Here is a 72,089-nt window from a genome sequence, read left to right as displayed (position 1 = left end):
TCTATGTTGGGGAACTTTTCAGTAGATACTAATAGAAGTCTGTTTTTGAGATATGTTACAGAAAATCTCCCAGCCAAGGTCTTGGCTCTGGCCAAGCCATGGCCCTTGTTGGCAGGGAAGTATGCATCAAACTCAGGTGTTTCTGTCCTAAAAACGAAATCAAGTTACTTTGAATTGTAAATGTGGTCTTATAAAAGCTGGACCTCCTTTTTTGAGGTAAACTTGGAGGCCTTTCATGCTAAAGGCTTTCCAAGTCCTTGCTAGGAAAAGGGGCTCCCCAGCTCTGGCAGACCCTGGGGCATGGTAAGCATCTAGGCAGTTGTAAGTATTTTTGTTCAGTGGTGCTTATTGGTTTGTTGGATATGTTGCTTTACTGTCTTAATGGGTTAAGCGAGTGTTATGCTGAACACCCTTCTGAATGTAATGGATTAAATTTTGTTGATGTTATAGTTATTAAGGCTGAGAACAGAAGTGGGTACTGATAACCTGAACACACCTAAATGGTACTATACTGTGAAATGACAAATATGCATTATGATTGACTAGTGCTCACCAGGTCAAGGCCTGCATAAGCATTGAAACCTTTTACATGACTCAGTTTAAAAAAAACCTATTGTACTCCAGCCTGACAACCAGCATTCATCCTGAGTGTAAGTTTAAGGCTTCTTAAAGGATTGTCCAAAGATACCATAAAGCATTTAATTTTTATCAGTGAAGCTAACTAACAGAATTTTACCCAGACGTCACATGTATTAATCTCAGCAACCCAAACTATTTATGAAGATTGTAAGCTGCTATCACCAACTCACCTGGGCCAGACTATGCAGCTGAACATGTATGAAACAGCTACCCTGACACTTACCTTTGAGGAGAAATGTCTCCTTACCTGTGACCTTCATTTGGCCTTGAGAGACATATTTTAGAAACAAGACTGATGTGAAAGATGTGTGTCTCTTCATTGTCAAGACAGCAAGAGCTACCTCTTACAGTTTTGAATGTTGCCTTTGATAGTTTTTTGAGTTAACTTGTTTGTAACTTCCCTGAGTTTAAGCAATTCAGATATAGATCTAAATAGCCTGCAGCATGCCACCCTGCAAAACTGTGCTCATTTTGATAGCTCCTGGACATGCTTGTAAAATCTCTTGAAGATATGTGGCATAGAGCAACAGCTGGTAAGGGTAGGCTTGTCAAGTTAGGTGAAGAGCTTCCTCTGACCTAGGCTTATTATTTGTGTCATCACAATCATTCCATACATTGTGCCAGGTTCATTACCCTGTCTGCGAAGCGCTCTGCAGAAGATGACAAACACTTTGGCTTTGTATTTAGAAAAGGGGGATATGTGGTGGCTAACACATAGCTGGGCTCAGTCATAAATAACATAAATAATCCTAATTATCAATCCTAACTTGACCAGTCTAGGCTGTTAGGGAACCAGTCTAGGCCATTAGGGATCCAGTTTAGGCTGTTGGGGACACAGACAACTATTGGTCAGTAAGCCAGGGGCAACCAAATTCAGCCAATCAGGACCAACCACACAGGCTTTCAAAAACTATATAAAGGGAACCACATTCAATAAAAATTTGCTGTTGTCGCATCAACCTCGAGTGTTGTATGGTGTTGTGTGTCTATCTCGAGTGTGACAATCACAGAAATCTCCTTTCTTAACAATGCTTCAGAGATGCAATTCATTAGGAAAAAATGGATGGCAATTAATATGTTAAATGGTTGGATTCTCTCTTGACTCAAGAATTATTGTACTGATTATATTGCTGCAGTTAAAGAAAAATTATCTTTTTTTTCCCCCTTTTTTTCATAGGATCAGGTATGGAAATTCTTTTAGATTGCAGAGGAACAGGAGAAAGATATCTTCTCAGAAAGAATATTTTCTCAAAAGGCATGTGGAATGGTAGGAGATGCATGGAGAAATGCACAGTTCATTTAAGATATTTTAAACAATCTGCATTCAATCTAATTGTTGATTACAAAGTTACAGGATGAACCATTTGATATTTATTTGACATGCTTTCTACAACACTTAAACACATGCAAGATGTCACACAAAAACACCAGCTATTGTTGGCAGCTTTCCCAAGTGCATATGACATGTTCACTTACAGTACTTAATAGACAAATCTGGCAACTTCATATTTTATTAACAATTCCGTTGCTCAATAAGAAAGAGTCAATCTGTATTAGATTCATTATTCATTCCTTAATCTCTCTACAAATAAATAAATGCTTGGCACTAAACGCAAGGTTTTAGAAATGTATTTTGTATTTTTCCTTCTTCATTTTGCCTTCTTTCCCTTCCAGTAGCAATGCAGTGGCAAGGGAGACTAATAGATTATTTCAATTTATCTGGTCCCATGATCAAGTGTTTGTTAAATACTCGCTTTGATCCCAGGCCTATGTGGGATTTCTAACTGTTCTCACTTTCAAAGGTTAGTAAGGTAAAAGTTTGCTTACTTTCCAAGATTAATTATGTATTAATACTAAGAGTAAAAGAAGCTATCAGGTCCAAAAACTCTTCCTTGATTAACATGGCACAGCAAGTGCTTTCTCATGTATTAACAAGTAGGTGTAAAGTGATTTAAATAACATGAAATCTGATGAAAAATGAAAGTATCTAGTGAGGTGGAATGGGGAAAAAAAATCAGAGTGCAGTTTTTACAATATATGGAAATATTTCACAGAATTTTTTTCAGGCAAGCTCTGTACCAAATGCTTCTCTTGCTTTTTTGAGAACTGATTTATGTAAAAAAAAAAAGAGATAAAGCATTGAAATAATTTGAACAGCAAAGACAATTTTTTTTTCAGGTGAGATTTGGAAAGAATGGGAGAGAAATTCAGACACATATGCCAATAAAGTGATAGGGATTAAATGGTTTTATACAAAGTCAGCCGGTCATAAAGTTCTGGCAATTCCTAGCCTTTTCCATAGTGCAGATGAGGCTGTGAAAGTTGTTGCACAAAAGGAAACATGGTAGCTGAAAGAAAAATACTCATTTTTGAAAAATACTGGGTAAGAGGATAATTCAGACCACTAATTCTAGTCACACCAAGGGAAAAGTCCGGCACTGCCACCAAGACTGAGAGTTATCTGCCAGGATGCTGATGCTAAAAAATACATATGAAATACTGTTATCCAAAATTGGTATCTGTCATTCATGTCTGTATCCCAAAGAAGAAAAAAGAAAGCCTACACAGTAAAGAAGTATCACAGTTGAGATGGACATGACTTGACACTCCAAAGTTCATATGGCAATAGCATATTATATTGAGTACAGCTGCTTTTTATAGGGTTTTCGAAAAACCACATGGTTGATCTCAGTTGGCTAAAATTTGGTTACCACCCAGCTCACTGCCCAATAGCTGCCTGCATTCAGGCTCATCAGGCATTGGCTGGTGTCTGTTATCTAAATTTGAATCTCTCAGCTCCTCAGTGCCTTCTTCAAAGAGATGTTACTTTTCCTTAACAGTGTGGGCCAGTTCAGTTATGGTCAGGATTACTTACGACTATGAAGCTTCCAGGCCAGCTGTTAGCCATCACAAAAAAGTGTCTTCACTACTGAGAACTATCTACTTTTTGTAATACCAGCTGCTAGGATAAATGTGAGGAAACACATAAAATTCTCGTATAAAATTCTGAGGTTTGTTAAACTCATTAATAAAGACTTTAATGTAATACTATGATTCCTTTCCTTCTCTGAATTCTTTCTATTCCTTTATAAGAAAAACAAAATAAAAAGCTCTTGAAAGTTCAAAGCAGAAAACATTATTTTCTATCTATATGTCTAGTTATCATGGAATTCGAATTTGTCTTCATAGTTTTACAAGCGTGTGTGCAGAGGACACAGAACTTCTATAATATAAGCACTTGGCATTGTTTTTCCCCATCTGAATGTTAAGGGAAGGAAGCTGAAATATTCCTGGTGATATCAATCATAAAAGCATAGAATATTAGGTTGGAAGGGGACCTCAAGGATCATCTGATTCAGCACTCCTCTTAAAACTCTATCTTAAAATTTTTCAGTGTAGGGTTAATCAGTCACTTCTCAGGGGAGATACAATATCTGACTGTTCTCATTGTGGAAAATATTCCTCTTATGTCTAATTGAAATTTCCCTAACAGTAACTTGCACTTGTTATCCCTTGTCTTTCCCATGTGACTCCTCACAAACATGGAGTTTCCTTTGTTTTTGCAGTCATCTTTTAAATACTGAAACATGGCCTCCCCTAAGCCTTTTTTACTCAAAGGCAAGCAAACCTAGTTCTCTCAACCTCTTGATCTATCTCAGCTCAACTCAGCTGTCTTCTCAGCCCAGCCTTTTGATCGTCTCTGTGGCCCTTCCTTGGACCTTTTCCAGCCTGTCCACATCTTTTTGTATAGTGGACATAAGAATTGAGCACAGTATTCCACCTGTGGCTTCACTGGCACTGGGTAAATTAGAAAGGTAACTTTTTTGTCTCTGCTGTCATGCCTTTGTTGATGCAGCCCAGGATCACATTGGTTTCATTTCCTGCATCACTTATATGAGTTTGCCACCAGGTCCTTTCCACAGCCAGGTAGATCCCAGCCTGTTCTGCACTCCTAGGTTATACTTTTCCAGATGCAATACTTCAGACTTATCTGGTTAGCCCACTCTTTCAGCCCATCCAGCTCTTTTTGCAGGGTGGCTCTTCCTGCTAATGTGCCCACTTCACCACTCAGTTTCACATCATTGGCAAACTTTATAAGGTGACACTTGACCCCAACTTCCAGGTCACTTAGGGAAATACTAAGCAAAAAGAAATGAAAATATTAAAAACTATGATATATCTTAAGATATTATGAAGATACATTATGAAGATACATAAAATGTACAAAAAGGGATTTTGCTAGCACAGTTCTTAAATCTTGGTGATAGTGAAAGAATGAAATATTGCTACTATGAAAAAATGAAGTATTCCAAAACCTGATTTTAGTGACATCTATTCAGGAAAAAGCAACCAAAAACTTACATATATGTGACAATGCAGCCAGCTGGGATGAACAGTGGTTGCACCTCAGTAGCATATACAGGAGACATCAACCTAAGACCATGAGAAGCAGGGTATTAAAAGGGAGATATCTAGTCAGGTCGTTGTGAGAAGAGTGTGCTCATGGGAATTAGTATGTCGGTGGGATGTTAATGGAACAATTCTATATTAATTTGTGTTTCTGGTTCTTGTTCTCAGTCGGTTTGGAACCTGTCACATATAAGGTCATGTTCCGAGTTCATGTTCATGACTGGACCCTTACCCTCAGAATACCCCTATATCTTGTTCTCCATGCCCCCGGGTATTTGAATCTTGTAAGAGCTGAAATGAGGGATGCGGGACTCCAGGCAGCTCTCCAAAATGCAGTTTATTACATCCAAGACATTACAGCAGTCCAGGGTGGTGGGCGACAGAGCCTGTGCCTACAGCTGTCAGCTCCAGCTGCAGGCAGGCCTGGAGACCCCTTGGTTTTGATTACATTGCATTATATACTTTTCTTTGCTGAACATCTTAATACAGTAGAACCAATCTATCCCTTAACTATTATCTAGTAGTTATGATAAGCTATTATCTATAGCTTATCATAACTACTATAGTAGTTATGATAAGCTATTATCATAACTATTAAGCATAACTAGTATAGTAGTTATGATAAGCTATTATCTATAGCTTATCATAACTACTATAATTACCATATTAATTTACTATTCTCCAGTCACTAAAAGTTAGTACATTAAAGTTTAAGCTAGAAGTTATTTTTTAGATTTCTTGCAGTGGAAAATTCTGAGATCTTTTTTCCACTTGCAAACTTTGCTGACTTGTTTGCCTGTGCTATCTTTCTGCTTGGTAAAAACATCTTCTTGTTAAAGGTGGACTTATCCTTTGCTCTAAGTCATAAAAAACCCCTTCTAACTAACATACCCTTTGCCTTCTTGGTTATCCAGTAAGACTGGCTCAGCAATTCTTTTCTTCTATTTCAAAACTTGCTTCCAACTCTATTCCTTCATCAGATTCCACATTCATAAATCTTTCTGCTAAGCATACATATCTGTGAGACTTTCTTGTCAAACTTTCATCCTTCCCAACAGAATCTTACTCCTCAGACTGCGTGGTGTCTGCGTTTGTTATTTTGTTATTATAGATGTTTATTTTTAGGCAAGTGCATCATACCCATTCCTCCGTTTTATGCCATGCCCCGGCCCCCCCACCCCAGCTGAGCTGGACTAGGGATCACAGCAAGCTAGACTGCGATACATATATCTGAGCATCCTTCAGTTCTGATCCAAACTTTCTGATTTCAGTGTGAATATTAATTCTAGGCTTAGCTTCAATTAAGTAAACAGAAGTTCTCAGGTTCTGCTCAGTCTTGAACATTTGGATGGAAAGAAATGAGGTGAGAAAAATACTTGCCACAACTCAGACAGAGCTAAAAGCACAGAATGAGAGCCAGGGCTCCTGGCTCCTATGTGTCAGAGGTCCTTGAAATTAACACAAAAGGATCAGTTCTACAGGAGACAATGTATCACTGTGTGGGAGATCACTGCACTGTCAGTAAGTCAGCACAGACAGTGCAGTTCTAGCAGGATCCCAGACTTGCACTTTTCAGACAGTGTAAGATGTCACTTAGCTCTCCTTGAAGCCCAGGCAGCTACTTACACCACACAAAGAGAAGAAGGCTAAGTGAATACTAATGAACAGAGCACGGATCAGAGTATATGGTCCGAAGAGACATTTAAATTATCTCTTTGTGACTGCAGTTCATCAGCCTTTTTTTTCTGCATCACCTTTAATCCTAGCTAAAAATCAGAAAAAACCAACCAATTCAAACAAACAAAAGGGAAACAAAACAAAAGTCAAAAGCAAACAAAAACAACAAAAAAAAGAAACAATCACCAACTTCCAAACCAAAATTCCAAGCACTAGGTGCACCTACTTTCTGATTATTCTCATTTTGACTTAACACATAACTACATGTTCTCAATCTACAAACCTATTGTTTGTTACATTTATTAGCCCTTTTTATCAGCATTTGCAATGAAGAGTCTGCTTCTGTGCAACAGGTAGAAAATGCACTTAGGTTCTGCATGTGTTTCAAGTTGTAGATTAAGCAGTGTTTGTCTGGAGAATATTAATTCACCTTATTATTATAAAGTCAGGATAATTAATCTTATCAAATATTTACAGAGTAAATTTATACCCTTGACTTAGATACCTTTGATGAATTTGGTTGCCTGATTCTTTGATGCCCTTCTTGTCTGCTGTTTGGTAAACAGTCATTAGCCAGAGAGTCATTGAGCTGTTAACAAAGTCAGTGTCAAGGTAAGTATGATACAGAAGTAAAGTTACTTCATAACACTTCAGCAGTATACAATGCAGTCAAGTGAAAAGAAAAGAAAAAAGGAAATCTTTAGGACACTGTACAATGTATTAAAATCAAAATGTCCCCATTTACTGTGCAAAAGAATTGGAAAAGCAAAATACTACTTGAATGTTTGAGTCTCTGTCTTTACAAAAACTGGAAACTATGGCATCCACTCATTCCTACTTCCAACCCATACTGACAATTCACCTTTCAGCTATTCCCAGGAAAAACAAATTTTTCAGAAAAAAAGAGATTTTATTAGTTTGAAATATAATGATCAAGTTAAGAGCTTGACACTGTGCAGAATATGGGGCTTGTACCAAGTCACACAAAAGGTCTTTGAAATGCAAAATGCACCTGCATAAGTGCTTTTGACTTTAATCGACATGTTGACAAACAAAGGTGCATGTGGTTCAAAGGTGACTGATTTTATAAGCACAGAGAAAGTATTTTAAATGTTGAATTAATCTCTGTTATGCTGAGCAGTAGAAACAGTGAATTGTTCCACAAGAAGAGCTCAACCAGCCAAGTCTGGGGAGCTTGGGAGAATTAGAGTGAAACATTTCAGTGAAATATGTGCAAAAGTTGCCTTCTTCTTCTGTTTTGACTGCTTTTAAACACATGAGCAGTGCTAAGGAAATAGATGGTAGATAAAACTAAAGAACTTCTGCCAGGTAATCACCTCAGTGGGATCACTTATTTACTTACCAGCAAAGCCTTTGCAGGAATTGTTGCAGTCCATATTTCATTTTGTTAAGTTATTGTTAAATGGTTTGTTCTATTGTTCCCCTATGTTGTCCCCAAAGTTGGTTTATCCCTAAGTTGTACCCTCCCTCAAAAGTGACCCTCAAGCCATTCCCCTCCCTTTGTTCCAGCTCCTTCCCTGCCTGTCAAGGCAACATTGCCCCTTTTTCCTGAGCCTTCCCTGCCACTCTCTCCCTGGGCCAATTCTTGATTGAAACACTCACTTGGAAATCCCCTAATCTACAGCGCCCCACTGGCCCATGTGACCTGCCCTCTCCTCCCCCTACCCTGATTAGTCCCAGGTTACTTATGTACCCCTTGCTCCACCCTTGAAGTTTCCCTATTGTTTGGGTTTTCTGTATCCACCCCCTGGTTTGTGACAGTATTTAATCTTGTGCACTGAGGTGTTGGGGGCTCTTTTATCCTGTCTGTCTCCTGTACCTGGAATAAACCTATCCTGTGAAACCTCAGAATAGAGAGTTTCCTCCTTTCTCCTTCATCCAGTCCCTCTCGTTGCTCATTCCTCACCGTAGAACAGCTGGCTTTTCAGATTTAGCTGTGGGCAGAACCAAGTCCCCAGCAGTTCCCCACTCCTGGCACAGTGCCAGAGTGCCAACAGAGCTAGCAAGAGCTCCGGTGGGCTGTGTCAGGAATGTTTTCCCTGAGTTGTCTTTGAATCAATGTCTTCAACTCCTTTCTTAGAAATTGCTAATATTATGGCTATGTGGAAATGCTCATCAGACAAGCATCTCATGTAATCATCTTTACTTCATAAATCATAATACCAGCATTATTATTTTTTTCATAAAGCAATGCATATACTTATTTTATTTTCTAAATAAAGTTGGTTAAACAGAATAGCCTTGTAATGAATTAATTATTAAAAATTACTTTTGCTAGGTCTTTTAGCCATTTTCCTAGTTAAATTGTATATTGGGCAACTCTAAATAAAACCCAACAAAAACTGATTCCTAAAATAAAATAAAATAAAATGGATCAATAAGGTGCATTAATAGACCTTACAACTGTGGTAAAATATGTGTTGAAAGATTTAAAACAACTCTAAATTTTGTTGCCTGACAATTGTGGCCTTTGTGATTGTAGAAAATAGCATGCATAGCAAAACAGACATTGCATTTTCAGCAGTACAAATAAGAAGATACAATGCAAATGGAAAAACCAAACAAAGTCTGTCAATTACCTTTCTAAACATATATAAACCCATGTAAAGCCTCCGCTTACATGGGTTTATAAAGACATGAGCTTAGGTATTGTATATGTCCTGTGCTGATCTTCTGCAAACAGGTGCTTTTTATTCAATTAAACCTTGTCTTATTGCCCACTGAAATATTTTTCAATAAATAAATAACTTACCAGAATTTATTTTGCCCTCTATGACGAGAGTGAATGTTAATTTAAACTTAATTCTGTACATCAGAACACAGATTTCTGCTTGTTGTTCCTGACAGTGACCATTAAACAACACAGCAGTTATCCAAAAACTCTGAATGTATTATTTCACAAATTACAGGGAAAACATTTTGAAACATAACTTTAACAAAACAAATCAGGTATAAGATTTACTTAAAGAAATTAACTGTCTTGATTTCAATAGTCATGCAGATGGAGAAAAAAATTGTTCTAGAAAATGAAATAGCTAGTCCAAGATTCACGTTTTTGGGAAATAGAGGTTTAGAGAACGAGACAAAATGAAACTGTATGGATATTTCATTTCTATTTCACATCTTTCCTCAGTTCACCTCCTCAGTAAAGCTATTGTAAATCTTTTTAGCAGACAATTGAGGAACTGCTAACAGCATCTTGTCTAACTAAAAAAGCCATTTATGATTTAGAGGGACACTGTACTTTTAGTGCGCAGAAAGGTGTAGTTTTTTGGTGGTGATTAGAAGATAGAATAAAGCATCCTCCAAATATTTAGCAATAGTTAGCAGCTGTTTAAAGGCCAAAGAAATTAAAACATCTTCTTGGGAGTCTGTTACCAACAGAAAACCATTTACTTGATTGATTGTATGACTAGGACACTTAAATGCTGAAACAAACCAGACTTGTTTATGTTAGAGGATGTTACATGCTTCTGTGAAGCCACCCATGGCATCAAACGACAAGGTCATGTGAAAGACTCCACCTCCTGGCCTTTTGAAATTAATTCTTTCATTTAACAGGAAAAGGTGATTTGTGACACTTTGTTAAATGAAGTCTTATGAATTACATATTTAGGTAGTATAATTAAGCATTATTGAGAAATTCTAAAAGAACAGTTACCCAGGACCATGCAAAACTGTCAAAAAAACATTTCAAATGCATGATGTCTTCCAGATGCTGTTGTGTAGCAGGCTCTGGGCCTGCTAGGGCCCCGTGGAGGGAAGAGGCTTAAAATGCCAAGAAACAGTGAAATAGCAAAAGAAGCCCCTCTCTTCCGCCTTTTGGACCCGAGTTTATCTCTCTGTAACCCCATAGGTCACTTCTCCTCAACCCCTCCTATTGGACAATTTCTGATCCCTTCTAGACCTATATAATGGGCTACTTTTGCCCATTCTGGTCAGAAGAGCCGTTGCTGAAACCCTTCACAGACCCCCCAATAAAACCATCGCTGTAGAACGCCAGGACGAGTCTTCTCCTCTCTTGCATCTGCCTTCCAGCCTGCAAGGTGCCTTAGCAAGCAAAAGAGCTGGAAATGATAAAAGAGCTGATAAATCAGTAAAGAGCTGATATCCCTTAAGCTTGCTAAGGTTGCCTGTGGCTAAGAGCCACTTGGGTACTCGGACAGTGTGTCCCCAAAGGACTGAGCTATTCGGCCCCGTGCTGCCTGCTCGGGGGCAAATTAGCCCAGCAGAAAGCCAGAAGACTGCTGTAAATGCTAGTAGTCACACAGTTTAATTAAACATGTTTTTATTACTCAATAATTGAAGAGACATAATCAAAGTTAAAATCTGATATTTAAAATATAGCTTGTGTAGGTACAAAGAATTAAAAAGGATTATGACACCAGCCTATAAATTAATAAAGCACAGAACTGGTGTAACGAATGAGACTAGTATCAGAATAAAGTGTTCAATTTGACCTTATTGTTGAAAACAATTGTGGACAGGTACCTATTAAGTTATCTCTCTTCTGCATTATCTAGAAATACATTCAGATCATAGCACCTGGGTTATTAAAATATCATATAAATTCTCAGCAGTTATTCAGCTAACAAAAAAGACCATAGGAGTGCTTGAATGATTTGCATTTTATTATAGCTTTTCTTTTATCTGCTATTAGACTCCAAAACTGCAGATTAAGCTAATATGCATGAAGAGGTGGACAGTACTCAAGGAAATGCAGCATTTCCTTGAGCCTGGAAAGGCTGCATTACTGGACTTGGTCATCTGTCTGGAAAGTTTTTGGGTACATCAAAACATGGGAATACTTGGTCTTTGGATAAGTGTAAGCATTGTTAAATTAGTGACTCATGGCAGGGGACTTGGGTTAAAACTGAAAAGGGAAAAACAAAGTATTTCAGGAAACTTGACAGTTCATCTTGTTCACTGATCTGCCATGGGCAAGGACATATTTCACTAGATCAGGTTGCTTCATCCACACCTGAACTGGAACACCTCCAGTGTTGTGGCATCAACAACTTCCTTGGGAAACTTGCTCCAAGGGCAACTTGTTCCAATATCCCTCCTTGTAAAAAAATTCTTCCTTAAATCAAATCTAAATGTAACCTATTTTAATTTGAAATCATTGTACTCTCACTACAGGCCTTGGTAATAAGTATGTTAACATCTTTCTTATAAGATCACTTTAATCATTGGAAGGGTGCAATAAAATCTGCCCCAAGTCTCCTCTAAGCTGAACAATCCCAGCTGTCTCTGTCTCTCTTCACAGGGGAGCTGTTTCTTCCCTCTGACCATTTTTATGGCTCCCCTCTGAACCCACTCTGTAGCAAGTCTATGTCCTTTCTGTACTGAGACCTCAGAGCTGGAGGCAGCACTGCAGGTGGGGTCTCACCAAAGCGGGGCATAGGGGCAGAATCATCTCCCTCCCCTGCTGGGCACAGGGCTTTGGATGCAGCCCAACACACACTTAGCTTTCTGGGCTGGGAGTGCCCATGGCTGGCTCATGTCCAGCCTTTCACCCCCCACAGCAATCCCAAGTCCCTCTGGGAAGGGCTGCTCTTCATCTCTTCATCCCCAGCCTGTGTTGGTACCAGGGATTGCCTCAACACAGGTGCAGAACCCAGCATCTCGCCTTGTTAAAACTTGTGGGGTTCCCATGGGCCACTTTGTACAACACCACTTCTCAAGCTGTCCAAGTCCCTCTCGACAGCATTCCATCTTTCAGGAGTGTCAACATCACGACTCAGCTTGGTGTCACGTGCAAACTTGCTGAGGGTGCACTTGATCCCTTTGTCTATGCTACTAATGAAGATATTAAATAGCATGGTTCCTAATACTGAGTCTTGAGAGACACTACTCATTACTGCTTTCCATTTTGAATTGAACCACTGACAGTAACTCTTTGGACAAGGCTGTCTAGCCTGTGTCTTACCTAGCCCTCTGTTGGAGGTTATGATTTTTTCCTTTTTTTCTTTCTCTCATGGAATTTTCTCCCATTTTTTGCTAAGAAACAGTAAGTACCAAAACTTATGAGAACAAAAGATGTAGCTGGGAGGAGGAAGAGGGAGAAGGGTGCAGCTGGCTTCTCTCTTACCTAAGGAGTTTTCTCTCAGGAAGAGCAGATACCACAAGATTTTTTCCTGGGAGCTGTGGCAGCTACAGCTGCCACAGATAAACTAGCCTTAACAGACACCAACTCAAACAGCCTAGCTCATTTGAGAAGATGAGTAAACAAGTCCCTGGGTATGATAATGATAGGTCAGATTCAAATTCAAACAGGAGACCCCAGCCAGTTTTATTGAAATTTGGTCATGAATGCAGTCATATCACTGGCCAATGAGCTGGGTGGTGCTAACATCCCAACCAAGCACATGTGTAAGTGCAGGGAATTTGAAGCCCCCGTAAAAGGGGATGTCCAGAAATAAACTTTGGCTGTAGCCGCATGGACTCAGTGTGTTCTTGTCACATGCCTGCCTCCACATAAGCGACAGGAGGTGACGGGCTGGGCTGGGCTCCTCTCTCCCTCCCTGGCCCTTGGCATCAGAGGAGGACAGTCGAACTGTTGCTTACCACAAGGAGAATCCACTGTCACTACAGGGCCCAGCCCTGTACAGCTTTGTCCTTACTGAGCATGAGCCGTTGCCCATAAGAGCAGCCACTGCACTGGGACATTATTAACACCCGATCTTACTAGAAAGGTCACTCACCATCTCTTTGGGTGATTCAAAGGAAAACCCAAGACCCCAATCCCCTCCCCATTCCTGGAGGGTGCATCTCCCCAGGGTTGTGTGGCAGTTGCTACAGAGAATCCTGGCTGTCACTGCTCAGTGCTGCTGCTTTGCGCTGCTGCCTCCGGCTTTTTCACTACACTGTAACCATGTCCACCCATGTCCACCGGACCTCCAGCTCCTGCTAAGACTGTGGAGTTCTCTGTTATATTTTGTTTGCAGGGGGCATGCCTGCCACTGCTGTCCCAGCCACCACTCTGAGGTTTCCGCTGCAGCCCATTTCGCCATGCAGCCCATCTGCCATGACCACATGGAGACACGGCTGAGCTTGTGCCACAGCGCCCCCTGGAGTGGTGGGGGAATCACCGTAACCGCCGTGCCCAGCTGGGAGCCAACAGCGCCCCTGCTGTCCGTGACCATAACTACATGAAAGGGTGTGGTGGTGTTCACAGGGGTCACGGGATGAGGGAAGAGACAAGAATTTTGACTCCATGTTTCAGAAGGCTTGATTTATTATTTTATTATATATATTATATTAAAACTATACTAAAAGAAGAAAGGATTTCATCAGAAGGCTTGCAAGGAAAGCAAAGAATGGAATGATTCCATTCCAAAATAAAATTTTGCAACTGACCAAGACAGTCTGGACAGCTGGACTGTGATTGGCTATTAATTAGAAACAACCACATGAAACTAATCACAGATCCACCTGTTGCATTCCACAGCAGCAGATAATTATTGTTTACATTTTGTTTCTGAGGCCTCTCGGCTTCTCAGGAGAAAAAATCTTAAGGAAACGATTTTTCATAAAAACATGTTGGTGACATATCACCCTTTTTATTTAAATTAAATTTAAAAGAAAAGTTTGTAATTTCGTCTGCTGGGCCCATGCAGAAGAGAGAACAAACACCTGACAGGTTTATTTGTTGCCAATCAAAACCTCAGTCAAGTGCTGATGTGGAACCATCAGGGAAATTCTTCACCTGTAGAACATCAAATTCTATCATATCACTAAAACAATCTTACAATATAAGAAAATGCAAAAAAACCCATGCAAAGAAAGTTCATTGCTTCAAGTCCAAACAGCTGAGTTTCAGGAGAAAGTCTGGAGATGTTCCTTTTTGACATCTCCGAAAGTCCCTTTTGGTCCTGAAACAGGCTTAAACAAAGAACTGCTAACGAAAATCATCAACAGTTATCAAAAATCCATTGACAGTTATGAAACAAATTTGAAAAAATTTCTGAAATGTCTTGGCCACAGCCCTTAATTGAACCACTTGGGCTGAGGCTAATTTTTGGCTTTCCAATGCTTTTGAGCTGCTAGCTCTTTCAACTCTTTTTATTTAGTTTTTAATTTTTTTATTTCCAAAAGAGCAGCAGCAGAGAGGAGCCTCTAGGGCCCTGCAGGGGCCCTGGTCCTTGTGGAAGGATCAAGAATCCCTGACCGGGCCCACAGAAGTGTGACCCAGGTCCTGATGGGGGAAGCAAAGCCCCCAAACCCAACAGCCGGCCAGGCAGAGATCCTGGCCCAGGGAGCCGAGCCAAACGGCCCAGACCTGGCCCCCGAGGCAGGCTCTGTGTTCTCACAACCCGGCACCCTGCTGCCAATGCCCGGGCAGCAAGAGTGACTGAACACTTCGTCCCCCCTGAAACGGTGCATACTGTCAGTTGGGGAAAAGAAGCTTTCCCAGGGATCATCACCCCGGATCTGGGAGTGCTTTGTCTCCACAGCAAGTGAGCGAGCGTTGCTCACTTTCCACTGTTTCTCTTGCCTCTGCAACGCAAATGCAAAAGGTGTTCCCCCTTTCTGCCCCTCGGTACCACCCCCACCCCCTCTGGGATGGGGACCAGAGGCAGAACTTTCAGGAGGCATCCCCCCACGCCGCTGGGGCGTGTGAGAGACGGCAGGCATTCCAACCCCCAAAGAGAAACCTCCGACCAAATGCGAATCGGCCTGCGAAAAGCGCTGAGTTTGAAAGCAGGCAGCCGGGCTGCGCCCGCAATCAGCTGCTGACCCACATCCCCACCACGGAGGGGCAGGCCGGCGTCCCCTTCCCCTGTCCCAGCTCCCTCCGCAGGGGCAGCCTCGGGACAGCCCGAAAAACTCGGGGGGGAAGCCAGGCTGATCGCAGGTGCCGTGGCAGCTGCCGCTGGGGGCGGTGGGACTGCGGGCAGCTGCGAAGACGGTTCCATAGGCCCGGCACCATTCTCAGCATCATCTTGATCTGGAATTGGGCCGGTAGAAGGCGGCGAGGCCGCCGAGGGGGCCGGTGGGGGCAGCGGGGTCGCCGGCCAGAGGGAGAGCATCCCCAGCCGAGCTGAGGCCAGCAGCTATATCTTCTCCGGGTCCCGGAAGGTGCAGTACGGGTGCGGACAGCAGAGCTGGCGGAGCCGAGCCGGGAGGCGGCGGGACAGCCAGAGAGGGGCAGCGGGGCTGCGGGGTCGGCCCCTGGGCATCCTCAGGCGGGCAAACAGCCGCGGAGACAGGCTGCCTCTCTGAGACAGGCTCTTGTTGATCGCTACTGCAGTCGATCGCATTGCCTGGAAATACGGAAACAGGCTCTGTTGATCGTCGCTGCTGTCGATTACGTCGCCTAGCAACACGGGTGAAGCCGCGGGAAGCGGTGCTTCCGTGATCGCAATGCCGACAAACTCTGCTGGAGGCGGCAGGGCCGGCCCGGCCGCGGGCGGGGCTGCAGGGACCCGCGGGGCCGGTCGGTGGGACCCGCGGGGAGGGCCGCGGCAGAGCCCACGGGGCTGGTCGAGGCAGGGCCCGCGGCTCCGGCCGGCGTGGCGGAGCCAACTCACATCCCCCCTGAGGGGAACGAGGGTGGGGAAAAAGCGGCTCCGTTTGAGCATGCTTTAAAGGCGCAGAAAAATATTTTTCTTCGGCTCCGGGCAAAGCCTCTTCCCCCCGCCACGATACGGGGGCCTGGGAAGCAGCAGTTACTGTTCCTGGGCAGGTGTCTGTCCAGCGGGAAGGAAGCACGACCTCTGCATTCGGCAACCCATTCAACTGAAAATGCTATTTCAAAACTTTGAAGAGAGTTTTGAATGCTAGATGAAGTAAACAGGGCAGGAGATTTTCTTTTTGATGCTTTTATTAAAAGTGATCAGCTCAAGGTTGAGAGGGCCGATGGATCCGCAGTTTTGCCGTCGCAGCTCCCTGCAGAGACTTGGAGGAGGCAAATGCAGTTTTGTCCGCCGGGGGCAGATCTGGAGGGGGGGGGGGGGGGGGGTGTTCCATCCTCCCCAAAGCAAGCAAGGTACACGCCTCTGGATACTGGCTTTGGTTTCACAGTCTCGGGTCCTGGCTCCAACCAACATCTTCTTAAGTTGTGGTGAGGGGCTATTAAGGTTTTCAGAGTCTCTCCTGGCTCTGGACTTCGTCCCTAATGTCCAGACACTGTTTTGATCCCTAAATTCCATATTGGCTCCCCAGTTTAGGGGTTTATTAATTGCGAATTGCGTTGGGGGGGGGGGGGGGGGGGAAGGCAGGCTTGCCCCATTGCATCTTGGCTCTAAACTTATTTTGCATACCAACTCCTGGTTCCCTCCCCTCCACCGTCTTGGGGTGGGGGGGGGATGCCATCCTCCATCCTCCCACCTGGCTGCAAGCAGGGTGATGCTGATATAATAGAGTGAATTCTCAACCATAGATGGCTAACGACCCGATACCTAACAGGTGATTACAACATGCAGCCAACAAAAGCACTCCTCTCTGCCAGAACTGGTTAAACTAACTAGTATTTCTACAACATTTACAAAAAAAAATGGGTAATCCTTTTTTGTTCATAACACCAGATAAATGCGAGGAAATCCAAAACCCTGGCAAAGAGCCTCACCAAAAATTAATTCCATGCATATAAATCGAGGGAATACACCACATCTATAAAAAATATGGAATTTTTTCCATCTGAAAAACTCGTAGAAATGTCACCATATGAACTCTGTCTTCATGACCCCATCTGTGTCAGCGAGCAATAATTTTCTCCTCTGAGGGGGAGAATGGAACCTCCGTCTCCATAGGCACCCTCTGCCACATCCCAGCCCACGTTGTGGGAAGGGCAGTATTTTCAGGAAGGGAAGAGTTCACAGGACCTTGTGACAATGTCCTCTGGGCGTCAGCAAGCTGCTCTGTGCTGAGAAGGTTTCCAAACATCTTGTCTGGGAGACTTTTCAAAAGGTTCTCTCTGTGGTCAGCCTTGGATGTGAACTCTGTCCAAATTCAGGGTCTTCGGTTCTTCAGCTCCAGGCTAGAAGACAATTCTGTGGTTACTTTTGTAGTGACCATCAATGCCACACAATCGGGGCTTAACCAAATGTAGCAATGCTCCTCTGGGCTCTCACCAAAATGAGGAATTATTCTTCACTCAGGGTCACCAGTTGTGGAGGTGTTCACAGGGGTCCCAGGAAGAGGGAAGAGACGAGAATCTTGACTTCATGTTTCAGAAGGCTTGATTTATTATTTTATGATATATATTACATTAAAACTATACTAAAAGAATAGAAGAAAGGGTTTCTTCAGAAGGCTTGCAAGGAAAGCAAAGAATGAAATGATAATAAAATCTTGTGACTGACCAAAACAGTCTGGACAGCTGGACTGTGATTGGCTATTAATTAGAAACAACCAGATGAGACCAATCACAGATCCACCTGTTGCATTCCACAGCAGCAGATAATTATTGTTTACATTGTTCCTGAGGCCTCTTGGCTTCTCAAGAGAAAAAATCCTAAGGAAAGGATTTTTCATAAAACATGTCTGTGAACAAAGGGGAAAGTGCCTGTGGCTGAGAAAGCTGTTACTGGGTTTCTGGGGTTTTTTTTGCTGTTGCTGCCATTGCTGTTGTTTGTTTACCTTGTTATCTATATACATACTAGTAAAGAAATGGTTTTCCTTTTCCCATAACTTTGCCTAGAAGCCACTTAATTTCAAAATTATAATAATTCTGAGGAAAGGGGGTAGTATTTTTCATTCCAAGGGAAGTTCCTGCCTTCAACAAATACCTGTCTTTTAAACCAAGACACTCTCATTTCACAGCAAACCCCTATCTTTTCAGCTTAGACATAAGAATGTTGTAGGGGAGCATATCAAAGGCCTTAGAGATGTTTCGTGAGATCCATAGGTCTTCCCTTATCCACTGATGTAGTCAGTTGTGGCTAGATGAGTCAAGCAAATAAAGTTCCCCACAGCAGCCAAGGCAGGAAATGAGGAATTAAACAGCCAAACAAAACCCCTGGGAGGAAAGACTGCAGTCATGTCTACCTCCAGATAATCTCAGAGGTTTATCACTTGAAGTCTTGAACTCCCTTCTGAAGTCAGATAATTATGCCTGGACTTTCTCCATTAACAATTATAGCAAAACCAAGTACCTCTTTGTAAGCTTTTCTAAACAGCTGCACCATTTCCTTTTTGCCATTTCTTCTTTAGCACAAAAAAATTAGACCCCGCAAGTTCCTCTCTGCCCCCACTTCCACTCGGCCTTTGCTTTCTGAATCTGAATGTAACAGAGGCATGATGAATATGAAAACAATGGCATGCATTAAAATCTTAACACATGCCAAGTTCCCATTTTGTTTGGGGCATTGAAAAACTAGGACAATGAAAAGTCCTGGATATTTTTTCAGCCATATTCTGAGTAAGGAAAGAGATACTTGGGTCTTTTTGCCTAATACAACAAGGATTTATTATTGAGTATTAAATAGGCAAGAAAACAATCAACTGTCACTTTTCAGAATGAAGGAAAGAAAAACGTTTCTAGGTCCTCTTCATTATCGAGCAACTTCCCTCCAGGTGTTATGAATTGACACCAGAAAGAGCTGAAACATCATATCTGAACCTCTCCCTGTGATGTTCCTTCAGATGACTGTTCAGGGCTTCCTCCTTGCATTTTGCAATCTCCCAGCAGAGCTAATTGAACAAACCAGGTAAGAGACGTGAATCTGAACACTGTGGAGGGACCCCACACCCATGTCAGAGCTCTTGTAATGCATTATCTAGGGACAGTCATATGCAGTGGGTGGCATTTTTGAATAGTGTTTTAAACTGTTTCATGTGCATTTGTAGCCATGCAAATTTTGTTCTGATGTTCAGGCATATGACTGCCTGGCTTATATATTTCCTTTTCATTTCCAAAGCCTCTTCTTTTTCAGAAAAGCAAATACTCTCTAAGAATAAATATTGTTTTGAAAAGCCTTGGTGGAATTACAAGAACCAAATATTTTCAAAGTGCTGACAAAAAATAACCAAACTAACCACCCAACACCCCAAGAAACAAACAAACAAACAAAACCACAAAACCAAACAGACTAAAAAGCAAAACAAGAAAACACACAAAACAAACAAACCAAACACCAAACAAAAACAAAATTACTATTCTATACCCAGACTGAGGATATTGGTACTCTTTTCAGCTCTGCATAAAATCAAAGATTGGCATAACTAAAAAATATGCACATCAATTATACTTAATTGACTGTTTACATTGTTCATGTTTCTCTTACGTTAGGCATTTGACAGAGCTTTTAAAACCCCGTTGCACTGTATTATCTGAAGCTGTCCAACTGACCCTCCTGATGCAGCATAGAGGTCGCCTGGATTATATATTCTGCTTGAGAAAAGAGTCAGCATCTCAGTCATAGTGTAGGTAGTTTATTATTATTTTCCACTTAAGGAGATGATCTGCTTTAAGGTTGTGCTCACCTTAGCAAGCTGGAGGACTTTGGTGTAGGAAAAAAATTAATGCTGAGACACCACTGCCATCCTACATGCCTTTCTGGGGTTTACCCCAGGTTCCACTGTGGTTCTAATGACTGAATGACCACCAGTAGCTGGAGCCCAACAAGTGAATTTCCAGAATACATGTGTCCTGTGGAATCATATATGTGAGCAGAAGTTTTCATGTTGCCATTCACAGTGTGAACTAAAGCACAAGAGGGGACACTTGTCACCGACATGTTTTATGAAAAATCCTTTCCTTAGGATTTTTTTCCTCCTGAGAAGCTGAGAGGCCTCAAGAACAACATGTAAACAATTCTTATCTGCTGCTGTGGAATGCAACAGGTGGATCTGTGATTGGTCTCATCTGGTTGTTTCTAATTAACAGCCAATCACAGTCCAGCTGTCCAGACTGTCTCGGTCAGAGACAAACCTTTGTTATTGATTCCTTTTCTATTCTTAGCTAGCCTTCTGCTGAAATATTTTCTTCTATTCTTTTAGTATAGTTTTAATGTAATATATATCATAAAATAATAAATCAAGCCTTCTGAAACATGGAGTCAACATTCTTGTCTTTTCCCTCATCCTGGGACCCCTGCAAACACTGTCACAGACACGTAAGAGTTTTGTTTCAGAAGTTCACTTCTCCTAAGAGCAAAATTGCACAGAAAAGTGGAAGTTTCTAAAGCCATTAATGGTTAATTGTCATCCTGTTACAGGCATTTGATTTGCTCAAACATAGCTTCAATGTCTAAACCCTCTCTTTTTCTTTATTTACGTGATATATACTCCCTCACCTAGACCAAGTTAAAAATCACTAAAATTATAACAAACAAAAGGTCTTTGCACCTTAAAGAAAGATCAATTTGGTCCTGTCATAAAAGCATCAAAGAAATACTACTAGGTTTTAAGATTTAATTTCAAAACCGTTATGTATGTAATATAACCAATACATCAAAATTGTTTGTATATATATTTTTAGTAAGTATTTGATACTGATACCTTGAGAGGCTGCCCTAGAAGAGAGACTAGACAGAGCTAAAGGAATAAAGTAGGAATTTATTAAAAAGCCTGACAAGGATAGACTTTGGGCAGCAAAAGAGCCTGGCCTGGGCTTTGCCGAAGATGGGCCCAAGATGGTCACAAGATGAATGACCAGTCACAAGATTTCACAATTTAATAAGTTTTGGTCCATTTACATATTGGGGTTAATTGTCCAATTACAGCTTCAGGTTATGAAGTCACATCCTACTGGTTTGTTTTCTTCAATTTGCTGTTTATGCTTTTGGGCTTGAGGCTTTAATAGTTGTCCTTGGTTCTCAAGCTGGAAAAGGATTTTTTTGTCTAACTACCCTATGAAGAGAACTTACCAACACTTAATATGAAGTTCAGAGTTACACACTAAAGCAGTATAGACTCTGAAAAATATGAAAGCTAAAACTTAAGGCATCAATACCAATAAATGGATTTCTTTTGTTGTTTTTTTTGTTTGTGTTCCAAGAGGTTGTTGACACTGTTGAGTCAGGGACAGAAAAAAAGACTCCAGTCTTCAGGTGGATCAGAAGGCCTCCATGCCAAAGTAAGAAGATGTTAAAGTAGCTGTGATCCTATGAGAAGTTTGAACAGAGAAGGAGAAAAGAGTATTCCTGTGCCCCAGGAGAAGAAAAACAAGATCTCTCTTCCCAGAGATGAAGAAGATTTTAGAGATAGATCATGAGAACTTTTGCCTTTGAACAGTTCATCTTTAAAACAGTACCACATAAGTTGACATGGCACATAAACACAGCGGTGAGAAAAGCTTGTAGAAAATGGGAGGACTTCACAATTGCAGATTTCCCTGGGCAGCTGCTATTTGTGAGGAAATTGAGAGCCATGAGAGAACAGTTTTCTTATTGTGGAGAAGTCTCCATAGCGTTAACAGAAGGACTTCTCTCCCTAAATGAACTGAAGAAAGACTATTGTAGAGGTGATAAATTGACTGAAATTTTAAGTTTTGTTTCTTTACATTGTCAATATGCAAGAATGTGGAGAGATGATAGTTACATGACAAAAGCCACGTAGACATGCTCTGGATAGCTGAGAATTGGAAAAGTACCCAACCCAGCTAATCTGAGTCCCTGCACCTGCAAGGCCTCGTGGCTTTGAGTATAGCTGTAGTCTGATAGCAGGATGATGTAGCCAAGAGCAGAGCGAGAGAAAAGGGAGATGTAAGTTGTAAAGAATGAGGAAGTAAGAATAACCAATAGACTGCTTAGCTTACAGAATATGCATGAGCTTATTACGTGTTGTGCTTAAATGTCTGATGCTCTAATCAATAAACGAAGCTTGCTGATTCTCATATTGAGATGACCGGAGCCTCCCTCACTGCCACACAAGAAAAGATTGTGGGGGAAGGAGAAGTATTCTGACGGTTTGGTTCTGATTTTTATTACTTTTTTTCGTTACTGTTAATAAATTTTTCTTTATACACTTTTAAACCTTTGAGCCTACTTTGCCTTTCTCCTAATCCTACCTCACAGGAGGAAGTGAGTGCATTGATGATTGGCCAGCACTAGAACCTACCACATTCATTGGTACATAGACCGGGAAATCTAAAAATTGGAAAAATCTAAAATTGGTGAACCAGAACCACTACACAAAATCGGTGTTTCTGCCCAGTTTCAAACTGAAACCACCACAAGCTTAAACTTCATTAGGTTTTGCTGTTTGCCGCCACACCTGGATCCCAAGAGAAGGAACGCCATGTAACTGGCTAGCTGCTCGGCCCTTTTCCTCCAAGCAGTGTCACTGAGTGGCCACTCCCTGCCTCGAGCTCCTGAGCTGGGGCTGAGGGTAGCGGTTCGGCCTCTGGTTTGGAATCTCTTCTTCCACTTGGCCTGGTTGAAGGTGGGCACCTGGAGAGGTTCTTCCTCGTAGCTGAGTTGCAAAAAGAGAGAGATGGACTCTCTGGTGGCAAAGTTCCAAGATGTTTATTCTCCCCCAAAGAAAGAAGCACCAGGATGTTACAATGAAACAAACTCAAAAGGAGCACACACAAAAGAGCACTGGAAATGAGATAATAACAGCTTATAAAGGGGGGCAGTCTCAGGGGAGGAGGCTGCCTTTAAACCAATCATGGGCTAGCAAGGAGGAACATGGAGTGGGTTCATATTAACGTAAAACCAATGGGGAAGATGGAGGGAGGAGTGAATACATAATCTACAAATGGGTGAAGGGAAACAACATAACTGAGATAGAACCTTCTGGTTAAAGGGGTGTAGCAAACAATAACTGACAAGCTGCAGGGGCAGGGTTTAGAGGACTGACAGAGCAGAGTCTGGAAATATGGGAGGTGTGGAGGAGATTGACATGGGGATTGACATAAGGAAAGGTGGGAAAATATGGGGTAAACAGCTTCTGGGAAGAACCATTAGGGAAACTGAACAGGGGGGAACAAACCATTTCCGAACATAGGAAACATATTATGATTTAAACAATTAAAGCTGAAGAGCAAACCACAATAGCTGTTGTTTAGAATTTCCCTTTAATTAGTTTTGAGACTGGATATTCTTTATTGTAACTCCAAGCAAGATAAAATGAGAAAGTTTAATACACTTCATTTGTGCCATGAACTGCCATGAATTTGTGAAAATTCTGTGTGAATAGAGTAGGTCATTTACTGACTTACCATTTTCAATTTGATTACTGTTCACATACTGTTGTGTTTAATTTAAGGTCCCTTTGTATTTTGTGAATATATTTTTGAGAATTGCTAGAAATGCCCTCTCTTATTGAAAAGACTAAATAATATTTTTTAAATTTATTCCAAATGCATAAAAGCAAATTAGTTTTAATTGTTTGGTTTGGGTTTAAGTTTGTGTTTCTCTTTGGTTATGTTTTGGCAGGGGTTTTGGGTCTACATTCATTTTAATGTACTTTTGTAATAATAATTAAATAATAATGTCTTCTTTTGGATATGTACAGATACTAGGTCCTAACCTGTTAGTATAATTGCTTTTGATCTGGGAAGTGCAAAAATTACTGAAATCAATTACACTTTAATGAAGCCCATCATTGTAAAATGGATTGTTGTAATATCCTCTATATCAATAAATTTCTTCACAACCCTTTCCAAAGGTTACAAATAAAAGAAAAATATTGTTCAAATATTAATTTTTCTGAGGTATTTTTTATAGCTAATGAACTAATTGTTCTTTAGTTTCCTTACTGCCTAAAAAAAAAGGAAAACACTGTTTCAGATTTAAAATTTCTTTTACAGTTTTGATTCAAATACCAAAACTGAAGCTATTTATTTGAAGCAAGTAAAAAACCAAACCAACCAAACAAACAAAACAAACCCGACCTGTCAGTGATGGAGAGAGATGGAGAGACTGACTCAGTGATCAGAATCTGATTTTATTGTGGGATACAAGCACTTATATACTATTTTAGGGAGACTAGTAATGTGCACTACAATGATTAGATTAAAATCACATACACAAACTTATGTATATAATAACATCTCTTGCTTGCAGAGTTTAATAGGATTTTCTTTTTCTGATAAACCTGTCTGATTAAATCTTCTTGCTATCTAGGTCTAATTTTCAAAGTTCTGTTTGCTTTTGCCAAGGCATCCTGTTAGCAAATCTCTTATGTTAACCAGATCCAAAGTCCATCATCTGTCTTGTGTCCCCCAACATTCCAACATCTCACCCTTTCCTTTCTACCAAAAATACTCTTTTAATGGCCTTATTAATTAATCTCTGCACACATTGAAAATCATCATGATTAATATGATTATTATTAAAATTACCAAATACATACCTATCCTAAACAGAATCTTTTAGTTAAAAAACTCCCGCCATTAAAAGGCTTAGGCCTGATCTTTATAAACTAAAAATATTCCTGATGGCAACTGCATTACTGGATTCAGAAAGGCTGCCAGAAGTGTAATTGTACCAAAAGTCTTGATACTTATACACAGGGTGATAGGGAGAAACATTTTAGACTGATTCCCTCCTAGGTATTTAAAATTAACACAAAAATCCAATTCCACAGAAGGCAGGAATTCTAATTCTTGGGGTTCCACCAATGATGTTTCAGGAGGGTAAGGGTAATTTAATATGATTTGATTTGCTTTCAAAACCAAAAATTTTCAGTGTAAAGTTCTGGAGGAGCTATATTCCCCCCTAATTTTTTGGTTTTTAATGACTTGTGTGTTTCTCATTATGAACATGAAGGTTCCATCAAAGCAAAACAATATGTAACATAACCATAAACTTACACTAAATAAAAAGAAATCAGATAATAGATACAATTAGTAGCACATGAAAAATAGAATGCTGATTTAAAACAATGCATTACCAATTTCTTAAATATTTTGCCATTACTTAGAGTCTGTAGTAATCAGCAAGCTTTATTTTTTAAAATGAGAGCTTGGGAAATTATTCCCGGGTAAGATTTCTAAGATCACCTTAAAAGGAGGTTTAGCTGTTGTAGATCCAAATTTAGTATGTCAGAATTACTTGAATGTAATTTTGGTGCAGAAAATTTCCTCTACTGGTTAAGGCCAGGACTTGGCCAAAATCCAGGCTTTTAACTGGAAGAGTCTTTTTAATATATTTTAGAAACCTCTTAGTAATGGTAGCTTTTAAAAATAATATTTGTCTTATAAATAGCTATACAACAATAAGTGAAGGTTTGTAAAGTAGCTGGGTTTCTCATTTATCGTTAGATAGTCAATGGTACCATTGAATTAAGTAATGCTTGTTATAAAAAGACAGTGAATTGTGGAGGGATAGAATGTAAGAAAATAGTGCAGAAGGTAATCTCACCCCTGAGAGAGTTGCAGCTGCACTAATCACCTAAGATTAGGAACAGGCCTGCCCTTAATAGGCCACAGCTGTGTCCAATAAAAGTGCTACAAAAGAGAGGGTGAGCTAGTTGAGGAGAGAGTTGCAGTTGTTAGTGAGCTGTGAAGAGAGATGGGGTTTGTTGGCTGTGCTGTGAAGAGAGATGGGGTTTTTTGACTGTGAAGAAGAAGGAATCGGTGCTGTGAGGAGCTGCCTATGAGAAAAGACCGAGAAGGCATGAGACATTTGAAATATAATGAAAACACTTGGTGATCCCAATGTGATCCCATGGTGATCTGGGTAGAGAACTGTAGAGAGAGCAGCAAGGAGGTGATCCTGTGGTGGTTTGGGGAAAAAGGAGTTAAATATTAAGCAATGTGATCCCAGGGTGATTCAGGAAGGTGACTGCAGACCTAAGAGAAATAAGATGGTGGAGCTTAGGAGCTGAGCAGGTGGACCAAGAGCCTGGGAGCCTAAAAATCCAGATGAGTTGTAGCCAGGCAGACATGAACCTGAAAGAAATGCAGGCAGACCTCAGAGCCTAGAAGTCTGGACAACGTATGAGACCCCACCCCCAAGAAGAAGGGTGCTGGATATGAGGGGTAGATGCTACACACTTATTTGGCGCGTTGGAGCCAGCCCTGAACCCCTCTGCCAAGGTTTGGTTGCAGTCTGGCAGGGACCCAGGATGGTTCCAGGGGTGCCCCAGAATGGCAGTGTGTGCAGCAGGACACAAGCTGTAACACAGAGCTCTCAGAGGCAGAGTCAGAGCTGTGCAGACGACATGTAAGAGAAGCCTTCTAAAATTGTATAGTGGCCATCTCCACAGTAACCCAGTGTGATTTGGGCTGTAGGGCGAGATGCAGCCAGAGATGGAGCCCAGCTTAGCACTGAGAGCAGCAGGGGATACTGCCTGGTCCAGACCTGATAGACTTCAACACCTGGAGTACAGGTGAGCCGCTGGGGACACAATGACATATAAATAATATATCAAAAATAACATATCAAGAGAAGAACAGATTATTTCATCTACATGGAAAACAGAGCAAGGCAAGAGAGGCTTGCAGTGGCCAACTAATACCACAAGAACTGTAAAAGGAGGAAGAGAATTATTAAAACAGCAGTTGGAGCTGGGGACAGAGTAGCTCTATCATTCAGTATGCTGTGTTCATTTGCTGATGAAACATGTTCATTTTGTTTGTGAATTGTAACTATTAATCAATGATTTGGCATAAGTGGAAGGTTTATATTCCATAAGCATAAGTACACTCGACAGATACTGGATCAATGTTGTTAAAGTCCTATAGCTATTGATAAAATTATGTAACTGTTGATTTGTTACTACCCTAATATATAGCCTTTAACTTATTCTTGTGAGTTACCTTATAAAATTGTACAGCTATTGATATTGTCACTATTCTAGAAGTGTAAGTAGAAGAGTTTCTGATAATATGTAATGTAAGTTTGAGTAATGAATCAAGGTCAGTGCACAGACACATTCCGAAGTTAAACAGAAATTACACAAAAGATATTTCTACTGGGTTTACTATCTTTTGCAAAGGGCCCTGCAAAAGATAGTAAACACAACATTAGTTTAAGAAAAGCCTTAGGTTGATGTTCTAGAATGTGAAAAGCAAAACTAAATCAGAACTTGGAAATGTATGTTCTTGCTGTGACGTGTTGCCTGAACACTTGTATACTATTAGTCCTAAGTGAGATATCTAAATATGTTAAAATATCAATTTACTTGAACATATCTTTCTAGAGATGCTGCAACTTTGTAATTAAAAGAAAAGGGGGAATTGTGGAGGGATAGAATGTAAGAAAGTAGTGCAGAAGGTAATCTCACCCCTGAGAGAGTTGCAGCTGCACTAATCACCTAAGATTAGGAACAGGCCTGCCCTTAATAGGCCACAGCTGTGTCCAACAAAAGTGCTACAAAAGAGAGGGTGAGCTAGTTGAGGAGAGAGTTGCAGTTGTTAGCGAGCTGTGAAGAGAGATGGGGTTTGTTGGCTGTGCTGTGAAGAGAGATGGGGTTTGTTGGCTGTGAAGAAGAAGGAATCGGTGCTGTGAGGAGCTGCCTATGAGAAAAGACCAAGAAGGTATGAGACTTTTGAAATATGATGACAAAAGTGAATAAAGTAATGCTTGTTATAAAAAGACAATGAATTCACATCATGAGATTAATGACATAATCAGGGTTACTAATATATCAGTAGAAACTGTCTTAAGAAATTGAGGTTAATTTTCTTATACATATATGACATTAAAGCCAAAAAGTAAAAGAAAGCATTAAATAACTAATAACTAATTACAGTCATAATATGAGACTTATTCTTCAATACTATTTAGAAAAAGTAAAATAGCAAAAACTGTTCTTATTTCTATAGCAAAATAGCGTTATCTTGTAATCTAAATAAGCAAATTTTGACAAAAATTCATTCAGACTTTGTCGTTCACTTGTCTAGCAATGGAATTATATCTTATAACTCAAACAGGTATGCTTCAACAAAACTTAAAATCAGCTTCACTAAAACTTAACCTTGATAAAGTATCTCTAAAAGAGCTTAAAGTTAACATCATTAAGACTAAACAAAAATCAATTTTAACAAGAATTAACTTATTTAAACTCTATTATTATGAAAAGGTTACTGGAAATTTGTCATATAACAGTTAAACATCAGAGTAAACAACATGCAAGTAAACAATTGTACTGAAATCTTTACAATAAAATTACCTTGTTAGAACTATGGAGTAAAAAGCAAACACTTAACAAATCTGACAGTGGAATTAAGTCTCAAAAAATCAGTACAGATAAAGTTCAAGGTTTGTCTTGAATGTGAGCTAAAGAATCTTGAATTTAAAACTTATCTCATTCCTCTTAGTGAACAATGTAGGTTTGCTATGTTACGAATATGTTACAAGGCACTACCTCTATACCAACACCCTTGAATTTTTCTAGTAACAATCTTGTTAAAAATCACAAATCAAAAGTTAGAAGGTAAATCTGAACGCTGGCTGGTATCAGTGGGGCGGGGGCACACCCCCTGCAGCAGCTTTAAAGATTGCTTGTCGGATAGATTTATGTTTGGCTTAGTAAGAGTAATGGCATATAAACACTGAAGGCTGAACTAAAAAGAGAAGTAGCTCTATAGTACTAAATAGCTGCACCAAGAAAACCCCACAACTAAATACATTGTTAAACAAAAAGGACAAGTAACTGGAAACTTGACCAGGGCTCGGTGTCCCTTAGGGCTTTAGATCTGTATGATCTTTTGATAGCTGGGCTGCTCCTTCCAATGCTTCCAAGTGCCTAGGGCACTTCAGCCAGGGATCATTGTGGGGGTGTTGAGTGTCCCAAATGACTCCTGTACAAAATCTGAATGCATAAAAATTCCCTGCTGTGTTTCTCTCCCACAAAACTAGGAGGACAGATCTGCCCATCAGGCCCTGCTATTTGCACCAAGTGTTGGCTTTGCAGGTTTTTGTTCCTTCCACCCATGCCGGAGAGTCCCTGAATCATTAATGGCCACTCATTGGGCTATTGGCTCCTTGAGATAACAGTCACATAGGCTCCTGTATCAATGAGTCCTGTTAGGAGTGCCTCTGCCTTTGAGAGTCACTTTGTGTTGGCATGTTGGACGCTCATATGTAGTATGTTGTGTCCATAGAATCTGCGGGACCCCTGTAGAACTGAAAATCCCCTTGACTCTGTTCAGTTATCTGGGGTGCAGATAGGGGTACTGCTGGAAAAAGTATGAGTTAGGATATATGGCTTGTGGCCGGGACCACACAGGGCAGCTGGGGAGTCCAAGCCACGAGTCAGAGTCAGTAACTCTAGGGAGAACAAACAAAGAAAGTATGGATACATGGTCAAGGTGATCTGAAAACTCCTGTGGGAATCAAATGAATATATGAATCAAACAACGTTACTGTGTTGGAGGTTGCCAGGTCCATTCCTGTGCTGGGGTGGCTGGTCGGTGATGGTCTGGCCAGGGCTGCTTGTGGTCCAGCGAAGGCTGCTTAGGGAGACTGGGCTGAGGCTTGCAGCAGTCCCTCCGAGGCATCGGCTGGAGGCATCTGTGTGTCACACGGTGACACTCAGTGCTTCAGCTCCAGTTTCCCGATATAGGACACCCTTCAAAATCATACTTGGACCAACATTGATTATGGCATTGAGGGCAAATACTGGGAGTTTTGGATCTGGCCTCCCCGTTTCAAAAAAGTCCTTTTTCAAATGCTGAGATTTCCCATAAGTTTGGGGGTCTCCCTCCTTAGGGACCTTTTTCTTTAGTTGCATCCAGGTATCATGAGGGTCAGGAGGGAATGGATCCGTCTCAAAATCTTAGTCTATCGACCCTGGATTGAAGGGCTCCCCCTCCTCACTGCTCGAGCCACTCAACAAAATAAACTGCTAATGACTGTGAGAAAGGATGCTTTCCCCTCCTTTGTCTGGACAGGGGCGAGGTTGATGGCTGTGGCCACTCTTCAGAACCAGAGGTGCCAGTTTCAAGTGCGCAGGGAGAGTCAGTGTAAGAAGACACAGAGTGGGGTAGGGGGCTGGCAGCATCCCGCCACTCTTGCTTTTTCAATGTCCTAAAAAGTATTCTCCAGGACGGGAGTAAAAGTTACTCAAGGTCCTCCTTTGGGATGGGGGAGTCATACTTGCCAGCAAGCATGGTTTCATAGACGTCTCTCTCTTTGGGCATTTCCTTTCCCATTCCTTTAGTTCCCCTGGCTCATCTGCCAGTCACAGCAGACAGGGATTGCAGGCCCAGACGCGGTTCTCTCACTGTCACGATCAGTTCCAGGTGCTCACAGACTGCCACCAGTCAGGCCGGTTAATTTCCTCAGATGGAGGCTCCAGTTGTTGACGATGGAGAGAGATGGAGAGACTGACTCAGTGGTCAGAATCCGATTTTATTGTGAGATATGAGCACTTATATACTATTACAGGGAGACTAGTAATGTGTACTACAATGATTAGGTTAAAATCACATGCACAAACTTGTGCATTTAACAACATCTCTTGCTTGCAGAGTTAATAGAATTTTCTTTTTCCGATATAGATGTCTGATTAAATCTTCTTGCTATTGTTATAAATGATCAACAAGAAAGCCAAATTAATAAATGTGAAAGATTTTATTTTCGCAACCAAAACTATGGTCCTCAAAAAGCCACAGTCAAAGAGACAGTGTCGAGCCCGAGGTTGGCTCTGGGTGAATGTAGATCCGACCTCTACTGCACTGGATCTTCCCCTGTTCACAAATGCTGTTTCTGGCAGTGCTGTTTTATACAGTTTTTTATGCCTGAGGCAGGGGTGCCTCGACTTCTTTTGTAAGCCCGCATATGTATGAAGTTTTCTTTCACTGTGCAGAGCTGGACAGTTGCTGTTTCTTGGGCAGTGGCAGATGCTGGTCATGTCAGGGAAGTCGTGTATTCAGATGTATGTTTCTCAACAACTTTGGTTGTCTTGATTGATGATATCTATCAAGTGCTGTTCATCCTTGGGTGTTCCCTGATGGTTCTGGGGGAAGCCCATCTCCACGCAAGCTACTTTCTTTTATTAGTTAGTGAGGCATTTTTCTTTTGCTGCCACCAGTTTCATAATTCCAGCGTGCTAATCTGTCTCTAGGTTTTCCATGGTCAGAGGCTCATTGGATGTTAAATTCATTTTACAATTTTTATTTTATACTTTTTTTAAAGCATGAGTTACTTTATATTATATATTACACTATCTAGGTCTAATTTTCAAAGTTCCGTTTGCTTTTGCCAAGGCATTCTGTTATCAAATCTCCTATGTTAACCAAGTCCAAAGTCCATCATCTGTCTTGTGTCCCCCAACATTCCAACACCAACCAAACAACAACAACAAAAAACCCCCAAACAAATAAAAGAATTTAAACAGTAGAATGCAACTTTAGACAGATTTGGACAGACACGTGAGAAAGTTAAAGTCTTTAAAATTTTGGCCCATAGTTAGAAACATATGCATTTTGTATTTCAGTTTGTATAGATTCTGTATTTCAGTACTTTTTCTATTCTTCATTTCTCACCAGGAGGTAAATAAATTGATTTCAACCTGAACTAAAGCTTATGGATCATGAAAACTGAAGTTCCTGGTTGTTATTCTTCTATCCTTTAACAAGACCTTTAAGCAGGTGCTTTAAATGGCTCTGTAAATCTGAGCAATCACAATTGATCTCAATGTGTTTGAAGATTTCTCCATGCTTTTACAATGAAAAGTAGACAGTCTTGCAACTAAATCAGACCTCCAGGCTTCTTGGTATTTCCAGTGAATGTCCTCCTTCCCATTCACAGAAAACCTGTCCTTTCTGTGACATCTCAGCCTTAAGAGTAGATCAAAGCTCTTCCTGCTGACATCTTAGACTCTACCAAAGTAGAGAAGGAAGGTAGAAAGAGGCAAATATAGGAAATATTTTCATTGCCTCCAAAATGCATACATGATTCAGAAAGTTTCCCTGTTAGAAATTCTACTAAGGCTCTTTTGTCCCAGATGTTATCTCATATCTCTGTACTTTAAAGTTTCCTAATTTGTTAAGACTTTATGTTTTTCAGGCACAACATTTTGTTTAAAAATAGTCCAAGGATGTCTGAGAACTGACAGCTCTCTAAGTCTCCAAGGATACATTTCTTCCGGCTGTATGGCTCAGGGTTTGGAATTTTCAAGTTCCAACTTCCAAGAAATATGCATCTTTGATTTTACTACTACTACTTTATCTACTGATGATGAAGTCACAGCTTGAGCTCCTTCACAAACCCGGGGGAAATTATTAAATTCTAAAACTGATTAGCCCAAGTTCCTACAGCAACAGCTGTTCAAACCTGAGCATAAAACATACACTAGGATATTTTGTATGCAAAGTGGGTAACAGGCTGTCCAAACCTGCTTTCTCTTCCTGGGAGGTAAACTGGTGACATGGCAGAAAGGCACAAGTAGAAAAAATCTTCAGCCATGATGTGCTCTAATGCCATGCACCTTAAAGTAAAAAGCATCTGATCTTGCTATAGAAATTAAAGTATGAAAAACAGTCAGCAAAATTGTAGTGAGACCATACAGCATAAGGTGTCAGAGCAAGACAGATTGAAACACATTGAAAAACCTCATCTCTGATTCTCTTCAGGTGTGTTGATACAAGAATTAGATATGTTTCTTCTACAAAGCTGTAAAATCTGATTTTGTAAATTTATCAAGAGATGATGATGATGTTTCCACCTTAAAAAAAATGAACAAGAAATAGAATGAAAGCTGAATTCCTATTCAGTTTTTCAACTATTGTAAATAGACTTGAAGAACTGCAAAAATATCCTAAAAACCCCATCATTTAAACATAACCCTATATTTCACTTTCTTAAATAAACAGCTTCAACATTTCCAGCTTCTTACTCATATGAAAGCCTTTGTGGGCACATAAAAGATCTTTGAGATGTTTGATATTTTTAAAATGTGAAAATTTTGAGCCACCTAAAAATAAAAAAAACCCCACATATTAAAAGCTCTTCAGGCACTAAGTTAGACAAGAATTGCTCTTACAAATTTCCTAGTGTTTGGCAGTTTACAAAAGGTTTTTTGAAACAGGTACACACTTCAGTGCAGCATTGGTTAAAAGTAGTATTTCAGCTGTTGTCTTTACCAAAATTATTGTAGGGGAATTTATGAGACATCAGTAAGCTTTTTGTTTTTAATAAGTCCTGGTTGTATCAAATACTGTAATATTTCTTAGTAGCCAGATGAAAAACCAAATGCTTGGGCATTTTCTCTCCTGCCTTCTGCTTGTGAGAATTTTGCTGAAATTGCAATGAGCTGCATATGTCAGTTTTGACCAGCAGCCCTTTAACTAATGTCTTTCTAACTGAGAGGAATGAACCTAAAGCAAATAGAATAGATTTCTTTTTTCATGATTCATATTTAAGAAAGAAAATGGTTTCTGTCCAGTAGTATCATATGTAGGATATTTATTAAGGGTAAGTGGAGGTATTTTATGGTAATATAATATTTTTTGAAAACCATCACAATCAAATGCTCCAGGAATTCAGCAATCTAGGATTTTAGTTAATACCTCATCCAAGCTTCTTTTTATTTTCATAAAAGGAATGGTGAGTGCTTTGCAATGTATCTGTTTGAGGTAATGTTCAGGGGCATTTAACTACAATAATGTTCTTGATTAAGTTGACAGAATTTTCTTTCTCTTATTATTAAAATTTTATTCTTGGTAGCTTTCTCTGATGAATCAGACCTTTTAGTAGTGCAGCCATTTAAAAAGGGGGAAAAAAAAGTTTACTTTTGAGCAGAATAAATGTCTTATTCTTGTACTGCTGCATGCTTCCAGTTTATTCAGTTTGCAAACTGAGAAAGGTTTAGATAATGAGCAGCCAGACCAGACAGCCCCGTAAATATTTGGAAAAGTATACAACTATCCTTTTTACTACTGCTATCCTTAGTAGTGTTGCTTAATGAATATAATGGTATCACTTTGTGTACTTCCAGATTATATGCTTTACAGTTTGTAATCAAGTCCAGAATATTCTCAATGTATTTTCCTTATTTCCTCATATAACCTTTTTATAATGCTAGTATGTACTTTATATTCTTAGCATCCTCATAGCTTTAAGCAACATAAAAAGTAGAGAGTGTTCATTTTGTACTGAAACATTTGTTATGTGTGTGGAAGAGTTTAAAAATTGCATTTTAAATGGAGAAATATTGTTTCAACTAGAACACATCTCCTGTAAAGCATTTGAAACAACTGGAAACTCATAATGTTACTGATATTCACAGACATCCTGAAATCTGTATTCCAAAATATTATCATAGCAAGCACTGCTGTGTTTTCATATTTTCAGTGTGTTCCTTTTATGTGAGTAAATAATGCTTCCTAAGATATCTGTAGTATAACCAATAATACTTCAACTGAAATAAAATGGCCAGCTTAATGTTTTGAATTCCTCGATAGACTAGCATAAACCATAAAACTAAACAAAGCACACAAAAATGATCAAGAGTGACTGGCAAAGATCATGTGACATGTCTCGCTGATACCCTGTAGGTATGGAATAGCTGAGGACAGGTTTTTGGGCTGCCTTTGATTATATCAAATGCCTGGGAGATTATGGCAACAGACTCCAACAGGTTGTTTTAGAAACTTCCTTTCGTATGTTCAATCTTGCTCTCTGAAGTAGAAAATAAAATTTTCTTCTAATTCTCCAAGAAAACTCTTTTTCCATCATCTTATTACCGAATTATATTAATAAAAATTTATAGAGATTAAACTGTGTATGAGCAAACATTCTATGTCCTTTGTTAACCTACTCCATCCATTAAAATAGGGGGACTTAAGATTTTTATTATTTGTAATCAGAAGTTTAGGTAAGAAAACATTGTGTCAATTTTCATAAATTAGGATGACAATGCTATTAAAATATTTAAACATTTAATACAGAAATAATTGTAAACCCCACCTAATTATGCTAATCTTTTAAATTCCCTGGCTTTCTCTTTTCTTTTTGTCCAAGTCCATATTTATTTTTTCTACCTAGAAGCAGCCTGTCATCTGAATAGGCAGAATACTCAGCCTGTGTTCAAATTTACATTTATCAAAGCAATATTTGTCTTGAATTAGGCAGTAACTGAAGAATATATGTTTATGGAAAAAAAATTTGAGTTCCATTCCTCTTCTATGACTGTCAATTTTTCTGCTGTGTTGGGGAACTTGACATATTGTCAGTGACTGAAAGGTTTTTCTTTTCTAGTTTCTAGCAAAACCAAAATAAAACAGACCTCTTTCCCCAAAATTCCTAGAGAAAATATAAGAAAATGCCTTCCTTTTCTGCAGCTACTTTTATAGTAGGTGTGCTATAACTTAATTCAATATAATTTTATCTGCTATTTAAACTACAATTCAGGAGACATTAACTTAATACGAGTAAATTGGATTTTGGAGTGGACTTCTGTCATATAAAGCTGGAAAACTCCAACGAAGGCTTTGTTTGAGAACTTAAACTGGGCTAGAAAAGTTATTAAAAAATTAAAAAGTTATTTAAAAAGTTATTAAAAAATTTGTTTTCACATTGAAATTAGGAGTGTTGGAAGATGTGAAGGGATTGTCTTTGGTTCTGGAATTGAGGCAAAGAGCTAAGTATGAGGATAAGGATGAGGATGAATCTAGAAAAATAATATTTAACCATTTAAATAATGAATTCATAAGTAAAGATTGGGTTGTAAAACAACAAAAACAATCTTGCTCTCAAGAGAAATTGGTGGAATCACATCTTTTGAAGTTATGATTTTTTTTTTTTTTTTTTCAGATATTCTTTGCAGCATATCTTCCACTTAGCTATTATTGACAATAAAAATTCCTAATGTTATATTAAAAAATATAAAAGATATATATGGTAGATATGTATCCAGAGCAAGTGAAGTGAAAATCATTGTCTGGTAAATGTGCTTGACTAACTAGACTTATGCAACTGTAAACTTAGTGGTAGTTAAAGAAAAAAAAATATTAAAGGAAAATATTTTAAGACTATCTTACAGGAAAAAAAAAAAAAACCAAACAAAAAAAAACCTAACCAAACTTCTTAGATTTGTTTATTACATTGAAATTCATTACCTATTAGCCTATATCCTAGAAGTTCAGCTTAGAGCTTTTGGTTTGCTTTGGAGATTTTTTTGAGTAACACTTTACTGCCAGAATAGTCTCTATTAGCAGAAGCTGAACCAACTTACTGAATAGCTGTAAAATGAAACAGGAAGAAAAGTAAAAGAGGTCTTTTGAGACCTAGGCATTGTCTATGAAGGCATTAGCATTTGGCCACGTTTGAAGCATGGTGACCTTATGCTCTGAGTCTCGGGAAAAGGTGCTACAAGGAGTTCATTTAGGATCTATGTACCACAATGTCAATCATATGGAAAGTAATTCAGGTGGGAAGAGACCTTGGGACATCTTAAGCGCTGCTCCTGACTACAGTAGGTTCAGCTTTGATGGCAGAGTTGGTCCTGAGGAGTAATGACAAATCCTTGTTTCCTCCAAGCAGGTACAATGCCTCTCAAACTCATGCTCTATAAGGACCCTAGCCTTTGGCAGCAAGGTTTTGATAGCTATGTTTGAAGGAAATGTCTGAAGAGTACTAGGTGTTGGCTCCTACACTCTACCCAATCTCTTTTTGAAGTGGTGTTAGGACTTTCAAAAGCGCTTCATCTGTGCTATGAGTTAAGCAATAGTATTCCAGTAATAAAATTCAAAAAGCTATTCCGTCATAATGTAAACTTTTCACAGGCAATTTTAGGGGGCCAGAAACTCTCTTCTAGGAGATTCTCAGACCCAGTTTAATACTTAGAAACTAGGTTCTGAAAACTGATTCCAATAGATGGCTTGTTATCATTTTTGGGACATGAAATATATATAGGTGGAAGAATGAAGAATGTTCACTGCCAGTGTGCCAAAAACCAGCCCAGTTTGTGTTGATTAGCCATACTGGCAAAGGAAACTGCAAAGGAAGGGAGGGAAAGGAAATATCTAAATGAGCACCATGAATCAGAAAAATCAAAATATAACTTAAAGCTTGGATCTTTATCACAGCTTGTTTTTCCCTTCTATTCTTTAATGCATCCTCTAGGTCTGACTACTTTTTCTTTTCATTTCTACCTTGTATTGGATAAGCTGATCCTCCTGAAAATGAAGATGAAAACCATAATTTTTTCAGTAAACTCTTATAAATATGTTGAACTAAGGATTTATTACACTACCAGCTCCTTCAAAACTGATTTTGATGGGTTTTTTTTAACATATGTAAATGCTTAGTGAAATAGGAGATAGTAAAAGTATTTTAAGTCATCCCCTGCTACAGTAGAGATGCTGCATTACTTCTGTTAATAAAATTTTTAGATTAAATAAGATTTAGTTCTGAACAATCAAATGGTTAGCTAATCACAGGCAGAATACTCAGCCTGTGTTCAAATTTGTGTGGTGCCAGCTGCTGGGGTGGCGTGCCTGTGTTAGATCAAAATTTAGTTTACTTGATTTCTCTAAAATGGTTTAGAAATAACTCAGATAACTCAGTAAGTCAGACATGGCAAAGGCCATCCATTCTGTGAAGTTCTTCAGCCTATCAGTGAAGTTCATAATAAGAAGAAAGTATTGGAAAGTGAAATTAGGCAAAATCAACCATGAATGCAGCTGCCATTTCCTAGAAGTGCCATCTGGCTCTGGACAAATATATCAGAAGAATGAGAGGATCTCTGTCACTTACTCCTTCAGGAAAAAAAAAAGAAAAAAAAAAGAAAAAAAAAGACTAAATGGAGAGGTAAAGTCAGGACTGGAAAGAAAAAGGGAAGAAAATCTAGTCCAGACATAAAGTAAACATTAGATGCTAGGTGCAATCTGTAGTCAGTGTGATTTGTGGAGTGTGTGTAGACAGGCAGTTACAGCTTCCTAGGGAGGTGGTTGGTGCCTCAAGCATGTCAATGTTTAAGAGGCATTTGTATAGTACCTTTAATACCATGATTTAATTTATGGTCAGCCCTGAATTTGTCAGGCACTTTGAGTGCGTTGTCACTATAGGTCCTCTCCAAAAGAACGATTATATCCTTATCTATTTTAGAGCCTTATGCAATGCTACTAATACTGGACCTCTAGTGTCTGCTACTAATACTGGACCTCCAGTATCTGCCATGTTCTTTGCCAAGTTTTATTTCAGAAATAAATTATTCTTCTGCCACACTAGATTGCCTGCCAAAAGCACAGTCTTTTACCACATTTATACATTTTCTTGGAATAAACGTCTTTCTTCTGAGATTAACAATCCCTGTGTACTTCATGGGTATGGGCCTTTGTAAAAAGTCTGATTTTTTTTCAGCCCACCACATGGTGAATTATTATTGCATTTGAAATTTGTTTCTGCTTTTTGAGAGCCCTCTTTACTGAAGAATAATTGCATTGGAAGAATGGATCTAAAAGAAAATAATTTTAAATCCCATGTTCACACAGAGTGGTAATTTGAAAGAATTTTGGAACTGGAAAGCTGTTGACATTTTTGTCGCGCACAAACCCCAAGATGTTGTGACTAGGTAGCCTAACAGTTTCACGGGAATAAAACTGAATTCTAATGTCTGCATACCTGCTGTGCTCACAAAAGTCAACCTGTTCTCCTAATTTCTTCATACATACAACTATACATTCGTGCATACATACATACATACATACATACATACATACACACACACATGCATGCATAATGAAAGCTTTGACAGTTTGATAGAACGTACACTGCTAGTATGGCCAGAGGAAAAAACAATTCCATATTCAATTTTTACATGCTGGTTTCCATAGAACACTTGGTGTTCTGTTTAAAAGATTAAATTTTTCATTTTGTCTCTTCTCTGTTTGACTACCTCTTTTTTTCTTTTATTTTTTATGTACAGGAAGATAATGCCTTCAAGGACTCCCTTTCTCAGGGCCAGCATTTTCATTATTAAAAGAGGCTAGCAGAAAGACTTTTGTACCCATGCAGATAATGTGGTCATCATATTTGTTCCCTTAGAAAGATTGGCTAAACCTAGGAACTTACTAACAATAACAATTCCAGTGCAATACCATGTAATCAAGCTGAGAGCCAAAGAAAAGCAGAGATATTTGATGTTTCATTCTACTGGGAGTGATTTTTTGCATCAAAAAATTGCTTGACAGACATTATACAACTTTGCAGTAATTGTTACTAAAAGAAAAGATGTCTGGGAAAGGTGCAATTTTACACACAAATAGAATAAGATTCTATTAAGCATAAAAACAATCTTGCAAGTCCATCCAGTAATACAAAATATTTGTCATACAAAGGTGTACTTCTATGTATTGTATTATTTTCAAAACATATTTTGGAATACCACATTTTTTGGTAATATGGATCCAAATACAAAATTCTCTCCAAAATGATGAGATAGGAGTACTTCAGATTTATGTTCAATTTATCATTTTGAATATTATCCAATAGACATTTATGCTCAAAACCCAAAATCCAATTTCAAGTGTTTGATGACACTTGAAATATATTTAAAATACATGTTATAACAAAAAAAAGTAGTTCTTCAAGGGAGAAAAGAATGCTATCTGCAAGGCTAAACTTAATGGAGGATCTTGTCCTTATCTTTCCTCAGGTATTTTTTATTCTGTCCTGTTGAATCCTCCTCAAATGAAATGCTCTGATAGGAACAGATTTTGGCAGATAATAGATATTTTTCAATTTTTATTAGTCACCAAACAAGTAGACAAAGCTTTTACTTGAAAGTGGAACACTGGAGTGAGGTGACTCCTGAATAATAGTACTGCAAGAGTGTCAGGACACTGGGCAGGATACAAAAGAGCTCTTTGTGCCTCACTGTATGTGCAATAAAGTACGAGTTTGTTTTTTTGAAGAGAAATAGAAAACAAAATTATAGTTCAGGGAAATACATAGGTTGCTTATGCAGTCTTAATTGGTGTTACAAATTCTCAGAGAAAGCTACTGAATTAATGCCATAGTGTGCATGTATGTGGGTGTTTAAGTAATATAATTAAGAATGAAAAGAGTGTGAATGGTTATGTATGAATCAGATAGTTATATGGAAGGCTACAAATTTCTCCATGTCCTTTCACTCACTATATGTGATTTCTCATTAAACTGAAGATTTTTTTGAATGTATACTGTTGATAAATACTAGTCCTACTCATGTCAAAATGCTCAAAAACAACCCTTTTCCAAGATAGCTTGTGTGCATTAGAAATTATTTTTCCATTGTTAAAAATAGCTACAGACGGAAAAGAATGCTGGACACTAAGGATTTTTATTAATATGTATTATTTATCACACCTGTCAAATTTTGAACATGTGCTTACAGAGGCATTTTCTGCCTTACTAATGTTACTAATCCTGCTGGTGAAAAACAAAGGCTCTTAGACCAACATTTGTTCTTGAGCATATAATAGATTATTAAACTTGCTCTCCAAAGTAACTAAAGTATGACATTCAGCACTGTTAGACAAGTGCAATAAAAAGAAGGCATCTTAAAAAGAGATTTTCAGAATCTATTACTGTTTTCTGCTGAAGACAAATAGAAAATGAAGTTCTAAAGGGGACATACAATAAGGATCTAAATACTTTAAAAAGTTGCTTGTGCAGCACCTTTTCCCTAGGGGTCCAGTTTAAAGCAGGCCAAACTGAGGACAAGGAAGAGCAAATATAAAAAATGCTCAGACCTTGAGGAAACATGAAATGCCATTGAATGGATGCATAGATATAAACCAGATAAAGCAGCTGCTTTACACAATCAATTAGGAGAAACTCTGGAAAATTATAAAAAAATTTAACATTATTTTGTTAATCATGAAAAATTCAGTAAAAGGAGTACCACCTGGTAAAACAAAGGTAATTTAGAAAAAAATATTATTTCTCTTTGCCAAACTGGTTGCAACTGACAATTTACAAAAATCTGTGAATTAGACTATAAGCTTGCTGCAGGCATTGCCAATAAGTCTTGTTGTTACTTTTGACATCACAAGTATTTGCCAGTGGAAATTACTGAGCTGATGATCAAAGCATAAATGCATTGTAATGTGCAAAGAAATTACAATCTGCATATCACTTATGCAGTCAGCAATGTTCATTTCCGAGAACAAAAATACCTAGGAAGATGAGGCTGTACAGGCACCTGAACACATGAATCAGAAAGAAAATTAAAGCTGATGAACAATATCCAAAGGACGAATATTCTGGTCTTACCTTCTTGCTTTAATAGTGTTTCAAATTTATAAAAAATAGAAAACTGAAATAGAAAAATGCACTGACAAAAACTGAAACTCTTGTGAAGTAAAAATATATAATTAATAATGTGAGTATTTAATGTTTGACTTTAATCCCAAAACACTTGATCTCATGTTAAAGATTTTGTATCTGAACCTACAAGCTGTCCTGCAGATGCTTTCTTTTTCATTGGTGTACCATACAAACACAAAAATCTGTCTGCAAATGTAGGTAGAGCAGAGCTTGTGAAACTGAGCTGATACACAGACATGTACTTATTTTTTCAGGAAAAATATGAAATTTTTGCATCATGTGTTCAGAGACTTACTCTGCTAGCTGGAAGTATTCCTTTTCCAAATTCCCTCAACTCTTCATCTAGAGCAGGTAACATTTCTACTCTTCTTTGGGAGTAGATCAAACCAATATCCATCCATCCATCCATCCATCCATCCATCCATCCATCCATCCATCCATCCATCCATCCATTCTCCTCTCCCTCCACTTAATTATATATTCCTTATGCTACAGGCACCCTAGGGATGTGATCACATCACCAAGCCTGACAGAGTTCAAGAAGTGTTTGGACAATGCTCTCAGGGCCATGCAGGGATTCTTGGGGTGCCCCCTGCGGGCCCAGGAGTTGGACTAGATGATCGTTATGAGTTCCTTCAAAGTCAGCATATTCTATGCGTGCATGATTCTAGGATTCTATATAAAGTGGTAAGCCTCTGTGTGTCAGAGGGAAATAAACCTCTTGGTTGAAAAGCTAGCATCCAGAAAAGCTGATGTACAAAACTTAGCAGAAATACTTGCTATTGACATTTTAAGCTGAGGCTGAAAGAAAGATTGTACTTACAATTTAGGCAATCAGCCACCCTTTCAGACTGACAAATGTTTACTCTTTTTCAGTAAAACCCTAATGATTTTTAAATTCTGAAATTATATGTCTTTCTTAGCTTCCTATTTAGCTTATTCCATTCTTCTTCTTCACTACATCAGTATACAAACTTGCTGCTTTTGGGGGGTTTTTGCCTGGCTTTAATTTTTTTTTTTTTTTTTTAATCACGAGTATTCAAGAGGGAAAAAACATTTGTTAGAGCACTTTCCAGGACGTTAGGACATTACAAAGTTAACTCTGCATTCACATCTACAACCTTCAAGATTTTGAAATAGGGGCAGACAGCAGTCCCCTTATGTTGGACATTTCTTCTGGTATGTTTCTCAATAGGTTATGTCCTGGCATCTTCATACCAGCTGCCTAACAACGGAAATACAATCCAGTGTCAGTTTTCATTTGTTATTGAGGAAGTACTCTGCACCATGGATTCACAGATTCATTAGAATCGGAAAAGATCTTTAAGAACCTTAAGTCCAACTGTCAAGCCAGCATCACCACCATGTTCACTATTAAACGATACCCTCAGTTGCCATATCCACACATATTTTGAACATTTCCAGGAATGGTCACTTCACCACTTCCCTGTGGAGCTTGTTTCAATGTTTGATAACCCATTCTGTAAAAAAATTTTCCTAATATGCAATCTAAACCCCCCTGGCACAGCTTGAGGCCATTTCCTCTTACCATGTCACCTGTTGCCTGGGAGAAGAGGCCAATCCCCATCTGGCTACAGCCTCCTTTCTGATTGTTGTATAGAGTGATAAGGTCCTCCTGACACTCCTTTTCTTTAGGATAAACAACCCAAATCCTCTCAGTTGCTCCTCATCAGACCCTTCCTTGTGCTTCAGATGCTCCAGCCCCTTGTACAGCTCCATTGCCTTTCTCTGGACTCTGTTCAGCACCTCAGTGTTCTGAACTGAGGTGCCCCGAATTGAATCCAGCACCCAAGGTGTGGCCTCACCAGTCCTGAGTATGGAGGAGCAGCCACTGCCCTGGCCCTGCTAGCCGCAGTATTGCTGATCCAGGCCAGGATGCCATTGGTCTTCTTGGCCACCTGGGCACGGCTGGCTCATATTCAGATACGGTTCACCCACTGTGCCTTGGGCAAAGCTCCCAAGGTCCTTTTCCCCAGGCAGCTTTCCAGCCACTGCCTCGGTTTGTAGCCAGGGGTTGTTGTGATCCAAGGGCAGGACACAGCACTTGGCCTTGTTAAACTTCATCCAGTAGGCCTCAGGCCATCAATCCAGCCTATCCATATCCCTCTGCAAAGCCCTCTTGCCTTCCAGCAGATCAACACTTCCTCTCAGCTTGGGGTTGTCTGTGAACTTGCTAAAGATGCTCTCCTGAAATGAAGGAGAAATAAAGGAAAACACTAATAAGGATGCTGCCAGTCTGAAGAATCAGCTCCATGAACAAGCAAAATTAATCTGACACTTTTAGAGTGTTTAATTAGTAGCTCACAGACCTGGGTCATACAGTGTATGACAAGCCTTTCTCAGCATTGTCACTCAGGTTGATTTTTCACATACCAAACAATCTTTGGTAGCAGTAATCACTTTCAGGGGCACTCAAAGAGCAAGAAGAGTACTGGGAAGCCTCAGGAGGACAATCTGTGCATGACAAAGATGAGCAGGAGATATCAAAGCATTTGGAAGGCTGGAAGTGATAAATATGATTGTCTGTTTGTGGCACAGAAGGAAAGAATTTCCTGCATTTTTTCCCAGCCCCTAAGTTACATATTATTTTGCCTATCTCTTTGAACCAACCATAGCACAGATTTTCTTAACAATTCCACAGTAAGTTTTTCATATAATTACTGGTTTATGCCTGGGCCAGACATAACATGGCAGCAGAATCTTTATTCATATATGAGTATGCAATGCACAGGCACAGCCAGAGTACCAAATATTTTCAAGACTAATGTAATTGTCTTTGTCTAAGAAGCATGAAGGGTTGTGCTAATAAAGAAAAGGGCTGTACCCTTTGAGGGAAGAAGGGAGGGAGAGAAAGAGAATGGTGAAAAAATATGAGTTAAGCAGAACCTGCTAAAGTGCTAAGAAATGCCACTAAATATGGAAGTGCAAGTGGTAAGTGATCTGGTGCCTGCAATATTAAGTATGGGCACCCAGGAGAGGGGATGAAACCATAACTATAAGAAGAGTATGCTCTTTCTGCATGTGAACAACACACACACAGAGGAAGAAAACCCAGCCCCTATATTTCCCATTCCTGAGGAATTTTCAGGATCTGTACCGTCTTCTTTTCCAATTACTAGCCCAATGGTCACAGCTGAAGTTGTTGTGTGACCAACACTCAGGGAGGGAAAGGAGGAAGTTGAGACTTCGGCTGTGAGTTACTCTGTCCAGACTGTGTATTTCTGTAATGATTTTGTCATCTCATCTCCCATCACAGCAGAGAAAAAGAGAAGTGAAAAAAACACAATAAAATTCCAGACATCTCTGCTGCCAAGTACATATTTTGGTTGCTTATTCAGCTCTATTTTAGTATTTTATGTTTAATGATTCACTTTTCATCTGGTAGTCTGTTAAAACTCTGTCTAGGCTATGAATAGTCTACAGCTAGGTTTTTGAAACAAAACCAACTATTACTGGTTTTAATATAATGTTATTTTGTTAAAGTCACACCTGCTTGTAAAATCACTACCAAATTTATCTCTTAAGATCCATCTGCTATTTAAGAGCATAAACAGAAATGAAGGTTTTCTTAAAGTCTAGATCCAGCCCTGATGAGTCAAAAAATGTTTAGTTTTATTGGAACTACAGGATCAAGCTTGTGCAAACAAAATATTAGACTTGCCTTCAGTAATTGAATGTCATGAAAATCTCTTCTAGGCTCATACTTCATGAAAAAGAAACAGAATTCTGGAGTTGAGGGGAAATAAAAATGTTAACCATGTTATTACAAGGGCATTTTTACTCTTCAGAAATTTCCAATACTACAAGAATTGCTCTTTTGAATAAGAACAAAACTGAAAAAGGTAGACATTTTGCAAATGCCAATATACTCTAAAATTATTTTCCAAAAGTCACTTTAAAGAACATTTGAATATTAGACTCAGCATTTCAAATTAAATATTTCAGATGTAATTGAGAGTTAAAATGGAAAGACAAATACCTATTTGACACTGGAAATTTTTCTTCACATCAGGAATCAAAAAAAAAAAAAAAGTAGGATATTCTTGCTTGGAAGAAAACACACAAAATGGAAAATATTTTTCCTGCTACAAATATTTTTCTATGTGTTATTTTACCTTCAACAGGTAACATTTTTTGGCTAGCAACATTTCCAAACTATTATTTTTTGTCTGTATTATGAAAACTGACTTCTGATGCTTGAATTCTCCACAGTCATTCCTGTATTGAAATATTTTTACAAGCGTCTCCAGTGATTGAATATTTATTTTCTATCAAATTAGGGTGTTTTTTTTTTTTTCTTCAAACAAAACTTAGATAAACACAAAAAACCCATTTGTTTTAAATACAACCATATTGTTCTACCCAGTACTAATTGTTCAACTATGCCTTAAAATTGTCAGGAGACTATAAAATGGGAAGAACTCTCCCTGAAAGTGTTAGTCCAGGCTGGGTGGGGCTTGGAGTAACCTAGTCCAGTGGAAGGTGTCCCTGCCCTTGGCAAGGGGCTGGTTCTAGGTGATCTTTAAGGTTCCTTTCAACCCAGGCCATTCTGTGATTCTTATTCTATTTTATTACATCAGTCAATAAAAGTCACATTATCTCTTAGAGAAAGGTAACTTCAGCTGTTTTCAACTGAGAACAGTAAGATAATTTTGCAACTAAATTGTATTTTATCTAAATATAATGAAAATTATTGTTCTCCTCATCCTTCCTATCTAAAATATATGATGATTTGTACCAAGTACCCAGTTATTCTCTGTTAAATAAGCTGGTGTGAATTTGGAAAACTCATTCTCTTAGTCTAATAATTCCTGCATCAAGCAGCTCAAAAAAGGTCCTTTCTTTCACTTGAAAACTTATTTCCTGCTGCTTTCAGCAAAAGTAAACATGTCAATTGGTTTTGGATGCTGATGTCAAGATGTACCTGTCATAAACCCAAATTACTAACAAGCCTGAAATCAGAATTTGCACTTGGCTTCAGAACTGAGTCTGCAAACATAAAGAAGGAGTTATTGAGAGCCTTTCATTTGGATGTTGTGCTCTTCAGAGGGTTTGATGCTCCTGATTCCTCCATCCATGTGCTGATGAACTTCTAGGAATAGAGAGCTTTAGGCTTGAGCTTTGTGCTGCCATCCCTTAGCCAAGGAAATTATTAAGGATGGTCACTAAAAATTCTCCACTATTATACGTCAGAATAACTAGAAACTGGGGTGGGGAGGAGGGGAGGTGGGTGTGGGAAGAGGGAGAGAAGTGTTTTTACTCCTAGAAAATTAAATCATGTTTAGTTAAAGGAAAAAAAAGAAAAAGACTCAGGCACAGAAATCTTGGATACCAAATAAAAAACATAAATTGTTAAACATTGGAGTCAGACCAAATATTAGTAAACAAGCACTGTAACTAAATTTGGGTTGTCTGCCAAGTGGACCTCTGTATACACATCCCCTTTGTTGGGATTCAACTTCTTTTTGGAAGGATTAAGTCACCAATTATGTTAATCCCTGGCTATCCATTACTTCCTGGTGTTGCTGTGGCCTCAAAGACAAACAGAGTTGAAATTGAGTTTGGTTGCACCTTCTGCAGCTGAGGTATCCAGAATGTTTCCAGGACCTCTGACTGATGGAAATCAAATACTACATCTAGGTTTGCTGGAAGCACTTTTCACTTGCAGCCATTCTGACTCAGACATGTCTGTGTCCACATTCAACCCAGTATGAACAAGTATTACACTCAGACATGTAAATGGGAATCTGAATCATTTATTTCTTCTCAACTTTGCTCCACACATTGGTAGTTATGCCTAGGACTGATATGCTGAAGCTATTTCCTCTTGGACCCTACCTGGTCCCCTAACTTGTCTTCTAACGCAGACCAAGGGTGGCACAGTTTGTAGGCTCAGTTGTGACCTCTAGAATCCACCTTGTTAATTAGCTTTTTTAAGCATTGATGGTAAACGTGTCATTCAGAATAAAAAACAAACCTTTCTTATCCTAATATTTAATTATTCATCTATGCAGAAGTACACTGGTTATACATTCAATGGAATCTGCTTTAGTAGAGAAAGTCAGAACCCAACCACCTAATTTGTGTTACACAGCAAATGAGATAATGTCCCACATAAGATGGGACATACCTTTCACTGGTTCAGAAAAGTCACCTTACTTAAAACTGACCCTTAAACAATGACCCTTACACAATTTTTTTATTTCTCCTTCATTAGGAGGGGAAAAAAAGAGGAAGAAAAAAAGGAAAAAATAGGAAAAGGGAAAAGGAAAAGGAAAAGGAAAAGGAAAAGGAAAAGGAAAAGGAAAAGGAAAAGGGAAAAGGAAAGCCTCTACTCTCACTTTTCTTGAGTGAAAGATCAGACCAGCTCAGCAAATAATTTATTATTTGCCCCTCCTGATGCAAAGTTTGTGGCAGATAATAGTGTACTCTACACATTATAGTGGTAAACTGAAGACACTGCTGCTTCTTGTCTCTTAAACCTTGTCTGTTTCTCTTAATTTCAACACTCTTTGTCTGACATATTTATTTGTAAGTAAACCAAATATCAATAGGTGGGAAGGAAACAAAACAGGTATCTCCAAACAGAGCATATAGCTACACTGTAGCAAAACAGATTGATGATATGTATGCACAGAAAATGGAATAATGCATATTCTTAGAGAGAATTTAAAATTTACAATTGCAGATAAATGGTTCCTTCAGCCTTTTGGTCCAGATTTGCAAGAGGGTGTTCAAAGCAAATAAATTCAGAATTAGTTTCTCTTGGACAATGAAATAAATTGAAAACTGTGGATAGCACACCAAAGATTATTTTTTTATCCTTGAAAACATCATCTCAAATCCTCTACCCTTAAAGAAATCCCTCCTCCTTCAGAGGAATATTTAAAAAAAGTATTCGCTTCCAAACAATTGCAATTTTAACAGTTGCCAAGTTCATCCTTTTTTTGTTGTTGCTGTTGTTTGGTTAGTTGGTTAGGTTTTTTGTTTTGTTTTGGGGGTTTTTGACTCCTGAATACTAGCTCAGTTCTCCAAACACCAATAACTTCTCTTTAATCATAGCAGAAGAAAGTTGCCCCCTTGTGCATATCACTGCAGTACAGCCCTTAATTACATAATTATAAAGTACTTTTCTCTCTTCACTCAGCATATGAGACTCGGTACAATTGAGGAATGAAGTAGGGATGAACGGAGATTACACATCTGTGTGTTTTATTTCAAGCCGAAAAGGAAAAGGAAAGGAAAACAAAATTGAACAATGCTCTAGAGAAACTGATTCCACTTTAAGCTCTGCCACTGAGTCTCCAAGTGATGTCAAAGACATCTTTTAACTCAAAATTTGTCCACTTTGCCATTCACAATGTAGTTCTCATTTGCTGATCAGTCAAATTAGGATTCTGGATCTATAAAAGCTCACACAACACAAAAATAAAAAAGCCAGCGCTTACACAGAACATATGAAATGCTTCAACACCCTGGAAAATAATCTCTAGTTGTTTAACTGAAGAAAACTCACTAAAATTAGTAAAAATTTAATTTCTCATGGTCTTGGTACCTTAACTGTAGAGTGGGAATAAGAACTTCTGGTGTTTCTGTGAAAATTGATTTGATTTTTATTCATTTGAAGGCCTAAGACACAATTGTTGTGGGTGGCTTGAAATAAAACTAAGGAAAAAATAGTTACTCTTTATGTAGAAAAACATTTGAAAACTGGAATATGGCCTAAATCATGCAAGTGTGTGAGGAAAACAGTACAATGAAAGTTTATTTATTAATTTTCTCCATCCTCCAGTAAACAAGAAAAATCCTGTGGTAAGAAAAAGGAGACACAGTCACTAATAATACCATTATGTGTGTAGAGAATCAAAATAAGATTGCTTAGAAAATCTGTACTTTCCCAAAAATTTAAGCACTTGATCTTTTGTTGTAAATTCACTTATTCTAACTACTTTATAGGCAATGAGGACATACACAAGTCACAAAAGAACCTAACAAGGGTCAGAGGATTTCTGTTTGAAATACTGCCTTTATAAATATCAACAATCAATTCTCCATTAAGTGATCAAATATGTTACTGTAAAAAGTTTATATTTAAAATTTAAGATTTAAAATAGCAAGTGTGTAAAACCAGACCATTGGTATTCTTAGTAAGTGAAAGCCAGCAGAAAAACCCCTAAACTTCTGATCATGAAGACTAAAAACACCACCTTATGGCAACAGTGAGGATTACTTGAAACAGATACTAAGGAATTCATGTAAGTATTCCCATCTGTCTTATACAGATATTAATAGCAAAAACAAATCTTCAAGCAAATTCATTTATTTTTGACAATATTAAAAAAATTTATTATCTTGTAAAAACTGATTAAATTTTTACTGCTGTATAAAGCAAAGAATAATGTTTAACAAATGTATCTAAATTTTTTGATACTGCATACTACCATTAAGTATGTAACTGTAAATTAAATTCCACTTTTTTGTACACTGAAGCATCTGGCCTTCTGAATGTCTGTGGAGCAACACGTGTAATCAAAGTGGTTAGCAAGTTCTTCATACATTGCAAAGTTTTATTTAAGTACGCTTACTTCAGATTAAGCCAGAACTCTATGGTCTGTCATAAGGCTCACGTAGTACTACTAAGTACATAATTCCTGGACATGAACAGGGTACAGTGTCTGCCTGCACACTTTCAACAGGGAATGGCTTTGCAGTGGCCTGGTCTACTTACCTGATTCTTCCAGACAAAATGGAATTCCATTACTACAACTTAAAATGCTTCAAGCTAAGCAGAGACGTTAGACATCAAGTTAATTCCAGCTGACCTCCATGGAAATTAAGCACATGAATAAGTGTTTTGGTAACTTTGTTTATTTTATATAAGCATCAATATTATTGCTTAGTAAGAACATTGCAAGGCAAAGCTGTAGTAGTGCAGCTATTCTGGAGGGAAATATTTACACAGCTTGTAAGTAAACCGTTATCTCCTCTTAGTACACTGCGTTGTCAATGTAGAAGAATCTATCTCCTTAAAAGAGAATTAAATACATTGTAATAAGATATAACCATCATGTCTAGACTGCTCCTTCACAACAAATCTAGTTTTTAAATGAAAATATTTTTATCTGCCACCTGCCTATGCTGATATCTATGTAAAATGAGCTAACACAGATGCATTAACCGTATAAAAAGGAATCTGTCACAAACATGAGCCAATGACCTGCACATGCCTGAGTAATGATGGTCAGCCCGACATTATTTTCAAGGGTTTATTTAGACTACACATTTCAACTGTATGCACAAAACATTCCCACATGGAAAAACACCAATATACTTACACCTACACTAATAAACCACAGAGGGACCACTAAATAAAGATTTAAAGAGGCATGAAGAAGGCATGATTTAGGGCAAAATTTACAAGATTTGCTTTAAGTTTGACAAACCTTTTCTGGGCCTGTTTTCACTACCAACTCACATACTCATCAGCTCCTCTCTCATCTACCTTGGTTTTTTTAAGGTCTACCTCCCATTTACCTTCAATGACCACACACATCTTACTGAAGCAGTATGCTGCCATGACTGACAAGGTGGAGGTAGATAAGATAGAGCTTTTACCAAGCAGAATTTCAAGAGACATATAGTAAAGCATGGGAGAGGCAGCCACCCAATCTGTAGCAACTTGGTCAGAAAAACAAAGACTAAGCTGCTGTCTGAGCGGTTTTGAGCTGGCAGTTTTTGAGCCTACATCCACAATTGTTAAAAAATTACAGGAGTACAGGCTGATCCCTTCAACTTTTGTACCCATAAATTTCTGGGTGCAAGAGGTTGCATTCCAGAGCTAGTTTTTGGAGCTGGTGCTCTATTCAATTCAGCAGCCTCCATTTTCTAGGCTTTTCTTCCAGTCCTAAAGCAGGCAATACTAACTTTGAAGGGATGAACTTCACAGCAGTTCAATTCTGCAGTTAATGTAGTACAGTTAATGTAGATCTCTGTATTGCAATACAACAAAGATCTTGTAGTTACAACAAAGATCTCTGGTACCGCCTGAAATATTTAGTTTAAGTGCCACAGAATTCAGGACACACAGAATTCATGCAAGACCATAGATAAGAAATCCAGTGACTAACACAGGGAGCCTGCAACCTCAATCAAAAGAACAGTGAGGTCACAGCAATGTCTCAGCAGAACTGTTTCATTCACACTCACATGAAGATACTGGCTGTAAACACTGATGTGTATCATGTCAGAACTCTAGCAGTTGTCTCCTGAGATAAGTTGGCACCTGTTCCAAACATGGGACATCAAATCCAACATCGTCAACAGCATTATCTTACTGCTACTGTTCCAGTGGCTAACATGGCTCCAATTCTAATCATCAATGCTATTGGAATAGTGGGTCCTTAATTTCTGCCACGTGATCATGAACTGGGCCCCCAGGCATTCCCATGCACACATGAGGAATGGGAAACCCAGAGCCTGGTGTCTGGCAGGTTGATTTTGATTCTGGATAGTGATGGAGCTTGGAAGAGCATTTCATAGGAAGGATATGTTTCCTTGTCAGCACTTACTACACAACAGAAGAGGGTTTCCTTGTTGAAAGAGGAAGGCAGAGAGGAAGGAGGAAAGAAGGAAGAAGGCAAGACATGGAAATGTTTATAGTCCAGCAAAACGAAATCACTTGGTTCATATCATCATTAATGGTACCTATAGTCTGATAGTCCCATTCAGATTATTAGGCTATAGTACCTATAGCCTAATAGTCTGAATGATACCTATGCAAGAAGGTTCACCTTTCCATTCCTTTTAAGAGTCCTCAAAGGCCTCTTCATATTCCACTGCAGTCCATTTAATTTCTTATTCTTTTAAGTGATCTGGACACAGCCTCTTGTCCTTGAGAAGCTGACAGCAGAACAACATAAAATACAGCATTTACAAGTCACAGGCAGAAAGAAAACAAATGCCTTTCTAAGACAGAAAACCTGTATGTTGTAACATGCAACTACTTTATTGCTAAAAGTGCCAAAAGGCACTTTTAAATTTACAAGGGACAATTTAAAGGGGGACAAAATATATTAGCAGCACTTCATCCATGTTCCATTGATAGCTGTTTATAACTGAAGGCTACTATCCTGTCATGTTAGTAGGAGCTGCTCACAGAGGTTGCCTGCTTTGGCCAAATCCTTCTTCAGGCAGTTTCACAGAATGGCTAGAGGGGCCCATTTGGGGGTTACACTGGTCCTGGGAAAAAATCCACAAAATCCTAAATCAAATATGTTTCTTGAGTGCTTGGCCGATAAGGAAGAGGAAGCCTGGCTGATTACAGTTCAACTTAGGAGCTGCTGCTGAAGAGAAGTCCAAGCTGTCTGACAGCAGATATTGAAAATAAAGAAAAAAAGGAGGCTTGGGCAAGCAACCATCTTAGCCAGAGCTAATAGTAGAGTGTCAGGTAGCATATTCCAGAAGAAACATTTCACTGTTTGGCAGTAACCCCAACAAAGTGGGCACTTGGCTTTGGCTGGTAACATTAGAAGATGGATGCTTTGTCAATGATGATAGGATACCTGCTGTCAAACATCCGTGTCAGATACATCACTGATATTATTCAGAAATATCCTCCAGGGAAAAGCCTGTGAACACTTCTGGTTTTGCCATTGTTGGTAACAGAATTTCTGAGATTCAGGCAATACAGGCTGAATGTTGATCGTCCTCCTGTATTTCTGCAACAGGCAAGAGAAACTCTCATCTTCTTCTCACAATCAACAATACTCCTGTGAAAGTCTTGCTGGAGTCAGTTTATTTTGTAAACTTCACGATGGTGGAAGTAACTAGAAAATATTGCTTTGCCATGCTAGTTAAGTTTTATAACACATCTATTTCATCTATATGACCTCTTACTGAGATTAAATAACAACATAGGAACCTAGATTCCTGATTACTAGCTAGGAAGAAAAGAGACACACTTGGAAGCCTTGCTGCAGAATTTTTAAAGGGATGTTGTCTTTCAATGTATGGGCAGAGAGTCCCTGAGAAGTCTGCCATGAATATTTCTAGGATTAAGTGTCATCAGTTTTGAAAAGTGCAAAGGACATTATTGACACATGCAGCAATAGTCAAAATAGGTCAGTCTATATAACAACCCTAAATGGTCGTTTGTCAAGGGCTAACCTTGGACAAAGCATATGCTCTCTTCTTTCCATTGAGTTGCAACTTCACTATGAAGCATTAGCCAAGTTTATAGTGCTTCCACATAAAAGGCTTGTAGTCCATTGTCAGTCTTAAACTTTAAGTAGCTTCTGAACAAAATATTCAAATTAATTCTGAAAATATGAAACTATTATCATCTTGCCATTTAACCAGGGAAAGATTTTAAGAAGCTGTAGATTTAACTTTGCTGAATAAAACATATTCACAGTAGCCTTCCCTTGCTTTTGCTCACTGGAGAATGGTACAATTGCTACCCAAAACTGAACTTGTGTTTGCTTCAAGAAAAGAAACAAAAAGACAATCCAAAATGTTTCAAGAGGATTTTGCAGTGGAATGTCATATTCAAGGCAAGTCTCACACCTTGGCATAAGGGTGTTAAGTACATTTACTTCACTATACTTTGTACTCAAGGCCACAGTTGAGGTGACAGAACAGTTACCACAGCAACATCACACAGATAAAACCCCAAAACTTGCATTTTTAATCATAATTTTGCCCTTTTATGAATTTAGAAAGACAACAAAACTGAGTCTAACATGAAATTTTTTATTTTCATTTAAAATTTGAAACATTACAAATTATTTTGTTTCTGATTTATGGAATCTGGTAATGCAAATGGGCAGAACAGCATCTACAGTATTAAAATATGAGGAAAATATTTCAATTTCATAGGTACTGAAGACATGTATCAGCACCAAGGACAACAGAGTTTCCATTCAAATAAAAAAATAAATAACATATTTTATAATTAACAAGTTTTTAATATATCCTGCTTTAGCTTTCTTTTTCTTGAAACTTACACCAGCACAAGTGAATTTAAGGGTTTTTCTTGGGGACAGCTAGAGTTGCCAAGATTATCAATTAAAATCTTAAAGGCTATCTACTACTTATATCCAAAAGACTACAAATACTTCAGTTAAATCAGTATCGCATACTGGCATTCAGGTATTTCATGGTATGTTAGTGGAAAACATAAAAAATTGGACCAGAAGCCCCACAGCTGCTCAGGCAAATAAGCCATGGTCTGATATTGCCTCTGGGAAAATGAACGTTGTCATGTCCAACTTGAATAGAACAAGGTCTAGAACATCTATCCCACTTGCAGATATAAAGCAGATATGTATGCATATTAATTATGGGTACATAATTACCCATAATAATGTACCCGTTATTAATACCCATATTAAATTTAGAACCCTATTTTCTGTATTTACTTTCTAGTATCAAATGTTTCTGAAGCTGCTACAAAATCTAAGGCTCTCAGTCAACTGAAGTTATTTAGAGAGCTAAAACTGAAAATGTGGTAACTTATCTTTTATATGGGTAGAGGATGAAGGGAAAGTATTTCTACAACTCAAGGCCAAAAGTATGACAGCTGCACAACCTTTGTATGTGTTTCCATCACCGTATACTCACAGAAATATAGAATCATAGAAGGTCCCAGACTGAAAGCTGGCTAACATCCCAGTTTTCAAGAAGGGCAAGAGGAATGATCCTGGTAACTACCCACCTGTCAGTCTCACCTCAGTGCTTGGTAAAATTTTGAGAAGATTATTCTGTTATTGAAAAATACCTGAAGGACATCACAGTCATCATTCACAGCCAGCATGAGTTCATGACGGGAAAGTCCTTCTGATACCCATTCATGACAAGATTCTACACCTCATCAATCAAGGGAAGACAGTTAATGTAATCATCACTTTGGATTTCAGTAGTCATCAATGCTGTTTTTCACAGTATCCTGGACAAAATGTCCAGCACTCCACTGGATAAACACATCATCGCAAGCACAGCAGCTGGCTTATGGGTTAGGCACAATGGGTGACAATGAATGGGATGACATGAGACTGGTGATCTGTGACTAGCGGGGTTCCACAGGGCTCCATTCCAGACCCAGTACTCTTTAATGTCTTCATAGATGACTTAGATGCAGGATTTGCAGGCATACTAAGCAGGCTTGTCAACTATAACTGTCTTGGGAGGTTGTTGTGGATCAACCTGGGCCAGATGCCAGGCACCAATGAAAGCCACTCATTAACTTCCCTCTGCAGCTGGACACAGGAGAGAAAATATAAGAATTCAGGGGTTGAGATAAGGACCAGGAGTGTCCTAGGTTGACTATATGATGCTTTTATCCCCAGTCGTCTTGTTCTGTTTATGCTGAATAATAAGTTTTGCACCTTTAAAACTTGTTCCAAAGATTGAAGGGGGGAAGAGAAGAAATGCGCAGTTTGTTTTCAGACACTGAACTCACTCCTCCACATTCCTGCTACTGGACTGTGTTGTCTGCGGATGAACAGACAGCAGGACAGGGCTGTGGTTTTTTTGCTTTTAGTTAGTTTAGCTAGCTGAGGCAAAGAAGTTCCCTGGACTGTGCTTTTTTTTTTCCTTTTTTTTCCCTTTCTTTGGACCTGTTCACACCTGCTCTGAACTGAACACCCAGCAGAGCACCGGCAGCTCTCATTGAAGGCCACTGGGCATTTCCAGTGCTGGAGGGACTGATAAGGGACTGAGTGAGCTGAGCTGGAATCTGGGGAGGGGACTTTCTGGGTTTGTCATCTCTTTTGGAGCAGCAAGGGTTTTTATTGTTTAATATTGTTTAGGTTTTCTTGTTTAATAAACAGATTTTTTCCACTTTTCTCCAAGGAGGTATTTTCCCCCGGACCGGTTGGGGGGAGGGGCAATTGAATCTGATTTCCTAGAGGAGCCCTTTGAGGGTTCTCTGCCAAATTTGCCCTGAACCAGGACAAGGAGAGACCCCTCATCAAATACCATTGTGGGCAAAACAGGCTCAACTTAACAATATTAAGTGAATTTATTACTAACAAAAAAAAAAAAAATCAGAGCAAGATAATGAGAAGTAAAACAAGCCCTTAAAACATCCTTCACCCCACCCCTGCCTCCTTCTTATCTCCAGCTCCTAATCTCCTACCCCAGTGGTGCAAGGAGACATGGAATGGGGGTTATGATCAGTTCATCTCCTGTGGCTTCTGCTGCTCAGGAAGAGGAGTCATTCCACTAATGCATCATGGGGACTCTCCCAGAGAAGTCAGTTCTCCATGAACTTCTCTGACATGGCTCCATCTTACAAGCAACAGCTCAGAGCAAACTGCTGCAATGTGAGTCCATCCCACAGGCAGCTGTCCTGTGGGTCACTCTTCCCTGGGGTTGAAGTCCGTCAAGGACAGGCTGCTACTCCAGCACAGGAGCAGGGCCCCTCTCTCTACAGATCTCCCACAGGATCATAGCTTCCTCCCAGACATCCACCTGCTTTGGTCAGGGCTCTTCCTTGGGCTGCAGGTGGATCTCTGCATGCCCATGGACCTCCATGGGCTGCAGGGGCATAGCAGCTTTGCCATGGTCTTCACCACAGCCTGCAGATGCATCTCAGCTCCAGCACCTGGTGCACCTCCTTCATCTCCTTCTCCACTCCTTACGGTCTGCATAGTTGTTCTTCTCACATGTTCTTACCCTGCTTTCCTCTGGCTGGAATTAAAACTGTGCAACAGCTTTTTGTTTATCTTTCTTCTTATATGTGTTATCACAGAGGCATTACCACCATTTGTAACAGCCCCAGGCTTGGCCAGTAGCAGGCTTTATCTTTGTAGACACCAGGGATTGGCTCTGCTGAACGTGATGGAAGCTTCTAGCAGCTTCTCATAGGAGCCACCCCTGTAGCACCCCCTCCTACCAAAAACCAATGCAAAACCAATACAAGAGGAATGAAACTGAGGGTGTCTTGTTCAGACAAGATGGAGAGACAATATAATGATCTTGAAAGAAATGGCAGATCCTCTTTTTACCATTCACTGTAGCTTCAGTGCATTAGGCTTAAGATTACTAGAAACCAGATTTAGATTTCATATTAGGAAAGGCAAAATTAAAGATCTGATAGAATGGAGAGTTAAACTTTCAATTTAATTTCACCACCTATCTGAGCAATCTTCTTACTGCAAGTGTACTACTAATTTTCAGAAACATCACAAAAATGTTGATGTATATGTGTCTGCTTTGATTCAGCAGGTTGAATTTGTAAAACTTGATGTTTGTAAAACTCTATTCTGTTTAGAAAGATGAGATGCCTTTGGACTCTATCAAAGGACAGAACAAAAATGACTGTGTTTGGTCTGAATAGAAATCCACAGAGTCACACATCTCTTTTTGGACAATGCCCAAGGCAGGTAAAAGGAGTAACATCAGCACAAACATATTCCCTGTGAAATCTCCCAAGGTTCAAAATGTGGCATATAGACCTTTCAATAATGTAATCTCTTGAAAAAGTTTCTTTAAGATTCATCATAAATGCCATTTACCTTACCTACAGGCTTTTGGCTGGATTTATTTTCTTTTTTTAAGAAAAAGCTGTGGAATAATAAAGAATTAGTTTCTTTAAAATTAGTACTTCTTTATACAATGCATGATCCAGTCAGCTGTTGAACTGAAACTAACTTTTTTTTAAAACATGAACAATTAAATGCTTGGGTAAGAATGTGTACTGCTTCATCCCGTCTTTATGGACCAAGTTTTCTGAAGCTAATATGAATGAATGTTTGTTTCTATTAAATAGGATGAGGCTTAGGAAAGAAAATTGATAAACAAAGTGCCCATTACCTAGATTGATACAAATAGTTATCAAAAGGAACTGGCATAACTTTTGAACTCAGACTACGCCATATGTTCAACCTTAATACCACTGGATGCAACCTCATTCCCATCCCATCTGCCCTTTCACTGGTCAGCAGAGACATCAGCACCTCCCACTCTGCTGCCTCTCTTGCCCGCTGCCTTCTCTTTTCCAAGCTGATCAAAGCAGCAGTTCCTTGTCCTTCTCATATTGTGGTGCTCAAAAGAGAGCAGAGTGGGACAAGACCCTCCTTTGCCCTTGCCCAGATGCATCCCAGGAAACGGTTGGCCCACCTGGCTGCCAGGGCGCTGCTGACTCCTATTCAACTTGCCATTAACTCAAATCCTTAGATATCTTTCCGTAGGGCTGCTCTTCAGCCTCTTCCCCCCCAGTTTGTATGTATTATTATCTCATTTCAGTTGAGAATCAAGCACTTGCTCTTTATTAAATTTCATACATCTGGTGATTATCCTGCTCCATAGTCTAGTCAGATCTGTAAGGTCTCTCTACCCTCAAGGGAGTTCACAGTTCCTCCTAGATTAGTTGTGAAATATGTACTTAGGAAAACATTATATCTGGCATTTTATACAAAGCATACTGCCTTAGGCATTGAAAAGGCTTATGTCAAAAATATAAGCGCATCCTTTCCCAGCTGAAGAAAGCAGAAAATTACACACAGAAGATTATTTAAGAACCTTCTTTGTATCTTGTAGTAAAATCTTAAACTTGTCCATCCATCCTGATAAAACCTTGAAGAAATCTTCTTGTTTTATCATTTCTTAAAATAAGAATGTTTCAAGATGGAAGCTAAATAGCATGCAAGCCACTTGGAAATGACGAGTAATTATGGGCAGAGAAAAATCACACAAAATCTCATCAGAGGACAGCACTCCAGAACGTTGGATCAATTCTCCAGAGGTTTAACAGTTAACACTTTGGAATACCATCACCAGTAGCACTATGAAACAAGACACCTGTAGCAAACAGAAGTCTATTCTGAAACTATGAAGCAGTCCACTCATACTGGGTCATTTGAGACTAAAGTTTTTCAAAAAAAAAAAAAAAAAAAAAAAAAAGCTTTCTGCCTCTTCAGTCACATGGATTTCTCGTGCTTGAACCCATTCACGGTATTACAGGGCGCCTGCTCCATTATCCTTTCAATGCACTGAACTGATGTATTCAGACTTGATCTTGTACATATTCTTGTACAAGCTGCAGCTCAAATTACAGTAGTGAAGGAAAAAAGTCACAAAGCCATAACATACAGTAATAAATATGCTGTGATAGCCTTAATACTGTAAAACTTGTAAAAGCATCTTTAAACATTATTTTTCTTCAATCTTTCAAGATTCTTCTCCACATTCCATTTTCTGTCTTCAGTTACAGAAGAAATCTAGCCTCTCTCCCAGTTTATTTCTCATTAAACTTGGGATATCTCCTATCTTCAAGGAGTTTTGCATCAGCAGATCAGCTCACATTCTTTACTGGCCTATTAATATTTTAGTTCAAATGGGGATAAAATTTTCCATACACAGCTAATTAGTTACACATTTCATAATTACCTGTCTTCATTTTTTTTAAGTGATAAATTAACTTGAAATAAACTTCAGTTCTATTTATGTATGGGTCAGTTACTGGCCTCTGTGGTGGCCAAAAAATTCCCAAATTTTTGAAAGTATGTTAGAACAGCTCTAAGAACACCTTTTCACAAGTAGTTGGAAATGGTACTGATGGTGTTGCACCTATCAACAGGAGCTGTACGTAACTCACAGCTGCAATTTCCAACAGTTAAGACCAAGATATACAAAACCATGATTATTTTCTAACTAGTATCTGCAAATGCAATGACAACCAATTCAGCTACTTAGATTAGATACAAGCTGAGTAAGGCCAAGGAAGCTTGCTCCATCAACCACATTGTATTGGATATAGAAGAAATCAAAACTGTTCCAAAACTTATTATCAGTCGCATGATTACTTTACAGATGGTTTTCCTGTAAATAGAGCCAATTTTGGAGGCATGGGTGAAAGAAGCTTCTATAAAATTTTTGAGAAAATTTGTGGCTGGTTTTATTTTTTCCATCAGAAATTATTTATGGAAACATAAATAATCTGTTCCATTTTGTTTTTTCTACAGGAAAACATCAAGGTTTACCTGCAGCATATACAGCTGCAGCTTAAAGACTGATTGCATTTCCAGTGATTTTAACTTGCTTAAACAGTTCAGATATCTGTGTGTAACAAGGATAACACCTCCTCAGAGTGGCTCAAAGCCTAAAAAGATTCTACAGATTTGAATTCTAGGATGTCAGGAAGACAGTCTATACTTCTGAAAGATTTCAATTACGTTTAGTTTAACACTGATGGTCGCCTCTACATATGGAAACAGCATACTTTGCCTTCTATCATTTACGGTTCTCTTACATACAGTCTACAACCCAGTTATTCTTTACAATGTCTCCAGATTCCTCAACTAAGCAGTTCCAAGAATTAGCATTGCATTTCCATTTCAGTTTAATCTTTACACATAACCAGAAAAAGTTATGTACAACAGGAAGCAAAATAAAGACTTACATTTATTGTAAATACAATCTATTTCCCAGCTGTATGCGGCATGTGGGCAGCTGTAGGTAAAAATTACCTTGGGAGGCTGATTTGACCTCATCTGAGCTGTTATAAGTGCATGTAAAAAGGTTTTGATATAACAAATCAGCTGGTAGAGGTAAGGAAAATCTACAGCAGACTCCCTCCCCACCCTATCACTGTTGAAGTGACCTCAAAGAAAAGTACTCCAATTTTGTTCAACCACCAAGAGAGTGAAGAATTAGGAAAAATTATTCCTCTTTCTCTGTAGCCCATAACTCAGGCATTTTGAGTCACCTCCACCAATACTGCTGTAGAAAGCTTATGCCTTGAAATATATGTATATAAGGAATTAGCAAAAAAATTACACCTCAATTCTAAACTAGAATTTGAACATTTTGTCTACATTATCTAGATTATGATGAAAACTGCAACACAATAAAAAAAGCATATCCTTCCAGGTCTTAAAGACTGTTCTAATAATTTTTATGGCACTAGCCAAAAACTTAACATAACTGCTCTATGTCAACTACATTCATGAAAGTACTACCACACATTTCAGTAACACCTGCTTCTGATGTCAGTGTTTAATTTGAGAGTTGGAGAATATTTAGAGTTTTCCCAAAGGCTTATCTCTGCTTCACTACAGGTCTGAATACTGACATCACACAGCATGATCCTAAAGTCACTGAGCCACATCTGTTCCACAAGCTGAAGACAGATCTCAAAAAATTAACTCAACAGTAGAAATCAGGAGTCTCAACAGCAAGAAGATGTTGCAATACCATCTTTTACATAATTATATTAATATCCCAAGTATCCTTAAAATGTATAGTGTTGGAGCATCACACTAAATGCTAGGAGCACTGTAAACACATTTTATTTTTTCACTGAAGTTTACATGAACAAAACATGTTAATTCAGTTGTTTAATTTCTCAACACAGAAGGCAATGGTTTGGCTTTTTATTGGTAAACAATAAATCATCTCCTCAATTAAAATCATCTTCTAATAATTCTGAGAAGTCCACAGTGGTTTTATTTACTTACAATTTAATATCAGAAGAAAAAATTAACATTCCAGATTACTGTAGAAAAAAAGTGTATACCACACTTAATGGCATACAAGACTTGTAACAAGCAAAAAATACCCTGTTTTACAAGTAATCTCCATTTCAAATTGGTTTTTATCTTAGCACACTTAGTACTCTCTCCCTATAGACTACACATTGAGACTCTCTATATACAAAAAGATACAAGAAATTGATACATTACTTATTGCAAGATATTAAGGATGCCATAAAATACACAAATTAAATTAGTTCCCCCCCACTTGCATACCCTCTTGCTCTTATTTCTCCCATGAAGCAGTCTCCTTCTCTGGTTCTAAGATTAAGTTCTTTCATTGAAAGGCACGTACTTCTCTACAATAGAAGAAACAGATGCATTAATCTGAAATGCCCTGTTTCAAGGTGAATTTAGCCTACATTTTTAAAGATGACACATTATAAAAGAACCCAGAGAGACATGACATTTTATTATTAAATTTGACTGGAAAAACCTCATAGTTACCATACTACTGTGAAGCAAAGTACCATAAACCTGCATTAATTTAACCTTTTCAAATAGAGAAAACTCATTTACAAAAATAAAAAGGAATTTGCCATGATGAATATATTTTTTAACCTTCAAGCGTCCTGAATTCCTACTGAAACTCTGGCAAGTCTTGGTAGCATTCCAGTTTTGGAATACTATAAATTGAGTAAATTCCCCTCCTTGTGCCTTGCAGCACTGAGCAAGTAATTTCTGTGTGAAGTCATTCAATGAGGATTGTAAAATAGTAGTGTGATATAATTTTTAAAAACAAATATGTGATAATAGTATACTGTTCTTCAGTTAGTACATATGTAAAGTTGCATTTGAGAGACCAAAGGTAGAATTTCACACTTGGGCATTTAATAGTAAGCTATTGAGCAAAATGGCTAAAACCTACGGTTTTGGTAAACTGTCCCAAACAGCAGCAGCACAGAGATTAGTAACATGGATGATGATGATGACAGTGGAAGTATACTTAAATTGTGTCTGTGTTACAGCTGAGGGCACTGGGGACCTTTTTTCATACAGCACTGAAAGAAAATAGCAACCCTTGAAAGCAGTAGTGTATCTGGACACCAGTATAACTAACACTACCATGGTGGCTTTTAGGAGAGAAGCCAGTTTCTCTTCCTAGTCCTGCAAAGGGCCTAATACAGTTGACAGCTAACCCAAAATAAGCCTACAGGGATTTCTAATACAGGCATACTATTTTCTAGAGTATTACCTTAAAAAAACCTTAATATTTTCAAACAAGAAAAATGAAAGCAGACTGGTTGCAACTACAGTCTTTTAACAGGTCACAAAGAAATTAGGAAAAAAAGCCATATTTTTATATATAAAACAATACTTTTATATATATATCAAAACTTGACTACTTTGATGTCAATAACAAATGGAAATGAACATGGAGATAAGAATTTCCTGTAACTGCATTGTTTTTTAGTGCCTTCCGTTATAAGCTGCAAGGGAATGAAACTTAAGCACTAAATAAGATCAACTGTTGAGTCTAAGTTAAGTAAAACTAAACTCAAAAAAGTTTTGTTCACTAAAAGCCTCTCTTCCTTGTTCCCACGTTCCAGGCCTCACTTTATATTTAAGCTACCTTAAAAAAAACCCCAATCAACCATACCTCTGAATTACTATAAATGTCAGAACAAAGTGTAATGACATCTCCCGAGAATATGTGAGTATCATTTTCATGATGTTGTCCTCAGCATCAAGTTGTCTTTGCTTATGTAGGCATTTTGTGTTCCCTTTGATCACTGTGCTTAAGCAGTAACATGAAGACTGATTACTAAGCTTCAGTGCGGATGCAAACAAGTTGAAACAAAGAGTAATAAATTAACTTTAAAAAGTACATTCCCAATCAAGATTAAAAAAATAAAATAATTCAAGTAGTCTAGTTTTCAAACTATCCCCCCAGCAAGGATGTATCTTTGAAAAGTCTGAACACCATTTTATCAAGCTACTGTGCAGAGATCTGTGGAGTAAATTCACATTGTTCAGCACTGCTTTCATCTTACACAACAACACTATTTCAAATAAAAAGTAGCTCTAAAAATTTTATGAGCTTCTCCCCATAAAAGAGAATAAAGGAAGATATCAATATACAAAACCAGAGAAAATTCACTATCTTCACTAAATCTAACTGAAGTTCTTGTTTTCCTGAGTTCCCAGTATCAAAACTAGAACTTCAATAATTTAGGCACATACTTTCAGAACACTATTGAAACAACAGTTTAGATACTTCTACTATGAAATACTTCAACAAATTTTTCTTCTCCTTCAAAATTAAGTGTTTAGGAAACAGGAAGGAAAAAAAATCAGAAATAGGCTCTCTGAAAGTTATAATTGTGTAATACTGTTTGTTAATGAGGACTACAAGGACTACCTAAATTATCATTTTACTTCCTCCTAAAAAACATAGTTGATACTCCTGTAAATAAGCTTTTTAAAGAGTATCACATTAACTCGTCATCAAATACCTTAATGTCAACAAGTATGCTGAATTACAACAGAAGTTAAAAGATTTAAAGAAGACATTGAGGGAATTCCTGGATATAATGTGACAATTACCTACTATATTTTACATATGTGTGTATATATATATATACACATATATATATATATATGTGTGTGTGTGTGTGTGTGTGTGTATATATATATATATATATGTATGTATGTATGTATGTATGTATGTACTGGAACAAGACTAGTAACATAGGGTAATGGTAAATGTCACATAATTCTAAAATGCAGAGGAATGCTAAGTCAAGATACTCTAGCTATTTTAATCTATTGTAGGGGTGAGAAAAAATCAAGAGAGGCTTTGACTTACAAAAAAAATTAAACCAGAAAGATTCCCATTAAGCAGACAAAGTTAAAGCAGACTGAACATTTTTCTTCAAGTGCCAGAACTGCATCCAAAGTTCCCCCTGATAAAGTGTAGTACACCTGATTTACTACTCCAATACTTTTAATTCGAGACATCATGTATTGCATTTATCAAACTGTTTTGCTTGAAATTTGAATCTGATTTCACATTAAGCAATGTGAATCAATTACTTGCTGTGACTGGAAGAATTCATCTGATCTCTGTTGATACTTGACAGTAGTCAAGTAAGTAGCCCTTACTATGAACTATGACTATGACAATCCCGTCAATTATTTTTACTGTGTCTTCACACATGCAATGCATTACTCAATAAGGAAAAAAATTAAGTGTGAACTGCATAAATTTAAATTTTAATTTATCATGTTTAAGGACACTAAGGAAACAGAATGAAAGTTCAAACAAAATTTGGTTTTGGTAGTTCAAACAAAATACAACAAAATTTTCCTGTATCTAAAAAGTTTGCAAGAACAGCTTAAGAATGTGAATCTTTCAGTGCAGCAGTACCAAATGTAAAATCTGGTGTAGGATCATCATCAACTAACTGCTGACTTCTTTAGCCATAAAAAAGCAGAATGAAGCAGAACTCACAGGTGAGAATACTCAAGAAAAACTGAGGAGCCCCAAATTCGGAAAAAAAAAGAAAAGAGAAAGGTAAAAGCTAGTTGTTGACTTAACATTAGCTTCAATGACACTGTATTTGTAACAAAAATATCCTACCTTCCTCTTCATTTCTCTGGAACTCACATGTTGAAGACAAATGGTGTTTATCTTCTTGCCCACTAAATTCTTGCCCATTTAAAATTCAAGTGATCTTGACATCCCTTCTCCAACTATGCATATGAAACACAGTAGTGAGCTTTCTCAGAGAAACTGCTTATCACCCACACTCCTTCACTTTTATGGCTAGAAGTACATTCAGGTTCTAAATACAAACCTTCGAGGATGGCTGGCATCGAATAGTGTTGTATCATCATCATCATCATCTTGTTCTAACGGGGTCAGCTCCATATTTTCTATGTTCGTATCCAAAACTCCATATCTTCGGGTTTTTCTATTTTGCCTTCTGAGCCTGAAAAGTATTTTAAAATATTCAAGTAATGTAAATCTTCTGCTACTTTCTGATCCAATAATGTAGAATACTGCTATATTGATACTTAGTGTAAGTTTTCTAAAATCTATGACAACCGTACATACTTAGCTCTAGGAAATTCAGAGGTCATACAATTGTAAGTGTCAACAGTTTACGTGACATTATTAAGGCCACTAAGAGTGCCATCTGTAGTTTTGTAGAGGATTAATGTAGTGAATAAAAAATGGCACTTAGCATTTAAATATAAGAGCCACATTAAAAATATATGCAAAAGCATACTTCAAACATACCTCTGCTGAGAAAAAAGTTGCTTTTCTACATATTCTCTATGTGTCTTACACATCTGTAAATAATAGCAGATCAAATCAGGTAGAAACCAAACACAGCTATATAGGAAAGCTATAACTTGTAATACAAGTAATGTCTGACACTAGAAATTTTTATTATAAATTGTGAAGTCTTTTGTAGATATCAAGTTTTAAAAATTGTCTAAAATTACACTTTAGAATAAGACAGATCTTGTACAGTTAATGTCTTCACAAAGCATGGAAGGAAGAGGCAGTAATTCATGTTTCAGGATTAAGGCACAGTGCTTATCACAGACAAGCAGACTGTCTGCATCTGCTTTTCTCACTCTAAACAGCTTTGCTGCATGGGGCTGCGTCTCATGTACATCAGCCACACAATGAACCATTCTGTTTGACTTTCCAGAACTACTATTTAACTCATGGAACAAGCCTTGCTCAAGTTCCAGAACTCAGACCAGTAGCCACTCACCAAACACTGTGCAAAGGCATCTGTTTACAGAATGCTAACAGAGTAATTTTCAGTAACTGGCTAACAACTACATGAAAGCTATAGGACTTAAAAAAAAAAAAAAAAAAATTTATGTCTAGGTACTTAGTGCTAAATGCAAAGGTGGTAACAGGTCTTTCATTTAGAAAATCCAGAATTTACAACCCCAAGCTAGGTGCTTACAAAACATGTTTACAACATTCAGGAACTTCAACACAGAGTATATCTGAAGTAATATAAAAAAATTACTAATATATTACAATATTATAGTATTGCTATCATATTACATATAATACATTATATTATTGTATACTGTGCATAGTGACTTCTCTGTCCCACATTTAGGCACCATTTTAACTACCTTGTAAGAGATATCAAATACAATACTGAGATTCTCAGCTTCAAATCCTGTCCTGAAACTCCACTGTACTTACACAATATGTTTAAATACCCTTCTTGAAAGTACACACAACAGCATTCAATTTTGGTTTACCTTTTTACTATATTCCAAAGTATTAAATATATCTTCTTTTGGAACTGAGAAGTAAATATAACCTTGTAAGAATGGGAAAGAGATAAAGTACATACCATTGTTCAAAGTTCTCAAATTTCTAATGTTATAAGAAATAATCAACACGGCCATTTCCTCCACTCTCAATTATGATGTGAAAATGCAGCAGCTGTCATCCCAGACATTTAAATGCTTTGGACCAGAACAAAGCATTTTCATTTAAAGCTAAGACTACTACCAAAACCAAAAATTACACCTTTCAGTTCAAGACAAAGTCCCTTTCATGTTCCTAATTTATTTCATCTGTTCTTTATTCCTCAACATAGAAAGAAGTTGTACACTTCAAAGCACCAAGTAGAATAAAATTCGAAAACTTTTAACATGACAGTATGATGAAAAATACAGTTGTTTCTTACATATTGTGCCTCTTGGTTTTCACTAAAGTAGAAGTTAAGCAACTGGGACTAGGAGGAAAGAAACTACTTTAAACACACACAAACAAAAAGAAATTAAGAAGAGGTAGTACATGCTACTCATACAGTCAGTATTTGTCAATCTCACTTGACATTTTACCTTTTTCCCTTAATGGGTTAAAATGGAAAGTGAGTAGCTACTGTGATTTGAGAGTGACCTAAGAATCATAGCAAATAAAACTTATCACAAAGCTGACACAGATTTTAGATTCAACAAGTCCTGTTGAAAAAAGACACACTAATTACCTGAGACTCAAACCCTTCTCCATCTAAGAAGTAGTTTGAAAACTACAGCTACAGGAATACAGGAGATGCTTACGCAACATGCATGTATGATCACAGCCACAACTCTAAAGCAGTGTCCTGAGTGTTAACAGAAATAACTTAAGATCTTTTACTCTGTGACTGCCAACTCCTAAGTTGGAAGGGACCTATAACTACTGTCAAGACAACTGCCTGATCAACTCAAAATTTAAAGCATGGTACCATGTGTATTGTCCAAATGCATCTTAAACATTGATCCCCTTTCTAAGAAGCCTGTTCCAGTCAATGACCACCCTACCAGTAAAAAAATGCTTTCCTAATGTCCAATTTATACCTCTCTTGGTGCAACTATGAATCATTCCCATGCATCCTATAGCTGGATCTCAGCAAGAATGGATAAGCATCTCCTTCCTAAGGGACCAATGGGACCTCAGGGAGCAATGAGGTCACCCGTCAGGCCTTGTCTTCTCCATAGTAGACCAACTCAGTCCTCAGCTGCTCCTCAGAGGACAGGCCTTCCAACTCTTTAATCATCTTGGTTCCCCAGTCTGGCTGTATCCATGTGCCCCAGTATGCTTCTTACTGCACACAGTCACTCACAAGAAGGCCATGACAATGCTGAATAAAGTTGGGCAATCTCCTCTCTTGACTGGCTGGCTGTGCTTTGTGAGAAGCACCCAAAGGTGAAGCTGCCCTCTTGGCTGCCAGGGCACATGTTGGCTCATACTGAGCTTGCCATCAACTAGCACCCTGAGATCCCTCTCTGCATGGCTGCTCTGCATTGCTTTTTTCCAAAGTAAAACTAGTGTCCTGCTTCAGCTGCAGAGCCCAGCATTTGTTCTTGTTATATGTCCTGCCACTGATGATTGCCTGATGTGCCAATCTATCTAGATCCCTATGCAAGGCCTTTTGCACCTTGAGAGAGACAACTGCACCTCCCAGTTTGGTTTCATCAGACAAGTTGCTAATGACCAATTCAACTCTTGTCATCAGATAAGAGTATTATTATGAGCAAAGCTGACCCTAGAACTGAGCCCTGAGGAGCAACACTGGTGACTGGGCACCGGCCTGATGCACCCCTCCCCACTACAACTCTATAAGCCCTGTCATTTAGCTGTCTCTTCTACCAACGCACCACAAATTTGCTCACCCCACAGCTGCAGAGCTTGTCCAGAAGGATACTGTGAAGAACAGCATCAAAAGCTTTACTAAAATCCAGAAAATGATATTCACTTTCTTCCCTTCATCCACTGGGCAGGCAACTTGGTAGAAAGTTTGCAAAAAGTTTTTATGTCTTACGACAAGATATGTCTTCATGCCAAGCAAACCTACCCAAAAAAATGGGTCATTTGCACTTAATCCTTGTATTTCTTATATAACCACTGCAAGAACATTTCAGCCACAAGTTCAAATTCAAAAACATACACTTTACCTATTCCAAAATTCAGAAGCAAGATGCCACGGAATTACAGAATAATGTGAGGTGTAAAGCTTCCAGTTTACAGTAGTACATAGAAGACAGCACTCCAGTTGCAAATGCAGGACAGCATCCTACTGCCAAAACCAGAATATTAAGTAATTACCACTCATCCAGAAAATAATAGCAATAGATGATAATTTTCCTCTCCAGCTGCTGCAATGACAGACTTTTATGTATTTATTTATTTGGCTTTTCAACAGTACTACTCACATCTCCAAATCCAATAGGCTGGCGTTACAAGACACACTAACACTGAGAAGTGCCCTCAAGGCATCTCAAGAGTGATTTGCAAGACGTATGGAACAATCAAAATATCCTAGTTTACTTGGACTGCATATCTTAATACATGACATACACAAAACAGTCCTTCAACTGCCTTTCTAAACTAAATGATGCAGATATTAGACACAATGGGTATGTCTAAATGTAATGAAAAGTACATGGAGAACTTGCTCCATAACTGAGGTGCTTTATGCATAATCATACATTTGGGCGTTGCTCTGAAGAACTCAAATTATTAAAGCATGAGAGAGAGAGAAGTAAAACTACCAGGACAAAAATACAGGGACAAACACTGTACTTAACTGCAAAAGCACATCGAACTACGTGGAGAATAGTTTCCACGAGAAACAGAAAGGCAACTAAGTGGTAGCAAGCTTCATGAGGGCCCTTTTCTTTAAAAGACACAAAATAGGTTAATTTAACTGTGAAAGAAAGCATAGAAGAAAAATGTTTACTGACAAGGTAGGGGAGGAGAACTTTGGTAGTTTAGTGAAACAGAAGTTTGCAAACTGGTCAAAAATCACTCTAAGAACATACAAAATAAATTTAGGTGAGCTGACGGATGCCAGCAGTGACAGGTCCACCCGGAGGGCAGAGGATGGAGTCGGGAAAGGCCCAACACTGATGCGCGATTCTCCTCGGTGACGTGAGCGGAGCAGACCGAGCTGCTCACCGCCCACACCGGGAGCTTCCCGGAGCAGTTGGGCGCTACTCGCCGGCCCCTCAGGAGGCGCGGGGCGGACGCGCTCCGCAGCCCTGGCCGCGTAGCTGCCCCCCCGCACACGCCCGCTCCCCGCCCTCACCGCACGGTCCGGATCACGAAGTAGACGATGAGGGCAGCGCTGGCCAGCACCAGCACGGACAGGGCGCGCTGGGTCATGGGCTGCCCCTGCTCGGGCGGCGCCGACACCTCGGCCAGGCGGCTGCTGCTGCTGCTACTGTTGCTGCTGCTCCGCGTGGAGGCCCCGCCAGCCGCCTCCGTTGGGCGTGGGGAAGCGGTGGCGGCGTCCCGGGGGCGCGGGGCCGCAGCGTCCGCGCAACGGGCGGCCTCCAGCAGCACCAGCAATACCAGCAGCGGCCCCACCAGGAGCCGCAGCAGCGCCGGCGACCGCATCTCCCCCTACCTCCCGCCCAGTACGGCCGCGCAGTGCGGCCGGGCCCGCCGCCGTCAGCGCGGCCCCCGGAAGCGGAAGCCCCTCCACTCCCTCTCCGTGTCGCCGCATCTCTTTCGTGGGCACCACCCTTTGTCCCTGGGTGGTCAGTAGCGCTTGGGCGCGAGTGAGGGGCTACTTCGAATGTAACAAATTTAAGGCGGGGTAGCTTTTTTTTAACCAGTCCTCTGTTATAGCCTGATTCTATGGGCAAAAGAACCGACATTTTATAACTGACTTTAGCGAAAGCAGAAATGTTAAGGAAACTTCCCAGTATGACCATTTATGAGACTCCCTGGCAGCCACTTCACAATGCCAGAGCTGCCACTGCTGACACAGAAGCTGCCTTCGCAGCGGCGGCTCCAGTAACCCGATGTGTCCCCGCTTATCTCCCCACATACCCTACTCACGCAATCAGACCGAATTTCCCACTGCAGATTCAGATGTCTTGTTTGTTGACGGTGCAGGACCTGGTCCTCCAATGATACCGAGCTACCTACAGCAGACATATTTCTCAACAATAAGCAAAAGGATGGTTTGGAAAGTGGTAGGTCCTGAAAACTCTGAAAAACTCCTGAAAACTCTGCTTCAGCTCTGGTCCAGTGCTGGAAAGACCAGGAAAGGGCTGTGTCTAGACGGACCACAGCTGAAGGTGATGGAGTAGTCGGTGTATTACAAAGCCAGTGAACATGGATGACAAGATCCTGACATATGTGATGCTACAGACTAACTCTCCATAAATGTTATTGCTCTCTTTTCTCATTGTTCCTCAA

General features: G+C 38.9%; 1 protein-coding gene across 4 annotated transcripts; it reads right to left on the bottom strand.

Annotated features, from left to right (window-relative positions):
- Nucleotides 1-31,147: 31,147 nt before the first annotated feature.
- Nucleotides 31,148-71,335, bottom strand: FAM174A (family with sequence similarity 174 member A). Of its 4 annotated transcripts, XR_009490276.1 has the most exons (4): nt 70,969-71,335; nt 66,205-66,339; nt 65,988-66,100; nt 62,147-62,703 (listed from the first exon to the last, which is right to left on the bottom strand). XR_009490276.1 is itself a non-coding variant. In XM_059873424.1 (3 exons), exons 1-3 carry the CDS (start codon nt 71,277-71,279, stop codon nt 44,018-44,020), a joined length of 486 nt encoding a protein of 161 aa, XP_059729407.1. In that variant the 5' UTR covers nt 71,280-71,335; the 3' UTR covers nt 31,148-44,017. The 4 variants fall into 4 exon arrangements, 3 of the variants coding, with proteins under 3 accessions (XP_059729407.1, XP_059729406.1, XP_059729409.1); XM_059873424.1 differs by lacking the exons at nt 62,147-62,703; nt 65,988-66,100 and adding an exon at nt 31,148-44,057; XM_059873423.1 differs by lacking the exons at nt 62,147-62,703; nt 65,988-66,100 and adding an exon at nt 54,465-56,125.
- Between the last annotated feature and the right edge of the window lie 754 nt (nt 71,336-72,089).

This window comes from Haemorhous mexicanus, chromosome Z (assembly GCF_027477595.1).
Source record: "Haemorhous mexicanus isolate bHaeMex1 chromosome Z, bHaeMex1.pri, whole genome shotgun sequence".
NCBI classification, from domain to species: Eukaryota; Metazoa; Chordata; class Aves; order Passeriformes; family Fringillidae; genus Haemorhous; species Haemorhous mexicanus.
The sequence above is the reverse complement of the archived record's forward strand: the minus strand, read 5'-3'. Positions and strand labels throughout refer to the sequence as shown.

Excerpts from the sequence above, each read along its gene's own strand:
- FAM174A (XM_059873423.1), bottom strand. The coding sequence starts at position 71,279 with ATGCGGTCGCCGGCGCTGCTGCGGCTCCTGGTGGGGCCGCTGCTGGTA. Across the intron at positions 66,340-70,968 it reads TTCGTGATCCGGACCGTGCG|GCTCAGAAGGCAAAATAGAA; the intron begins GTGAGGGCGGGG and ends AATACTTTTCAG. Across the intron at positions 56,126-66,204 it reads GATGCCAGCCATCCTCGAAG|CTGCAGAGGGAAGTTAATGA; the intron begins GTTTGTATTTAG and ends TCCTGTGTCCAG.